The sequence below is a fragment of the Candoia aspera genome, chromosome 6, assembly GCF_035149785.1.
Source record: "Candoia aspera isolate rCanAsp1 chromosome 6, rCanAsp1.hap2, whole genome shotgun sequence".
NCBI lineage: Eukaryota > Metazoa > Chordata > Lepidosauria > Squamata > Boidae > Candoia > Candoia aspera.
The window spans coordinates 34,333,998-34,406,086 of NC_086158.1; positions in this window are offsets into that span (position 1 = coordinate 34,333,998).

The window sequence follows — 72,089 nt, forward strand, 5'->3', positions numbered from 1 at the left end:
TAAAAATGATACTGAATGAAAAACTGCCCTTCTTTATGTATTAGACAGGACTTATTTCTCAAGAAACATCCATAGCATCGAGCTAAAAAATTCTTTTATAACTATCTACTGGTGGCGCTGCGAGTTAAACCGCTGAGCTGCCGATCGGAAGGTCGGCGGTTCGAAACCGCGCGGCAGGGTGAGCTCCCGTTGTTAATCCCAGCTCCTGCTCACCTAGCAGTTCGAAAACATGCAAATGTGAGTAGATCAATAGGTACCGCTTCGGCGGGAAGGTAACAGCGTTCCGTGAGTCATGCTGGTCACATGACCCGGAAGTGTCTATGACAACGCCGGCTCCAAGGCTTAGAAACGGAGATGAGCACCGCCCCCTAGAGTCGGATTCGACTGGACTTTATGTCAAGGGAAACCTTTACCTTTACCTTACCTTACCACCACCACCACCAAAAGGCCCTTTGAAGATAAATCTGCTGTATGAGTTGAAGGTCTAGAAATGGTTCTGAAAATCTAGTAGTTGATATGATGAATCTAGTAGTTCCAGCAGTCTCAGATCCTGATGTTACCCTTTTAATTTCAGGGGACTTCCTCATTCATTTAGGCTTCATATATCTATAGGTTCTACCTGACTGGTGGCCAGCATGTTTTGCAAATTACAAGATGTCTGATTGGGTTGAAATGCCTAAGAATTTTTTTTCCCTTCAGATCTTTTAATTTTAATGTATTGAACTGTGAAAGAGGAGCAGCTTAAACTGTGTTCCTGAATGCTGCACATACAGCCTTTCCATACCTGTAGGCAATCTGACTATCCATGCCTGATTTGTCATTTCAGAAATAAGGATCACAGAAGTAAATTATATCATGATTATTGAGCTAAACTCCAAATGAATAGGAGTGTTATCAGAGAGTTGGGAAATCATTAAATTTTAATTCCACAATTGTTATCTTTAAAAAAGAGGCATTCATAGGTAGATTGTTATCTTAAATGTGTGTGTTTGTGTGTGTATGAGAATCTCTCTTTCTCTCATGCCTTATATAATATATAATTTATATGTATGAATATATGTGCATGTATGTGTGGATATATGTAGCTATCCACAGTCCATGTTCTCCAAAATACGAAAACTGGCATTCTGATCTAGGAATGCAATAAGGTTGCAGCAAGCCACCATTTTGTTTAGTTTAATATATTAAATTTACAATCACACCCAAAAGTGTCAAGCTACTATTCAAGTGACAGGTTGGTATTATTTTTAAAGATAGGTATTTGAATTTGCCAGGATTCTCTCCTCCCTTTGCTACTTCTGCAAGAATCAAAGAATCTTGCAAAATTAGTTAATAATAAAAGAAGCTAGGTACCCAGTTCCTGGGAGATAGAAGAAGCAAGAAAGAATAAAGTTGATGATTTTAAAAAAGTGGAACTTCACTGCTCTGACAAAATCAAATGAATTTATCTTCAGTGAAGCATGTGAGGTTAAATTAATTTTAGTAAAGGATGATATGTGCTGATTTTGCTTAAGCTAAAACTTGAAAAACTAGTAGTGGTTCTAGTTCATTTTTATCTCTGTGTTTATGCATTTTGGTATTATACAACACACAAAGTGAGTGGGGAATTCATAAACCACTGTTTGATAATTTCATTTTGCCATGTCTAGACTGAAATATACAATGGGTTATCCTGATTAGAGTGTGTTTTCTATTTCTTCCTCTGATTAACGTGTGATACAAGAAAGTTTAATGCAGTCACATGGACTTATTTATAAAACTTGCATATGCAACTGCAGCTTGATGAAGGAAGATTATGCTAGGGTATTAGTTTAGTTCAGTTTATTTGCTGAGTTATACATGCTTCAAATATACAATTTCATCTGGCTCATTGATAGATTAAGCACATAGTGCTCAGCAGGATTTTATCAAGCACAACTTACTTAAGACAAGTATCTTGGCCAAAATGTGCTGATCAAAGGACAGTAGCAGTATTGTACAGAAGATCTTTCCTATCAAAATGTCCCAAAGAAAACTACGGAAGAGCACCAATGACATTTGATAGTCCTTCTGGTAGCAATTATTGTGAAAGCAGTTTTTGCTTATCTCTATGTAAATGACAGTCTTTTCTTTAGTAGCAAAAAAAAATTAATTGTGGATCAAAATAAAAATAAAAGAATATAATTATGTTGTTATAAGGCTCCCATTCATAGTTCTAAATGAAGTCCTATATAGAGTTCAAGAGATTACGTCTGAAAATTTCCTTCATGATTTCAATAGGAACAATATTAAAAATGGTATTTTAGAATAAGTAATATCAACATTACCCAAATTAGCAACAGAAGGAACAAAAAGTCAATGGATTCAAAGTCTAATCCTACATCTGTTCTACTATTCTTCACTGTATTTCATAATAATCCATGGTGAAAACCTGAACTGTCTTCTAAATTAGTCCAGTAAAGGTTTTATTGTAAAAAAGACAAAATTACTTGAAACATGTGTTAACTTTACTCTTTTAATTTCTCATTTCTATTGGTATTATTATCATTTTTATAAGACACTGCATGTCAGTATAAAAAATTCTATTTTTAATTCACCATAAAATATTCTCCCATGTTTATTTCTAATATGGCTAATGAAGCTGTCATTTTTTTTATTTTTGAGCCTCATCATGAGCCATTTAATAATAAACTGGCACATAGAAATGTAACAGGTAGACCTTTTGATTCTGGCAGAGAAATAAAGTGTTAAGTGTCTGGAAATATTTCACTTAAGACTTGCTATCTTTGTAGGAGTGTAAAGGTTTTTACAGCACAGGAACCAAGCCAGTAAAGTTGGTGCCTTAAAATCTAACAAAAAATACTGTACACTTATATAAGGCAGTGTTTCTCAACCTTGGCAACTTTAAGATGTGTGGACTTGGAGGATTCTGGGAGTTGAAGTACACACATCTTAAAGTTGCCAAGGTTGAGAAATACTGATCTAAGCTAACAGGCATAGTGTGGGCAGTGCAAGGGGAAGTATTAAGAAGTGATATTGTGCTTAAAATTACCATGCAATGTCTCTAAAGAGACTTTTTTAAACCTTATTTTTAGGGTACTTATTTTTTTAATCCTCTTAATGGTTCTTGAGTTTACTTTACAGGTGCTGCTGCTAGTGGTACTGTTTTCTGTTACAAATTTGCCCATAACTCTGTTTGTATTTCTGAATCTGAAGAAAACTGAATGGAAGAAATTCCTTATGATGTCTTCCCTTGAGGTTTAATTGGAACTAGGAAACTAGAGAGGCTACGGAACCACTGGAAAAATATTTATTTAATGAAAGGCAGCACATTATCTCTTGGTTACCTTGTTAACAAATGAAAGTTAGGACACCACATGCCATTCATGAGAATTTCTTCAAAACTCTTATTCTGTGAAGATTATTTCAAAAGCAAATTCTCTTTCATACAATCGAATGAGAACTGGAGAAAAACAAAAAGAGTTTTTGTCCAGAACAATACAAGAAATGCCTTTGATGAAGAGATCCTATGAAATGATGCCCTGGAATGTTTCCTTGAGGATACCTCAGATAATTTATGTAGATATATTAAGCAAATGAAAACAAGACACAGTACTGCTGTTAGTGAAAGGGTGGTAAAGGCCACATGCCATCATTTCTATGGCCTCCAGAATGTCTCCAGAGAATATGGGGCCAAACATTTGGGTTTGTTTGTTTGTTTGTTTGTTGTGGGATAGGGGGATAGAAGCTGCAAAATAGATGCCTGAAGTCTTGCAGTTGCTTCACATGCCTTAAAAACACTTAAATCCCCTCTGGACAACCAGCATGTGCTACCACTGATGCTCATTCATTCAGATTTTATTTTGAAATATCTTAAGTTAATTTCCTCTTACATTTCACTTACATCTAGACTTAGCCAAATATATATTCTCTTGGCTTACCAGCAATGCTTTCATCTTTGAGGATTCATTTTTAATTTGCACCTTAAACTTCAGTATATTGACATTCTCATTTAACCACTGCCTCCTAATGTTGTCATGTTAGTTTGCAACACAGAATTTCGGGAGAATGTACCAAAGTTTTTTCAAGTTGGCAAAAGCTAGGTGATTTCACTTAAACAGATACGTATTTTCTGCACATGCATATTTTCATAACTGAGCAATTGCAAACATTTTAAGTATTAATATATGTATAGGTTTCATTCTTGTTAATGTTACTCAGTGGAATGATTTATATTATTCTTGATCTTCTCAGGTTTCTGGACAAGACATTAGATGAAGAAACCCACATTTTGATAACTTGTCTCTTTACCCTTTACTTTACACCACACTATTTTGAAAGGAAATGGCAAACAGATGCCCCCTGTGACCCTTTGTTCCCCTGAGGTGGCCAATCAAAGTCCAACATGTGGTTGCCTCATTTGGCAGGAGCCAATGCCTGTTCTCTTTAATTGGTTGTGCAGTCCCTACAGCTGCAGTAGATTAGTGATAAATTCTCTTCAAATAAAGCTGCACTAAAAAAAAAGTTTGTCATGCCTGGTGAAGTTTGTGTGCACACGCACACACAAATATAAAGTTAATAAAAATGTCAAATAAGCAAACAAAATGCCATTCATTACTGAACAGCAGTAAAAGACTGCATTGATGTATACAGAGAATCCAGCAGTACAGGAGCTTGTAGGGAAAGAAAGAAAAGCCAGAGCTCATGAATCATCACAAAAGTTTGCTCTGATCTTTAATGTCAGAGTCTATAAGTCATCCCACCTTCCCATCATTTGAAGCAACAAAGCTAAATTCCAGTTATCTTTTCTAGGTTGTTCTGCAAATCAATGATGACATAGCAGGAAGGGAGAAAATAATTCTCCCATATGAAGTTCAGAAATGGTTCTATATCATGTACTCTGTTCTGCATTTGTGTTGCTCGACAATCTCTATTATATCCAAAGATCAAAATGTACCCTAATATGCAGATTTTACTACTATAGTAGTACAAAAAATGTCAGTATAACATGTACACTGTGGATGCTTAGAAACCTTGGTTCTCACTCTGGTATATTGTCTGGGTTCACACATTATATTAAGCAACAGTTCATTTAGTTGAACCTAATAATTGTGATTTGCAAAACGTACTATGCAGCTTGCCACAGTATGTAACTTGGTTTACAATATATGATTAACCAAACTATAACACAATGTTATGTATGAATGCAGCCATTCAGCCATCTTTTGCTGCTCCAAAACTAATTGATAAATATTTATTTCTCACTTGAGGAGTTCAAATTAATTGTAACCATAAGCATTTGTAGTGCAATGGACATAAAATTATAGTGTCTATGATATGTATGAAGGCTATGTCTGCCAGCCATGATTAATGCAGGGAAGCAACAGAAGACTTGTGCTGTCATGAATTCATTACCATTCCATAGATCAAAAATGATCATTTCTGATTAGCAGTGAGGCTCAAATGGTGACAATATATATGAATTAGCTTTGACAAATCAAACACTGTAAACCAAATCTTTCAATCATATCCCCAGTGAACCACAAGTAGTCAAAGTGCCTACTTGTGTGAAACATTGTGTCATAACAAGCATGAAATCCTTTTACATGGCTACAGAATCCATTATTGTCTGTTTGATATTGCAAACACATGACCTGTAATCAGAATTTTCAATATGTAAAAGGATTGGTTTAGAGAAATTCTGAAAAATTAAGTGAGGTGCATTTATACACTAAAGACTTCAAAGGAGGCACACTATTCAATATCTGCCATTTTATCAAGCAGATATCAAAGCAAACAATGCTTGACAATGCCTTTCAATTTATTTATTTGTTTACTTACTTATTTTTTAAAATATGTACATCTAATACTGAAAGTGTTAACTTCTGTTCATACTTTATCTTCAAAAGCTGCTCACATATTCATTATTACACCTATATTCATTTCATATGGTAATAAAGGCAATAAAGAAGTTAAATTTCTTGGTAAAAAAAAATCTGAACTCATATAGCAGAAACAGAGTGGAAGTACAGAAAAGAGTATGATAAAATCCCAATATATCAATACAGATACTCCTCAACTTACAACCGTTCATTCAGCGACCATTTGAAGATACAACAGCACTGAACAAATGATGCTTATGACCAGTTCTCAGAGTTCCATATGTCCCAGCATCCCCACAGTCATGTGATCGTGATCTGAGCACTTAACAACCGGCTATCACTTACCACGATTTGGAGCACCCTGTGATCATGTGATCACCCTTTGGGACCGGCTCCCCCAGAAAGTCAGTGGGGAAGCTGGCAGGAAAGGTCACAAGTCACTGGGGTAATTCTCCCACACCTGCACACCTTCCCCCAGCCCCTCTGCACTCACACTGGCCACTCGCGCACCCCCGCGCACCCTTCCTGAGCCACACCATGCCTCCTTCACATGAACATGGCTCAAAATGACAAAGCCAGACAGTAAAAGATTAGAGTTGACACATACAAGACTAACCAGCCAAGGCTCATCCATTTTGGTCCCCCACATATTATTTGGAATCCATGAATAGAGTTAGAGTTAATTTATGATTGTATACCACCTCATTTCGTAAAATAATGCTAAGTCATTAAAAATGTTACCTGAATTTTCATTTTTTGACTTTTATTCATTTCATATATTCTTGACATTGGTAACCAAAATCTGAAGTCCCCTAATGGAGCTTAGCTCATTGAATAGCTAGTAAGAAAGTTGGCACTTCTTTGTGCAGACCCTGACTGGAAAATCTATCAAAGAGTAATGAAGTCATCATTAATGCCTTGAACTTATTTTATTGCTAAAGATATAATTAGGCACTCTACAAAATAGTTAAGGCTTGTATTTAAAATCAATTACTTTTTATAAATACTAGCAATTAGTATTTACACTAAAAAGGATTTTCATTATATTAAATAAATTTCTTATATTATACAGCAGGGTTGTGACTGAAAATTTAAACAGATAAAAACTCCCTAAGTCCCTTTGAAAAGATTAGACCAATTTCTTCTGAGTTACAAATGCTGTGCAATTATCAGTGCTTTGCAAGATCAGACCTATGTGGCCCATGCCTAAATTATAATGAAAGAGTCTTACTTGAAATGGATTGTACTCTCAAACTTTCCAACAATGAGAGCTGGAATGTGACCCTCAGTGCACTGATCTATGAGCTAGTTCAAGCAGGATGATTTTAAATGCTGGAGGTGAAAAGAGCTAGTGCAAACCTCAGGGAGGGGATGGGCTTTTATTTACTATTGCCAGTGTTGCTTAGTTCACATGACACGACAAATATTCTGGTGTTTTATAACTTTAAGATATCAGTACATCAAGTTATTGAAAAAGAAACAATGTATTAAGCTATTAGAATACATCTTGCATCACTGGGGCACTAAAAGAAACTAGAAAGCCTTCAAAAATTCCACCTTTCCAAACTTCATTTCTCCATTACACAGTTGGGAATCAATGGACCAAACTTTTGTTGCCCATCATACAAATGTATTCCCTACTACCTTTGGGGGAACTTAGCTCTTGGAACAGAGAAAATATTGGAGAAAGGCTTTTTGAAAGCAATGCCAATAAATATGCCACTGCAGTACAATCATCCAAATTTTCATCTTGGTAACTTCAGTATAAAATAACAGAAGCCTCTCCAGTACCTGATTAATAGTACCAGTGCCTCACTGAGAAGGGTTTTTACATCCCTTCACCTCAGCATATCTTGAAGGTAGATTTTGCAAGCACCTTCTCCTTTGGTGTTGGTCAAGTGGAGGACATTTTTCATTATGTCTTCCACTGCCCCATTTATAACGAGATTAGCACCAAATTATTGATGGTAGGTGAATTCAAGGACTTGAACCTTGAACAACTGAATTATCTTCTTGCAGATGTGTTTCAGCTGTTAGCAGCCAGGTTGCTACTTTTGTTCTGCTGTCATTTAAACTTAGAAGGAAAGAATTACTTAAATCCTTAGTTGTAGCTTTGGTTTTATCTTGTTTACCTTTCTTACATCTAACATACTTTCTATTGCTTCATTTTATAAACTATTCTACTCTTATCTTATTGCATTTTATAGTATGCTATATGTTATGACCCATGGTTACAACAATAAACTTAGTTACCTGATTCTGTACTCAGGCTTAGGGCCCTGAATGTGTGAAGGAGCCCACCTCCTGGCTATATTAATAGTTGTGTTTTTTCTCAGCTGCTGTATATTTTAATTTTTGTATGGGAAAGATGGAAGGAAAGAGATGAAAGAGGATGACCAGCAGCAAGGTGGATGGACTCAGTTACAGTGGTGATGAGTGCACCATTGGAGGAGCTGTAAGACCAGGTTAGGGACAGATTGTCATGAAGAAAATCTATCTGTGTTGTCCCTAGGAGTTGGAAATGACTTGATGGCACATAATGAATCAATCAAATCTTTTTTTTTACTTTTCTTTTGATACTGTTAGTTGCCCAGAATCATTTACTGAGGTGGTCAGCCATATAAGTTGAATATACATATACATACTGTATACATATGCATGAAAGTGTGAAAGGCTCCTGTGCAAGCACCAAGTCATGTCTGACCCTTTTGAGGGATGCTGCTTTTGTGACGTTTTCTTGGCAGACTATAGCGGAGTGGTTTGCCGTTGCCTTCCCCAGTCACCACCTCTCCCAGCAAATTGGGTACTCATTTTACCGACCTTGGAAGGATGGAAGGCTGAGTCGACCTGAGCCGGCTACCCAAGAATCCAGCTTGTGCTGGGATCGAACTCAGGTCGTGGGGAGAGTTTTCGGTTGCAATGCTGCCGCCTACCACTCTGTGCCACACGAGGCTCTCATACATATACATACACACGTAGAAATCCACCCTTTAAACCCCACACTATGATTTACACCAGGCACCTGTTTTCTCTTCAGTAGGCCACTGCCCTACCTGAAATTTGAGAGATATTTGAGTGTGAGTCAGAGACTGCAGTGCTGGAGGAAGGGAAAGTAGAAAATCAGCGGTCTGGATCTTGTGTGCAGAGTTTCCATGCAATTCTCCAATTCCCAAATGCTTCCCTCATTTAACCTTCTTGACCTTTTTCTGAGGACCTCCCAACCTCTAAGATACACTTTGATGTGGGGAGGGTTCAGAGAGTAGAAAAGACAGAGAATCTCCTTTTTTAATCCATTCATGCTTAGGCTACACTGATTTCATTATTTTTACAGCACTGACTATCAATGAACAATTACAGACACATGTCTATTTCCTTTCTTGTCATTTTACAGGTTGTTTAGGAAGACAACTTGTGGTGAAAAATCTCCGTCTGGTAATAACTTATTTTTAAGTTTGCCTCCAGATAAAAAATCAACCTTTGTCATAAGTATCTGAATATCATGGACATTTATCTCTGAACAGGATTTTTAGACTTCTGCTCCTCTTTGGCATTTTGCCAGTAATCCTTCCTCTGCTCACCATAAGACATTTCTGTAACACGCAGCAACTATTGGATTTTTGGTTAGCCTTGCAGCATGTGTGGAAGGGCATTATTACATACCACTGATTGAAGACACATGACCATCTATTTTAGTCCACAAAGATTCTGAAAGTGTTCCTTAATCTTCTGGAATTTATAAGAGATAAATGCAGAGAAGCTGCTGCTCCTACAAAGAGTGGAAACACCTTCAGGTAAGCGAAAGGAAATCTGAGTCCAATGTACTGTATTAGTGTATGAATGGGTAAATTTAAACTACTTACTGTTGGCCTGTCAAACAATGAGATGTTCATTTTAATTTTAATCAGTAGTGTGTGAGAACAAAGGCTTATAGTAAAAGAAAAAATGAGAAAAAGCAGTTGCAGAAATGAGATCTCAATTCCTTAAGGAAGCTTGCTATAAGTTAGAATTCCAGTAAAAATAAACAACAGATTAAATTAACATCTAATTTCTCCTTGAAACTGAAATCTCTTTTCTTTTAAAGTTTGGAAAATAAGAGCCATTCAAATATAAATATTTTAAAAACTTAAGAATTATAAGGACATCAAATTTTCTGTCATGTTTAAGGAATTACCAGTTCTTCTATTTTTATAATTTAACTGTTTATTTTTGAAATAAAACTTTGCCTTTCAGCCCCAACAAAGGCTCCAATATCTTACATTTAAAAATAAAATTATACAAACAATTCAATTCATCATTTCTTCCCTACAGTGGAATCACATACAAATTTATACTTTTTGTTAAAGATTGGAAAGCTTAAATAAAAATATAATGAGAATTTTTCTTCTGTTCAAAAGCAAAGTTGATGATCTGAAAAATATTTTCTCTTCTCTTAATAATCAGTATTTAGTTTTATATGAATGACTTGCTTCTTCGTTAGGAAAGAAACGCCAAAGGTTCACAGAAAATAATGGGAATAACAGTGGAGTGTGGACTTAATGACTCCCTCAAATCAAACTTAACTCTTGATGACTTCATAAACACACATACAGTGCATAGATTCCTTTGTAACAATATGTACAAAGATTGGCATTGCCTTCTACTGAGATTGTTTTTACTTCCTACTTTAATCTTTAGTCCTGGGTTTTCTTCTGTTCTCCAGTCCAAGTCCTAACAGGACTGTCTTAGCTTTTCTTCAACATCAGTCATATTTAGAGAGATGTACCTCCATCTCTTATGCATATCTCCTTCAACCTTGGTAATTCCTAAAGGACACGGTGACTTTAGGAAATACATCCAAACAGGTCACCCTTAATACTTGGACATTTTAACTTAAATATATTTGTATGCACACAAATTTGATATATATTTATTTGTTAGGTTTATATCCTGCCTTTGTTCAGTAATGCAATATGATGTCCGCAGCATTTCTTTCTCCCAAAAGCCCATCTCAACCACTATACCATTCTGGCTCTCTTTATTTTGGTATAGTCAGCTTTAAGGTATTTTCCACAGCTATAAAAGAATAAGAAAATCCTGAATTGGTATTACTAATTGCATCATTTCAAAACTGAGATAAACAATCCAATATTTGAATTCTTATTCACATTAAAACAAAAATTAATCCATTGAGGTACAGAAAATATTAGAATGATGTTCTCCTTTCTCTACCTTTCTCTCTGGCACAGTAACAAAAAGAAAAGAAAGAAAAAAGAAAGAAAGAAAAAGAAAGAAAGAAAGAAAGAAAGAAAGAAAGAAAGAAAGAAAGAAAGAAAGAAAGAAAGAGGGTGGGGAGAGAGAGACAATCATAAACAAATTTTATAAACATAAGTTTCACATGCAATCCGAGTGGAGAATAGTTTACATGCTGTTCTGCTGCATCCTAAATGAAGACCGAATATGTGGCTCAGGTCTTCTTTACAGTAGCTGTATCGTTGAAAATATTCTGAAAATAATTGAAAGACATTAAGTCCTAGGCTATTAACTCATAAGAACCCTCTTTTTTAATCCTCACATTAAGCATGCATAGGATTTCACCTTTTGGTCATTACAATTTCCCTAAACACTAAGACTATTAGTTTCTTGTCAAATACATCAAACATTAATTTGTAAGAAGCCTTATCACAGAAATCAAATGAACATGAAAAGAGAATGGACTTAGTTTTAAACTTATCAGAAATAGGCCAATATATTTCTCCTGTTGCACAGACGTATACCAGTATGGTGAACCACAGTGATGAACTTGTTAGGACTTTTCCTTTAGATTAGAGAAGCTTAGAACAGAAATCTTTCTCATGATGCTCATTGGGTAACCTTGGACACTCAGGTATCAGTCAATTGAACACAGTGCTGCCACAGGGTTAAGTGAAATTCATTGCTATATCAGTTTCCAGGAAGGGGGAGCAGAATCTGAAACCAAAGGTAGTAAACTTATAAATGATGGCAAACACAAAAGATATGTGCAGTCTCAATACAATACTTTGGGTGCTGTAAGAATGAAAGTTGCCAAGCAAATCTTCTTTAGGGTGAAATCAATTAGGTTTGCAGCTGACAGTTTGCTAGCTTCATGGTCTTATCCCAAGAACCAGTCCATCCTCAATCTGATGGAAAGAAACAAAAGTGCTGGGAGGAGACATGGAAAGATTAGGTGACCTAACTATGAATTGGGATGGGAGCTAGTCCAAGTCTATGGCCAAAGCTATATAAATTATAGAAAGCAAAGTCTGTGCTTTCTATAATTTATTTAGAATAAAGGGAGTCAAAACAAATGCTAAACTGAATTAAAATTCAATTCAAATAGTGAAAAAACAACTCATGTGATTTACTGCCTATGTACAGTATTTAGTAGCTCCCACTTCTGTCAAATCAAACATTATAACTGGAAGCAAGTTTTGGAGAGATTTTGGGGGCACCAGCAATGATTTGGGCTTTCAACTCTACATTCCCCAGGTGAATTAGAATAATGATTTTTTGTCAGTGGCTTATCCAGCCAATAAAATTTCATACCTAATAGTGAACATTCACCTAGGGAAATAAGTTACAACTTTTCAGGTTCTTCAAAGCTCTTTCAGTGTTACTCCTATAGGTTTGTTTTGTTTTAAAGGCAAAATAGAAAAGATGACTGATACAAAACGAAAACATAATAACTTTTTTATATCATTATCATTATCATTATCATTATCATCATCATCATCTCAAGGTGGCGAACATACCTAAAACTCCTTCCTCCTCCTGTTTTCCCCACAGCAACAGCCCTGTGAGGTGAGTTGGGCTGAGAGAGAGTGACTGGCCCAAGGTCACCCAGCCGGCTTTCATGCCTAAGGCAGGACTAGAACTCACAGCCTCCTGATTTCTAGCCCATTGCCTTAATCACAATTAAAGACCAAGATTTGCTATAGACAAAAACAGCAAATCTTCACACCTGTTGAAAGGAAGAAAAAATGATTTGGTTTCTGATATTATACTGCATATCAGAAAACTATTACTGATTTATGTATTGTATAAACCAAAGCACAACCAAAGCTTAGGCTATAATTCTAAGTGTGTTCCTCATAATATATACTGTAATGACACAGAAATTAGAAATTTAAGATTTAGACTCAGTTACAATCTTTCCCTAGCAGCTGGGTCAAGCTGTTGTAATCCAAATTTTGCCACTGTTTGGGCTAAATGAACAGTTTGTTCTACTTCTAATCATGATGAACAACAGAGTCTGGGCTGAGACTATTTCCTTTCTGAAAAGCTAGCATCCACGGTTGGGTTTAAATGCCATGTGTGCTGGCAGATTGATTTCTTGACATTCTGTCACTGCCACTTCCCCCTGCCTGACTGCTGATCTGATTAGAAAAAGAAATTTGCCTTAGTGAAAAGCATGTGTTCCATTTCCTGCCCTTGGCTTACAATGAGCTCAGCAGGGTTGCCTCCTTCAGCCAAGGTTTGTAGTACTCTGCCTCCTCCCTGCTTCCTTGCCACAGAGAAGGCAGTCAGGAAAGGGGGGGAAAGGTACACTAATATAATTAATTTGCTTTGAAAAATCAATAGAGGCATGATAGAATTCAACTTTGTTCTTAATCTTTGCCTTGTCTTCAGACTGAGATTGAGTTCCTTACATTTTAAGACTTTTCAAACCAGGAGTAATGGAAGGAACCAATTTCAGCCTCCCTCATGCAAAACCTATACACAGGTCAGGAAGCCACAGACTAAAATGTTCATATCTTGGGCACAATATGCAAACACCTAGCTCTCTTGAGGAATCTATACAGGTAGTCCTTGATTAACGACCACAATTGGGACTGGTATCTTGGTCGTTGAGCAAATCTGTCATTAAGCAAGACACCCACATGACTACTTCATTCAAAACCAGCAATCCCAGCACTCCTGGTTGCAGTTGTTAAGTGATATCCCGGATCATTAAGCATATAATGAAACAGCTGCCTGCCAAAGGGTTTCCCCTCCCCTCTGTGCAGGAGGGGAGGGGAAATCCTTTGGCAGACTGAAGGAACAAAGATCCTGAAGATCTCTGCTTCATTCCTGCAGCCTGCTGAAGGGTTTCCCCTCCCCTCCATGCACAGAGGGGAAATCCCTGGTGGGGCTGGAGGAACAAAGCAGAAATCTTCAGGATTTGAGCTGCATTCTTGTGGCTCCACAAAGGGTTTCCCCTCCCCTCCATCCCCTCCATCTGCAACCTTCCCTGCCTTTGCTGACAATGTTTGGTTATAACCCTTACTTATTCTGCTTCTGTGCTTGCCATTTCTGTATATATTCCATCAACTCCTACAGCTGACTCAGTAATGATAGGAGTGTTGACCTAACTTCATCTTTTAGTACTATAGGTTCTTGTAAATAGGGAATATCTTCTAAGGTACCTTGGATGTGGACATTTCTACTATACAGAATTTCAGCATGCTCCTATCTTTGTTTGATCTTCTTTGAATCAGTTACTATCTCTCAGTTGATGTCTTTTTAACATACCAATTTGAGTTTGGAATCTCCTTTTGAGTTTAGAGATCTTTTGGAAGACCTTCCTTGTTTTTCCATGTCTGTTTTCATCTTTACAGATGAAATTGTAATACTGTTTCTTGTCTCTTTTAAAAGCTATCTGAAATTCTTTGTTAAGTTACACCCTGAAATCTTTGTCTTTTTTTATTTGACTTCTCTTTTTGGCAAATTCCACCATCTGTTCTGACATCCAGTTTATTTTCTTCTGGTTTTCTTTGGTCCTTGGTAGTTTCTTTTCATATTCATCCTTAACAATTATTTTATTTTATTCCACAGTTCCTCTGGTTCCCTATCAATGAGCTTCAGAGCTTTAGAGTGATTCCTGATGTTCTCCTTGAAATAGTGGGTATATGCTTGAGTTCATATTATGGAAACTGGTTAGCTTTATTATTCTGCTTTAGCTTGTCTTGGAATTTGCACAAGAACAATTCATGATCTGTTCTGCAGTCAGCTCCTAGCCACATCTTTGCTGTTATAAATGAGCTTTTCCATTTCCTTGTACTAATAATATAGTCAATATGATTTCTTTATACCCAATCTGGTGATATACATATATATACATATACATATACATACACATACATACATACATACACACACACACACACATAGATACATACATACAGTATATACAGTACTGTATATACTATGTATGTATGTATGCGCATGTGCATGTGTGTGTGTCTGTGCGTGTCTCATTTTGTTGTTGGATGTCTATGTTAGCAATGAAGAAATAATTAGTTTTGCACAAATTGCTAAGCCATTCTCCTACTTCATGTTGATTTCTAGGCCATACTATCCAACTAAGAGCCAGTTTGGTGTAGTGGTTAAGGCACCAGACTAGAAACCAGGAGGCCATGAGTTTTAGTTCTGACTTAGGCATAAAGCCAGCTGGGTGACCTTGGACCAGTCACTCTCTGTCAGCCTTAGGAAGAAGGCAATAGCAAACCAATTCTGAAGATCTTGCCAAAAAACCTGTTGAGACTAGTTCAGGCATTCACCAGGATTCAATACACTGACTTGAATGCACACACACACACACACACACACACACAAAACTGCCTAACTATCTTTTCTTCATTAATATTTCCAAGTTCTACATTCCAGTCTTCAATCATAAGGACCACATTTTGCTTGCATGTTCTATTGGGTTCACACTGAACTTTGCCATAGATATCCACCTCAAATTAAATACAGCTATTTGATAAGGTTTACTTTCTAAAAACTGTGAATAGGCATATATAGCTAGAATCTTATATATGCTTACCTGGGGATAAGTCCCAAGGAAATCAATGAACTGCCTGGTTAGCTATGCATAGGATGGGATTGTACAGTATATAATAATATCTGTATACCTGGTGATTTTCATATTTATTATTTCATCATTTTAAGTATGCAGAATGATAATTTCATAATCATCACAATCCTTCTTCTGGTTAAGTCAGCCACAGTTATTTCAGATTGGAAATTTTGTTTGACATACCCAGGAGAATTAGGTGACTACCACATTTGATCAGAAAACAGAAACATAGCTCTGAGTTCAGTGTTATAGTATTATAGTCACAATGTTTTTTTTTATACTGCTAAAGCTGCCAGTACTGTGGGAAGCCATTAAGAACATGTGAGCTAGCTATATTTATATTTTATACTTTCCTATATTGACACAAATGTGTCTTATCTGCTTAGCAGTTTTTAGATGAGTTGGACAATCATCCCTAGTCCGTATGATGAGAATTGTAGTTCGATACTTCTCAGGGGTGTCAAGTTGGGAAAATCTGTTAAGTTAGATACAAAGGAATCAGATGTCACATAGTTCATGAGTTCAAATTCCTAGAAATTCAGCAATGCTAACATGATTTAAATAGGTCACTGGGACTTTCCAGCTTAATTATAATAAAGTGATAATGATAAGGTTTGTCTGCATCTGTCTCAAAAATTACCTACCAAGCTACTTAAGAGACCACCTCAACACTTAGAACTGCCTAAGTTCTTCCTCGCCTCCCTGATACTTTCTCCAGTATGGATTACAGTTTCCAATATTGATCAGAGAGGCATGTGGGTGCAACTCCTTGTTAAGAGTGTTGCAAAGAGTTTGATAAGGAAAGACCAGGATATAAGGAGAGATCAAACAAGAACAGAGAGGAAACTCTAAAGTAAAACAAAAAAAAAAAGGGGGGGGGGAGAAGGGTACAAGGAAAGAGAGACCCATAGAGAAGAAGATAAAGGGAGGTAAGAAACATGGTAAAAGCAGGGGAGGGGTGATCCAGGGGACATGGAGAGAAAAGCTCATTATATAATGAAACTGAAAGGAGGATGATCCAGGGAAATCCTGAGAGAGATAAGCGATATGCAGAGCGAGAGAGAGTGACAAAGACATTGAAATAAGAAGGTGAGGCAATGCAAATAAGGGCATAGGGAGAGTCACTGAGAGGAGAAGATGATGCAAGATGAACCTCATTTACCTCATTTAGTAGGTGAAACAACAGGCCAGCAAAATGGCTGGCCAGTCAAAGCTAGAAGACCTGTGAGTAAGAAATTATCCACCCTAATTCCTAAAACAATAAATAAGTAGAACAGTCTTAGAGGCTCAACAAGATGGCTCAGTACAAATGTCATTTCAGGTATGAAAAGAGTTTGGTGGATTACTTGCCTTTTTTATATTTCTAAATGAACTAGAAAAATATTATTCCATTCATAGCCACAGAGTGCCTTTCTTTTATTGTATTTAAGTTTCTCCGGGAAGGATTTAAAGGGATTTACCTGTTTTTTCCCCCACATTGTGATCCTGGGTGGAGGCACCCACTGTGCTACTTTTCTTTAAGGTAATCTATAGGAACTGGAAAGGGTCCAGCTCCCAAGCCTAGGAAGCCCCCAGTTTAACAGAGCTATAGGTGTCATCTCTCTCTTTATCATCTCTATAACTCTGAAACTATCCCCATTATACTCCCACATACACAGAGAGAAATGACAGTGAACTCAGAAAAGGACATTTTCCCCTTCCTTTTCCTGCCTTTTTCCATCATCACGTGCAGCACATCAAGACTGCAAAGATGATGACATTGGGGAATGAGACTTTTGATCCTGACATTTAATAGGGCTCATGTTATCTGCATAATTGACACTATTATCTGTGGAATATTCAAGGGAAACATGGCAACAGAATACAAATGGTGAATCAAAATTTAGTCACCATATTTTTTTATTTAAAGGATCATGCCCCAATGTTATGAATATGCTATATTATGAAATGTGGCTGCTTAATGTGTTGCAATTTTCATTTGAGTCAAAATTAAACTCAAAGAGTAATGCAAAAACAGAATCCTAATTAAAACGTTCCTTTTTGGATTAGAGACTGTCAAATTAAATGACAAAACACATTATAAGGAATCCTATTTTGATCAGTTTATAATGTTAGGAATTGACTTTAATCGGTTTTCGTTTTCTTGCAAAAAAAAGTAGAAAAACTGTTTTCTGGAAAATATACAGTACTTGCTGGAGGGTTTTTAAATAAAGATGATTTTACTAAGTGAGTGAACTTAGTTTGTAAGGGCAGCCAGGAGTTTTGTGTGAGAGTTCAATGAAGAAGGAAGGAGAGTAAAAGAGCCAAGGAGGTGCAGACTCATAACTGATTGCTGCTTCTGGCTGTTTCCTGAATGCTGCTGCTTGCTACTGTAGTGCTGGCTGCTGCTAGTTAAGGCATTTTCAGTGGAAGACTGAAGCTGCAGTTCAGCACATATAAAGAGAGAATAAAAGAACACTTACAGTAGCTAATTAAAATTAATTCAGTCTTCAGAATCAGATGACCTACATCCTGGGATACTGAAGAACTTCTACAAAAGACAGCAGAAATGCTAGTCTCTGAGAACTCTTGAAGAACTGGCAGAGTCCCCAAAGACTGGATGAGAGCAAGCATCCCTTAACTTCAAAAAAGAAGAAGAAAATTACAGATCTGTCAGCCTGATGTCTTTACTGGGCAATATTTGTAAGTACCTGGATAACAATTGTTGGATTTTCCCAAACAAGTCATGGCAGACTAATCTTATCTACTTTTTTAGTAGAATTAGTAGCTTAATAGGTTGGGAGAAGCCATAGTGATAGTATACCTTGATTTCAGTAAACCTTCAACAGAATCTCTTCTGATATCCTCATTAATAAAATTGTAAAATATGGGCAGATGATACAACTATTAGATTGATTCATGATTAGCTGAATGATCAGAACTGGAGGGAACTCAAAATGGTTGAAGATCAGCTTAGAGCTGATATATTTAAGATCAGCTTAAATATTACCAGTAACTGCCCCGAAAGCCCTACAACTATGTTAAATAATTCAATATTATGCAGTGTCATGCAGCTCCATCCGGGGCCATGTCCTGTTTTAATGATCTGGAAATGAGGGGGTGATTATAAAATATGCAGATGACAAAAAACAAAGAGGAGTGGCTAGAATAGAAAGAAAAGATTGAAAAAGACTGAGGCACACTAAATTGCAAGATGAAATAAACATAATTAATTTTAACAGGAAGAATGGTATAAAGTTCTGCATATGGGGGAAGAATGAAAGGCACAACTATAGGAGACCTGGACTGGCAGTAGTACATGTGAAAAGGATCTGGGTGTTCTAAGAAATCACAAGTTGAACATGAGCCAATACTATGGCATGGCTGCTAAAAAGGAAAATGCAATATTAGGGTGTATTAATAGGAATCCAGAATCCAGATAGCAAGAAGCAATTGTCCTACTTTACTCTTTCTTGGTTAATTCCACTTGGAATACTATGTCTAGTTCTGGATCTCATAGTTTAATAAGGACATGGAATGAGTTGAGAGGAGGTCTACAAAGATGGCAATGACATTAGAAACCTAGTCCTTTAAGGAACAGTTAAATAAGCTGGATATATTTAGCCTGAGGAAGAGAAGAGTGAGGAAGATATGGTAACAGTTGTGCAATATCTAAAGAGTTGTCATATATGGAGAGGCGGGGACATGTTCTTTTTGGTCTTGAGGGCAGGACCAGATCAATGAGGTTGAAACTACATGGAAGTAGATTACATATATTAAGAGCACTTCCTGTTGGTAAGAGTTGTCAACCAACGCAACAGGTTTCCTCATGAACTCCAGTTTCACTTTAATGGAAATCTTCAGACAGAGACTAGATAGCCATCTCTCCAAAATGCTTTAGCAGATCCTACACTGATCAGAGAAATTTGTATTCCAAATAAAATAAAATTTGTATCCCATGCATAAAAGCCAACTGAAAGTAACAATGTTGAATCTGACATTAACATTGCTGTGAATAGACAGCATTCACAATATTGAAGATATCCTGCAAGTCTAAATGCTAGACAGTGTCTGAGTTTGAATACACACAGTACTTTCTTTCATACATGGGTGTTAGAACATATGCTCAAGGGACCCCTTCAACTGTTTCACTGTAGATAGAGAAAACAAGTTTTGTTCTTTTAAAAGACTGAGACAAAACTCTAGGGAAACAGAGAAAGCAGTTACTATGCCATTTTAATTTATTTTTGTCTTTATGTGCTTTATTGCAATATTTTTCATATATCTTCAGAAGCTCAATGATTGTATCTACTGTACTCTTTTATGCCAATATCACGATAAGTATAGTTTCTTTCAAATCTTTTGAGATCAAAACTTTTTTTCTGAGAAATTCTTTGAGCTCAGTAAATCTTGGAGTCTGGTAGAATGGTTATAGATCAGTGCCTTCTTGTGATCTGTTGAATTTTTTAGTTTAACCAATTTTTCACCTGCTGCATATCATAAATTAAGCACCTCCATACTCTAGATCTTGTAACACTGCATATTAAGAGTTTTAAGAAGTTAAAGTTAGAAAGTGATTTCTATGCTTTTTTCTCTTTTACCTTTTTAATCACTGGAAAGGCAGCAGGTTGTAGGAGCCCTATCTCGCAAACATATTGAAGGTAGGGATAGGACATCAGGTAAGGTGCCTCATTGTGTTGGCAGCAGGAACTACCATGCTTCTATATCAAGCAGGAGATCAAGCCAGAGTGTGAAGACCCGGAGGGTCTCTGGGAGAGAAGATTTGAGATCTTCAGCCTGCCACTTAGAGGCTCAGCCCTGCTTGCTAGATGTGTTAGGTATTTAAGAACACAAGTGCTCACTTTCTGGTTTGACCATCTCTACTAATTCCAAGCCAAATACACTAGACATTCACAAACACTACTAGAGATGGAGACATTTACTTATATGCTATGCTATGCTATGTTATGATATTGCACTGAATTTTACACAATTTCATCCATTCTGTAATGGATCCCATCAACCTTTCCTTACACTGAACGAGAATGGTTAATTAAATCTACAAACACATCCCTGTTGCAGCTCATGTTCATCTATTTATTGGATGACCAATAGTTTCATTAAAAGCAATGGAATATTGAAAATGAAAGAGGATGGGGACTAAACACAGTTCTGCCTCCTATTCTCTCTGACCTCCCAGTATTCAGACAGGAGGTTTAAAGAACAACTGCACTGACATTTATCTGGACATGAATGCAGCTGGAAGATAACACAGGGAAGAAAGCATGTCCTGATTTGAAACCCTCGAATAATAACAGAATTGAAAAGTAAACAACAACAACTCATGTTCATTTAACACAATGAGACTTCTTCCAGGAAAGCAATCTAGTGAAGGTAATGTATGAGAAAAGTTCATTTACTAAACCTTGTGCAATTAATATTATTTATTTTTCCCTTCTTGTTTTCCTTTTTCTTTACCCCCACGCTTCCCCCACACCCCCTGTCTCCTTCATTTTCAGCAAGACAGAATATAAGCTAGAATACTCTCCATTCTAAAGTTATGTCTGGAACAGAATGTGGCTTTGTATCCAAAGCCCTTCCCAATCTCTTCTGGCCTGCTCCCAGAACACTGTTCTTAGTATCAGTGACACGTAGGAACTAAAAGCTCAATTGTCATCAAAGAAGAACCATTGTGATAAAACTCCTCCTCCTGTGCACATTACATTTCATTGAATTTCATTCAAATTGAATGAAAACTATCAGATGCGTTATAGAGGAAACTAATGTAGAATTGTGATGTACACCTGAACATCACAATTGTTCTTTGTTGTTTTTCTGGTTATTGGAAAATATTCTGATGGCAGTATTGATCACATATGCCTCTAGTTTTTATTAAAGAAATGTTCATTGTTATGCATACATTTTTTTAAAATTAATTGTGGCTGTTATTATTAATCTTCACATACTAATCATAGATTCCAAAATTATTTTAAATAATAACAGGACAAGATAACAGCAATACAAAATTACAGAAAACTAGCAAGTCAGCATCTTTTTAAATAATGAAGATACTATACATATTTTATCCCTATGATATCATTGAATAAAATACCAGCAATGATCAGAAAAATTGAAACTGTATATATTTTTAAGAGAAAGAAAATATAATCATCTGTATTCTTGTAAGGACCCTTGTCAAAAGCTTTAGCAATGGCAGATTTCATTCAACAGTTTTCTAGATGACTCAGAGAATACTAACAATATCTTAAGATATTTGTTGATGTTAAAATATAATATATAAAATGTATAAAATATATTAACTATCTTCTGCAACACTATTTGTGCTAATTAAATCATTAATTCTAATTTAATTCCATTACATAATCTTGGTAGTTTATATGCTAAAAAAATGAGTTGAAATTTTATCATTGGGGAATCCAAAAAGCAGCAGTGACCAGAGCAAAATACAAAAATAATTCTCAAATTGATGGGTTAATGAGCAGATCAAAAACCATTGAAAAATTGCAGATTTTCCCCTGCTGCAAATGAGGTTTTCACCTAGAGGCAAAATTTGTATTTAACCTGGTTGTGAACCTTTACAACAATTTCCTGACTGTCAAAGACCAGGTTTAGTTCCTTTTTTAAGAAGGTGAAATCTGGCCTGCTCTACAGTTTGAAAAAAAAAAAAAAAAACAGCATGAATCTGCTACAGCCTTGGAAATGGTATGATGATAATTAAAGGTGAGAGAGCAAACAGGGGAAGGATGAAAAGCAAAGGTGAATAACAAGGTTGCTCTGGCCTCTTAAAAACAGCATTTAAGCTCTAGACAATGTAATGATCCTGCTATTATTAGAGCTGATAACAGATACATTTTCCTCCAAAGCATGCAGGTAGTTTGTTAGCTCACTCTTTAAATGTGCAAAGATGTATTTCTCTTCTCAGTACAAGATAGTTTAAGTGCTACTAATGTATGTTAGTGCTGTAGCCTAATTCCAGTCACAGGAATGCAGAGAACACAGTGGTTTAGATCTTACTACCACTATCAATGCATCAAAGGTGGGATAGGCAGAATATGATGGATCAGCACATGCAGTCTCATTTCTCTCCTCCCCTAAATAGCCCTTTTGACAACATAATACATAATTATTTAATTGTTTTATGTGAACAGCTGAATTTGGGGACCGGGCAAAATTTTGGAGAGATAGCTTTCCAATTCTCAGAGCTGGAAGAGGAAGAACATTTAATATTATTATTTTCATTATTATTATTGTAAATACAAATAATCAGGTAGAAAGCAAGAAGAAAAAATGGCTGATAATATACAAAAAAAGAAAAAGAAAAAGAAATCAATTAAAATATTATGAGGACACTAGTTGGTTATAAATTATACTCTTCCCTCCCATTGTACCCTGCCTGATAATTATAATCAATAGATACATAAGCATTAGAAATTGTTTCTTATGTCTATTTAAGTTCTTTTGTGTATTTTGTTTTTGTTTCCTTAGAAACAATAATCTGAGTTTGCCTTGTTGTATAATATATAACATAAGTGAGCCTTCCAGAAGAATTTGAAAACCTGGTTCTTCTGCCTTGCTTGGGATGGGAAGGGCAACAGCTCTTCCTGGGGGTGGTTAGCACCATAGTGGCCTCCCCATTGGATGAGAGCTTTTCGCCACAAGGATCATATATTTATCTATTTATAGTGATAGTTTGTATAGTAATTTATGTTTAAAGGTTTTAATTTGTGTATTTTGTTGTAAACCTCCCAGAGTCCCCCTTTGGGGGAGATGGGCAGTGACAGAAATTTGAAATATAAATATTATATTATATTATATTATATTATATTATATTATATTATATTATATTATATTATATTATTATGGCTTGCTTGAGTATAGTTAAGTTTCTGTTGTGAATGTATACTGGTAATTTTACCATTGCTGTGTATTCTCCAAATTTGGTTTCCCACAATTAAATTGTTGAGAAAGTTTCTCTTTTCCAATGTTGTACCAGATTTGTCTTTGTGGCCATTAACATGTATCTTAATAAACAGAGGTATTTCTTGTTTATATCTTCTGGAACAACTCCTAGTAAGAATATTTGAGGTGTCAATTCAAAATCTATTTCTAGATTGTGTGTGTGTGTGTGTGTGTGTAGTACTCTGTATTTCTTTCCTGTACTTTTGAGGTTTTGTTTTAAATAGCCACCACATGTGATGAAATGTTCCTTCTTTGTTGTGACATGTCCAACATTTTTTGTTATATGATTTATCTATTTATGTGACTTTAATCTATTTCTGAAATCTGAATAAACCATATCTACATATGTAATTACAGTTTCCTTGCTATAATTATTCCCAAACTAGAAAGAATTTGAAGGACGAATTTAGTGGTGAAGTTGATGGAGATATTGTTATTCTTAAAGAGTTCCATGTTTTTATCAAACTTTGTCTTACAATATGCCCTTTCAAATGTTTGTCTTCTTTTGTTTCCTTATACTATTAATACCTGTGAAGTCCATTGGCTAGACCAGCTACTTCTAATATTGACATTCTGCTATGTGGGGATTTTATCCATTCTGTTATCCATAATATGCAATTTGCATAGTAATATAGTTTAAAATTTCAAAAAGAAAGTCTACCTCTGCCTTTTGAATCTTGTAAAATTTTGAGGTTTACTGTTTATCTCCACCACCTCCACCCCCAAAAAATCTATTAACTGTTCTTTGTCAGTTTTGCAGTGTTTTGTCTGGGATTGCAATTGGCACCATTTGAAATTTAAAAAAAACAACAACAACTTTATCTTGGGTAGTATGTTCATTTTGATAGTTGCAGTTGATCTTCACCAGGAAAGATTTAAATCTTTCCACCTTTCAATATCTTTTTTTAAAAAAATATTTCCATAATTTATTATAATTATTTTGAAATGTATCTTCATTGCTACCTGCCAGATACAATCCCAAATATTACACTGAATCTTTTGTTATCTGGCAACCAGACTCTTTCTGTACAAAGTCTTCTTCTTGAGTTAAATATCTTGTTATTATCTTGGGAGTTGGGGGTGGGGAGTTGTGTGTCTTTGTATCCAGAAAATTCACCAAAACCTTTAATTCTTTTCATCAGCTGTTTTATTGCACTTTGTGGTTGCATGATAGTTCATCATCTCCAAGAACATTTATTTAAAGAAGGATGAATCAAGAGTTCATCTGCTGCTATTCCAGTCAACTCTATGAATAAATCCAAAGTTAGACATCAATGAGGGCATTAGGCGAGGACTTCAGAGCTGACATTAAAGGCTCAGCTCAGCTGGCTTAATGAAGAGGTCAAGGTGACTACATGTTCAAGTAAGTGAAGTAATATTCATTATAATTAGAGTTACTATATTGTCTTGGAAAAAAACATAAAGGACAAACTTGAAAAAAGAGCAAATCTGAAAGAGGTTTATAAGGATTAAAAAATGTTTATGTTTATAACTTTGCTTTACAAAATAAAACTCAAGAGCAAAACCAAGAAAATAAGTAATTAAATTACATAAAACTAAATAACAGCTTCCTGAAATAAAGGATGTATGGTCAATGTAATTATAACCCAAAATGCCCCCCCCCCGCCAGGCCCCTTTCATTCCAACATCATCTCTGCTCCTCCCCTAATCTTTTTCACACTGTTGTGTGGTTGTTCAACAAGTGTCTCATTTTCCCTTCTTCAACAAATGAACACTCTTCCAGCTGGTCACTGGGAAAGTCCAAACTAGTTGGTCTGTTACCCCTTCTATATTTTACCTTTGCTTTTAGTGCTGGTGGGGGAAAAAAATAAGTGGTTGTATGGGGATGCAGCAAGGCAGCCTCTCAACCAGAACAATGGAGAATAGTAGCAAGGCACCTTAGTATCCTTACTTCATAAGTGAAATGAAAATCCCAGAATGTGAGTCAAAGTAGAAGTTCTCACCAATGAAACAACCTGCACTGCATCTACACTGGAAATGTACTAGAAATTCCTACCATGGGGCTTTTTCAATAGTAATGCTATTGCCAACCATTTAGAAGGAGCTCTGTCCCATAGATAAATCATGCAACAGATTTGATGGAGAGGACTGAAAAACCATTTGGCCTAGCTCTGATTAAATTAGAAATGTATCTTTATGATATTTAAAACTGCATGTGTTAGATAAGATGACATTGTGGTGCATTTATTGGAGGAAACCATCCAAAAATTATGCTTGCAATCTGCATGAACTTCTCATTAGCTTTGTAAAATAAAATGATTAAATAAGCAAGAAGAAAACTGAAATTGAGGTCATGTGAACTCTATAAGGCAAATATGTATCTTAATGGCAGAAAATGCAGGAACCTGCTCTATATTGGAGTGTTCTTCTCACACACAGCCTCAAAACGGGATAAATCTTCTTTGAGGTTCTTTGTTCAGGAAATACCCAGCTATATGTCCCCAGCTATACAACCCAGTATTGATGGAAAAATTGTAAGTTCAGTGTAAAGAGAGACTGCACCCTCATTCAGTCCCAATCTACACTCTTTCAGAGGAATAAATATTCTTTATTATTTCTTCAGGGATGGCTCACACATTCAATCTTCTTACTAATTAAATGTATAATGGGTTGGCAGGACATGTGTTATGCATCTTGATTTCAGCAAAGCATTTAACAGAGTACCTCAGAACAGTCTGATTAGCAAGCTAGTTAAATGTGAGCTGGATAGCATTAACAATTAAATGGATATACAGCTGGCTTGATAACTATACAGAAAGAATGCCATCTCTGATTCCTTACCATACTGGAACTTGGTATCAGTCACAGGCTTCAGTCCTGCATCCAATACTCTAATTTTTTGTATACAACATATTATACATTTGTCTTCAAATCATGTGTACAAATAGAAGCAGTGGACTTGTTTATCATCAGCTTTGTAAGATAGACAAGGTCTAGAAACAGGCACAGCAGGGATTCTAGGTATGTTCTTTATTATTGTAGGGTAGAATAAAAGAATCTTGAAAGCCTGCTGTAATTTTTCTCTACCCCATCTTAATACCAAACACAAGTAAGTTGGAGTTATTTTGAATTTCTTTCTCATCCTTTCCTCTTTCTTGGGTATCTCCTTCTCTGAAACTCTTCCATTAACAGTTGACTCATTCCTTTTCCCTTCCCCCAGGTTACATTCATTCAGACCTCCTTCCCCATCAGAATCACTTCCCCCTCCCAAAGATAAAGATGGGCCATGCACTTACCAAGAGCAATAGACAAGTCTCACAGAGAAGATCTAAATGGAGCTGGAAGATGCACCTCCACTTCTCCTACATGCAACTGCACCTGAACGATCCAATGGGCTGGAAGCATTCTTGGTTAATAGTGAGGGTAGTTTACAGGGATAGAGCTTCTGTGGGATTTTCAGATACATTGTGGTGTGTGGATATCCCTTGCTCCCTCCAAAACCTTTCAAATTCAGAGTAGCCCTTTCAATGAATAAAATATTCTAAGCATACACCTTCCCCATCTAGAAACAAGAATACATTCCACTTCTAATTCCTCTTCCCCATTCACCAGAACCAAAGGGTGGGGAGGAAAGGAACAGCTACCTGTCCTAACAGCCAGGAACCACGCTGAGACAAGGAATAGGTCTCTAGTGTTTTATTACTGCTACATAAACAGAAAATCCTAACAAACTGAAGAAGCGTGGGAAAAACCCAGACAGATAAACCCCAAAGGCTAAGGCGGGCCCAATCTGTGTCTTTTTGAATGGCTGCCTAATTCCTCAGTACTATGCATGCGCTTTACAGCCTGGATGGGAGCCCCCTGCTCACCATCCTTACTCATGACATCACCCTCCCTTCCAGATTCACATTCCATTTCAGCCCCCTCCCTTCCAGAGGCTTGATAAGAGTCGAAATCTCCTTCTAAGGTCCCATGGGAACTGGGCAATGATGGAAAGTCTTCAAAGGAAAACTCCTCCAAGGACAAATCAGTGCTGCTCTTCAGGTCTGATAACGCTTCTGGCCCAGGTGGCCACTGCTGTAAAATAGCTAAATAATCAGAAGAGTCATCCCCCCTCCCCCCTGGGAAATGCACGCCTGAGGTGGAGGGCTGTGCCCCCCCCTCCTCTGTAACTGGAGTCAAGGCTTCAGGTGGGGGTGGAAGGTGCAAACTTACGAATTCCTCTGCCTGCTCATCCAAGTGAGGAATCTCTGGTAGAGTGCGAGGCTTGGGTTTGTGAGGGAAAAGCTGATGGAATCGATGAACCAGTGCTGGAGCATGTACATCTCTGGCATTCTCCCACATGCAATCTTCCTCAGGGTACCCTTTCCAGTGTATGAAATATTGGATGCCCCTTCCCCTCCTCCTAGAATCCAGAATTTCATCAACTTCGTATTCTTCCTCCCCCTCCACAATTACTGGAGGTGGGGGGGTAGTTGCAATCGTAAGGCACTTGGGGGAGGGTCTTTGGCTAGCAATGATCTGTGAAACACTGGATGGACTTTCATGGATGCTGGTAGCTGTAAACGATAAGCCACTGGATTTATCTGCTGTACCACAGTGAAAGGGCCCACAAACTTAGAGTCCAATTTCTTGGAGGGTCTGGTAGAGTTCAAAAACTTGGTAGAGAGCCACACTCTGTCTCCTACTGTGATCACTGGGCCCTCTTGTCTGTGAGCATCTGCAGCTCTCTTGTAAGCATTCTTTGCCCTGTTCAGCTGCTCCTTTAACAACTCCTGTGCGGCTTGTTCCTCTTTAAGAAAATCAGCCACGGCTGGAACAGTTCCCTGCTGGGAGGAGGTGGGCAACACCCGAGGGTTAACCCCGTAGAGTGCCTGGAAAGGGGGCATCTTGGTCGAGGATTGCACAGAGTTGTTATAAGTAAATTCTGCCATGGGGAGCAGGGCTGGCCAATTGTCTTGCTGATAAGTGGTGTAACACCTGAGATACTGCTGTAACCATTGGTTAATTTTCTCGGCTTGCCCATTACTAGCAGGATGATGCGATGATGACAGGTGGATCTGGACCCCTAATGACTGGAAAAGGGCCCTCCAGAACCTGGAAGTGAACTGTGGGCCTCTGTCACTCACCAAGTGATTCACCATGCCTCTATACCTAAAAACATGGTCCATGAACAACTGTGCTGTGGCTTGCGCAGATGGGAGGCCCTTGCAAGGAATAAAATGCACCATTTTTGTGAAAAGGTCCACCACCACTAGTATGGAAGTCAGCCCCTCGACCGGGGGTAAATCAGTGATGAAATCCATGGAGATTGTATCCCAAGGCCTACTGGGGGTGGGTAGGGGTTGCAAGAGTCCTGTGGGCTTCCCTGGGAGAGGCTTGGCTTGTCTGCAGGTGTGACAAGAAGCAACGTAACCCTTTATGTCTGCAGTCATCTTAGGCCACCAGTAGTCTCTCAGAGCTCTGTGGAGAGTTTTGAAAACACCTCCGTGGCCTGCAGTTTGATGGTCATGGCAAAGTCTCAGTACTTCTTCCCTCAATGAAGGGGGAATATATAATCACCCGCTATGCCAGAGGATTCCTGCCTCCACATTGAATGGGGAGCAGTGTCTTGCGGGCCCCTCTGGAGGTCATCCATCCTGGCCCTGGCATACGGGTCCTGTTGCTGCTGAGCCCTGACTCTTGTAAATAGGTCCTCTGCTTGTCTGCCTGCTGCTAAAATCTCTGTTTGGTTCCCCCCCATAGACTGATCAAAGTTGTGAGGTTGTAATATAGTAGCCTGTACCTCCTGGTGAGTGGCGGGGGTTGCCTGAAAAGATCGAGACAGGGCGTCTGCCAAGCAGTTTGGTGCCCCGGGGACATAAGAAATAACAAAATTGAAATGGGAGAAAAACTGGCTCCATCTGATTTGGCGTGGGGTGAGGGATCTGGTGTTTTGTAGAAGCTGTAAATTCTTGTGATCAGTGCAAACTTTCACAGGAAAGGTTGCACCTTCTAGCCAGTGCCTCCACTCTTGGAATGCTGCTTTAATTGCCAGCAACTCCTTGTTAAAAACATCATAGTTTCTCTCTGCTGGTGAGAGCATGCATGAAAAAAAGGCACACGGAAGCAATGTATTCTCGGTTTTGTTTGTATATTGCAATAACACCACCCCAATGGCAATATCGGAAGCATCTGAATACATTATGAATTGCTTCGTGGGATCAGGGTGTCTTAACAGCGGCTGGGATGCAAAGCGTTGCTTAAATTCTTGGAAGGCTGCTTGCTCTCTCTCCCCCCAAATGAATTTTGATCCTTTCTTCAAAAGCTGTGTGAGGGGTCTAGCCCTGTCACTAAAGTTTTTTATGAACCACCTGTAGAAATTGCAAAATCCTAGATATCTTTGTACTTCTTTAACATTTCAGGGAGGTGGCCAAGAGAGAATTGCCTGGACCTTAGAAGGATCCATGGATATACCTTCTGTTGATACCTTATAGCCCAGGAAATGTAATTCAGTTAAATCAAAGGCACACTGCTCTAGCTTGGCGAATAGCTTGTTCTCTTTCAGTCTTTGTAAGACATTATGTACATGGGTTACATGAGTTGTAGCATCCTCAGAGAAAATTAATATGTCATCTAGATAAATGACCAGATACTTATCTAGTAAATCAGAGAAAATTTGATTCATAAATCGGGAAAATATGTCTCCTGCATTAGACAAGCCAAAGGGCAAAACAAGGTACTCAAATTTACCAAACCTGGTATCAAAGGCAGTTAGATATCCGTGCCCCTCTTTCATCCGGATCAGATTGTATGCATTCCTGAGATCCAACCTGGTAAAAATGTGTGCTTTCTGTAAGCGATCCAGCAGATCAGATATTAGAGGCAGTGGGTAAGTTTCTTTTTTTGTGAGTTTATTTAAAAAACTAAAATTGTGGACCACTCTCATGGGTGTCTCCTGGTTTGCAGGTGCCAACGGGTCAGGCTTCTTTGGTACAAAGAAGGTAGGAGCAGACGCTGGGGAAGTAGATGGTTGGATGAACCCCTTTTGGAGATTAGAGTCCAAGTAATCCTTTAAGGTGGCTAGTTCCTTGGGAGACATGGGATATTGTTTCCTTGCTGGAATCCTGGCTCCTGGTATCAACTCAATGGTGCAATCACAGTCCCTATGGGGGGGGGAGGTAGTGCTGTGGCCTCTTGTTCGCTGAAAACGTCTGCGAAATCTGCATACTTGGCTGGCAACTGGCCCCCCCCTGCTTCCATAACTGTGTTGGTTGCTGGAGAGCGGAGAGCGGCTTGAATCTTGTGGTGCTGACATTCCTTAGCTGGGAAGGAGATTGCTCCCATAGTCCAGTTCAGCAATGGGTTGTGGATCCTCAGCCAAGGCATGCCTAGGATTACAGGCACATTGAGCGATGCAGTAACATAAAGCTGGATCCACTCAGTGTGGTCTCCCATTGTCAGTTGCACCGGTTCTGTGAACCTTCTAATCGGCCCTGCCTTGAGGGGCTGGCCATCAATGGTCTCCACTTCTATGGGACATGGCAATTCTATGGTCGGGATGTTGAAGTCTTGTACAGTCTGCACATCAATAAAATTGGTTGAAGCTCCGGAATCCACGAGGGCCTCTAGCTTGACCTGGTGCTCTGAGTTGACATGCATTATTACTGGTAAGTAGTAAAAGGATTGCCTGGAATCCTCGGAATGAGCCCTCCTTAATTGATTGATGGTCTCCCTGCTGAGCTCTGTGGAGGGAGACCGACGGAGTTTCCCTGGTTGGAAACAGAGGCGGAGATGGCTCTTGTTTCAGCTGCTTGCCCTGGGGGTCTTACTGAAGTTGCTTGGCTTCTCGCTGGGCAAGTTCTCACCATGTGCCCCTGGGCTCCACAGTAAAAACAGAGGGTGCTCTCTCTCCTTCTCTGCCTCTCAGCCTCGGAAATAAGCCTCCTGCTTGCCCCGATCTGCATTGGCTCCTCTTGTCCTGGAGTAGATGCTATGGAGAGAGCTGGAAATCCTGAAAGCGCTCTGAGGGCCCTGTTTCTCCCTGGCTGCATCTGTCTGAGCTCTTCTAGCCTGGCATCTATGACCACAGACAACTGATATAAGGCTTCTAGGTTAGCTGGTGTTCCCTGGCGCACTAATTCATTCTTAATTTCTTCATCCAGCCCCTGTTTGAATTGGTCTTTTAATGCACTCTCATTCCAGTCCAGATCTCCTGCTAACAACTTGAAATCAGCAATGTAGATTCCCACCCTCTTGTTACCTTGCTTGAGCTTCCGAATTTCCTGGCTGGCAGTGACCTCTCTGATCAGGTCGTCAAAGTGTGCTCGGAACCCTGCCAAAAAGTTCTGGTAGTCGTTGAGAATCAGGCTGTTGTTCTCCACCATGGGAATAGCCCATTTGGCTGCTGGTCCCTTTAGCAGACTTAGGATGAAGGTGACTCTGGTTCTGTCTGTGGGGAACTCTGCCGGACCGCTGTCGAAAAACATTGTGCACTGTGTGAGAAAGGTTCTCAACTGTCCTGCTTCTCCTCCAAATTTCTCTGGTAGACTGCCCTGGGATCTCAAGACTACTGGCAGAGCTGCTGCTGCTGCTGCTGGCACCAGTTGTGGGTTAATCGGAGCTGGTTGTTGTAACTACTGTAGCATGGCAGCTTGTAATGTGTTGACCTGTAGATCTACCTGTTGTTGGCGTTGTTGCAGGGCTGCTGCCAATTGTTGGATGGCAAGCCGAATTTCTTGGTTTTCTGAAGACATTTCCAAATGTCTCCCCTTTAATTTCTTTGTTCCTCCCTCTTTCGATGGGAGTAGGAGTTTGTTAGGATTGATGTCCTAACAGCCAGGAACCACGCTGAGACAAGGAATAGGTCTCTAGTGTTTTATTACTGCTACATAAACAGAAAATCCTAACAAACTGAAGAAGCATGGGAAAAACCCAGACAGATAAACCCCAAAGGCTAAGGTGGGCCCGATCTGTGTCTCTTTGAATGGCTGCCTAATTCCTCAGTACTATGAATGCACTTTACAGCCTGGATGGGAGCCCCCTGCTCACCATCCTTACTCATGACACTACCAAATACAAGGGTCAGGGTAGTAACCCATGAATAAGGGCAACCAGTGAAACACTGGATGAAGCTTCATTGAAGCAGACAATTGCAAATAGAAGATCACTTGGCTAATCTAATATGTAACAGGGAAACAGCCAATAAACTTTGAGCCCAGGTACTTCAATGGGCAGAAGACAGGTAAAAATGTATTAGAAAACCTCATCACATCCCCCACAACAGGCTTGATACCATCTTGCATATGTGCATCTGCTAGCCATTTATACACAGTCTTGGTCAAATCTAAATTTTCCTTTAAGAGAAGCTATGCAGTCTGCCTTTCCTGAAGCAAGTTAGCAGCTCAGAAACAGTGGAGGTAGGAGCTCTGGAGGGCAAGATGTGGGAGTGGTAGCTGCAGACTGCTTAAAAGAGAGACATGCTGATGGAGGAATATGGCAAGCTGTTATAGGCAAATTCTGCAAGAGGCTAAATCTACCCAATTGTTCTGCTGATAGGAAACATAGCAGTGCAAATGACTTCTTGACTGTCCATTGGATTCCAGATGATGAAAGGTGGCAAATATGCAAATGTCCAGTAAGTGAAAAGGGGGCTTCCAAAACATGGATATAAATTGAAAACCATGATTTAAGATCATATGATTGATTCAGCCTATATACTGAAAAATGATCCAGAAAGAGTTGGTTGAGCACGGCCAATAGTAGCCCCTTGCAAGGAATAAAATGACCCAACTTGGTAAACAAATCTATTATCACCAAAATAGTGTCACTTGTATAGCTGGAAGATTGGTAATGAAATCTAGGGAAACTGTGTTCCATAGTCTGGGAGGGGAGCGGAACACTGGAGCTTAGTAGTGACAGTCTTAGCCTGGCAATAGACAAGACAGGACAACATATAGTCTTTGACACCCACTTTGACATTTGGCCCCCAAAACTCTCTGAGCACAAGATGCAATGTTTTGAACACTTCCCCATTTCTAACAGTTTTATTGTTATAGCAAAGTTGTAGCACCTCTTCCCTGAGAGGAAGAGGAACACATAAGTAACTGTTTTGAAACAATTTTGCTTCAATCATAAGAAAGGAGACAAATTCATCTATAGATCTTACTGGAGGCCATCCATCCTAGCCCTAGTATATGGGTCCTTTTGTTGTTTCAAGCAAATCTGATCCAACAGATCTACTGTACTGCCTGTCTCTGAACACCTAGCTTCTCTGCGTGTTAAGAGAAGGAGTAAAGTTGTTTGGGTACAAAATCATGTGGGGGTGGGGGGAGAGAAATGGCCAGGGAATATTATATTCAGACTTGTATGAGAGTGAATATGGCAGCTTGTTCTGTAAACTAGGAATATAAGCAATATAAAAATGGGAGAAAAACTGATCTGATGTGGAGTGGGGTTCTGTACCTTTTGCACGTACTCCAAATTCTTGTGATCTGGATGTACCCATATGTGAGTTTGTCCCTCCATATTGAAATACTGCTTTTATGGCCAGTAATTTTCTATTAAGTATACTATAGTTCTTTCAGCTCAGAGGCATGAGGCAAGAAATCCTCCTCTCCTTCTGCTTAAGCCTGCAGGAGGACACCTTCCAAAGCAAAGGAATCAGTTTGCACAAGTGATTGTGCAAGGAGCAAGTGAGATCTAGATAAATGGGATCCTGAGAAGTGAGGCTGGGATAAAAAGAGATTCTTCAAGTCCTGAAAAGCAGATTTCTCTTGGGTAGATCATTTAAATTTATGCCTTCTTGTTTTCAAAAGTTGAGCAAGTCTTTTTGTGCACTGTGCAAAACCATAAATTATATATTAAAATTGGCAAAGCCCAGAAAACATTGGACATCTTTCACTTTTCTAAGGATTTTCATGTGAGAATGGATTGTACATTTGTAGGATCCATTTGTATTCCTTTTGTAAAGATCCAAAAAACCAAATAGTCCAATTGGGGAGGATCAAACACACATTTCTCCAACTTAGAGAACAGCTTGTACTTGCAAAGGTGTTTTACACATAATTTCACATGACATTCATGCAAAGATGGGTGTTCTGAAAAAAACAGAAACAAAATCAAGCTGTCATCTAGATACACCAATACATATTTATCTAAAATATCAGAAAATGTTCATTCGTAAATCTGGAGAAGACTGTGGGGCAATTAAGCAATCCATAATGCATTAATTAATTAATTAATTAATTAATTCATTCATTCATTCATTCATTCATTCATTCAATTTATATGGTCACATATCACAATACTTAAAGCAAGATAAAAATTGTATAATAAAATTATAAGTAACATATAAAGCAGCTGAGAAAAAACAACCAATGACAACTACATAGCCATGACAGAGGCTCAGCTACACATCCAGGGCTCAATGACAAAATCAGGTCTTTAAGGCCTTTCAAAAGTCCAGCAGGGTCAGGGAAAGTCTCACCTCTGGAAGGATGATGTTTCAGAAGGTGCCACAAAAGAAAAGGTTTTCTTCCTTGGTCCTGCCAGATGACACTCTCTAGTGGACAGGACCTGGAACAGGACTCCCTTGCCAGATCTAACAGAATGGGTAGATACAACCAGGGAGAACCTTGCTATGTATTCAAATTTGTCATAATCATGAACAGGCCTCAAAGAAGAATTATCTTCATTTGTTATAAAAATAAGGGTGCAGATGTGGGTAGGACTAAAGGTGCATGAATCCTTTCCTCAGATTATTGTCCAGAAACTGTTTTAAATTGGCTAACTCTTGAGTAGATATTGAACATTGTTTTTGGGTAGGATCTAGCATCCAGGTTTCAAGTTTATGGTACAGTCCCACAACTGAGGAGAAGGCAAGGTAGCTGCTTTGTCTTCTCCCAAAACATCAGCAAAAGTTGTGTATTTTTGTAGAAAGAAAGAAGATTCAGGTAGTGGTATAGGAGAGAGAGGAGGAAAAGAATCTGACTCCTGGAAACAGTGCTGGTGACACCTTTGAGAGGGAAAATAAATTGTCCCTTGGTCCCAGTGGATTTATAGATTATGAGCTGCAGCCAGTATAGCCTAGGCATGGAAACAACCAAAAAGCTACAAGTCCATCATGCTAACCCAAACAACATAGAAATTTCATAGAAAAACAAAACAAAACACCTTCATGGTTAAGCAGGGATGAAAATGTCTTATATGACACTGGATGTTTTCCAATAATTTATCACATTACTCTTATTCTTAATGTACATGTTAAAAAAACATGATATGAGAAATGTATCAGTAGCTCTGAGAATAAAACAGAAAGTAAAACTGTCCAGAATGGAAATGACTGGAATACCATATTGAACAACTAACTGAATAAGGTGTTTCCATAGTTATGGAAAGATGGACCTCAAAGAATTAAATCATAGAGACCATTATCATATCCTGACCCAAAAGGAACTTTTAGCAGAACGGCAACCATAAAGATACTTTCCAAGCTGGATGCATCAGCCATGATTTGGCACATATTACTGGATGGAAAAAGCATAAACCTCTGTATGTTTAATGCATCGAATGATTGATAAATGTCCTTTGGATTCAGTTCTGCTCCTGAAGTGCTTTAACTCACCATGAAACTGATGAAAAGCATTCCAGGAACTATGGTGTAAATGGATGATATATTTGCATGAGGTGCCAGAGAAGAAAACCCAATTCAGACTGGTACTAGAAAAAGGCAGATCTTCAAATATTAAATTGAATGAAAGCAAATATCATTGTAAAGTTCAATAAAATGGTATCTGGGAGAAATGTTGAATATTGTGTATGTAGATTATTTTATTTAGAAACAGGGGAACATGAGGAAGTGGTATTTGCCAATAACTGAACCTACATATGTTATGGGGTGTGATGGTATGTTCTTTGCAATATGTTAAGTTTCTTTTTGTTCTAGGTCAGTGTGGAATCCAGGCTGATCTTAATAAACACGGTGGGTTCACATCTTGGGACATTGCCTCCTCATAAATGAAAAAAAAACACACAACAGTGTGTTGTTTGTATGTTAACAAGCATAACACACATACTCATGCATGCTTATTTATTTATTTCAAGGCAAGAAGCATCCAATAAACACAGTAACACCCACAGTAGTTGTTTCTTGCATTACTGAATTGTAAACAGGGAGAGGTGGGATTTTTCTCCTAAGGGTGTTATTTTTCATTTAAATGCAGTAAATTTGGGGGAGGGAAGATGCCACATTAAATAACATTAGCTTTACAGTTGGTACAGATTAAGACCTACATCTCTTTAGATACATGATATCTGATGAACAGATCTTAAAACCTGTGGTACAATTATAGCATTCTGATATCCGATCTTCACTGACTGTGTGTATAATGCAGTTTCACAACTTGTAATAAGACATCTGTGAATTTCCAAGAATAATACAGAATAATTCAGAAACAGCAATTGATTTCTTTCATGATTTCTGTAAACTTAGGAATCCCTTATACATATTGGAATGCTGGTGTTTATCTGCCAGAAACTGGATACTGGTAGATGTGGACAAGTAGAATATTTATAAATGATCTTGAACAATTTCGGTTCACCTGATCTGTGAAGAGGATTTTTTTTTTTTTAATTGTCTGGCATAGAAGTTCAGTGTTCATGCTGCTTTTTATTGCTGGGAAATCCTTGTGAGGTCCAGCAGCCAGATGTGTAGACTATTTAGTCATGACAAGTCACGTTGCCCCAGGTGCACCATGAGGAGGTTAGTCTACATCACACCAAGTTGGGCTGAGAGAAAGTGACTGGCCCTAGGTCACCCAGCTGGCTTTGTGCCTAAGGCAAGATTAGAACTCACAGACTCCTGGTTTCTAGCCCAGAACCTTAACCACTAAACCAAACTGGCTCTCTGAAGAGGAATGTTCAGTTGGAACTAGCATTAGAGGCAATACAGTAGTGTTTCTTTGAAACTCAGAGCAAAATCATTGGCTTTCTGATTTTTCACCTTTCTATTCTTTAAAAAAATGTACCATCTGTATGCACTGCTATGCACATAAAGAGCTTTTGCTTCCATCTTCTGTTCCTAATCCCAAAAATAATTAACTAACCATGTACTATTGCAGAAGCATTTGTCTGCTGTGTGGTCAGGTGACTATTTAACAACTGGATGTTGTTAAAATAGCTAGGAAAGGGGAAGTTCTTTATGCACTTGTAGCACATTCGTGAGTGGTTGTGGTTTTTTGTTTTTTTTTAAAGGCAGAAGGGAGGAAAAAATGGTATGTGATGTCTTCCGCCTTCCAAATTCATTCTGAGAAGATACATAAAATAATGTCTGATGTCACTGCTTCTTTAAAGTTAAAAGCTGGTAGCGATATGTCCACAGTCTGAATGTTCATCATTTTTATTTGTTGCTGCACAAAGGTTGGTGTAGCATAGCTTAGGGATGGAAAAGTATAGCATGAAGTATTAGTGATGTTTTGATATTGCTCCTAGAGCTCCCTCCTATTGGTTGCTGAATTTTGGTGATGTAGCTTGAAGTCAAATTAGATAATGATGCAGATTGTTGGACATTTTTAATGAACTGTCCTATACATCATTTTGCTGTCCTTTGGCCTTTTACCGCCCTATCTGTTTCATAATATTTCATGCTCACAAGTATTGCTCGGCTCTTCTTCTGGCATTTTTCTTAGCCTTCTGAGACTGAAGAATCAAACCATGCAGCAGTAGGCACTCTACATCCTATAGGCAGAGCTTACGATACCAAAGCCTGTCAACACAGACAGCTGGTGGTGGTGGTGGTGGTGGTGATAGTAGAAGCCAGAAACATGTCAAAGTCAGGTCAATAGGAGTTCTTAGTTCTGTTAGACTTAGCACTGTTGATAATATTTGTAAAGAACTTATGAACCAAATAAATTGTCTAAAATGATTAAAATATGATCAAAATGTGAAATGGGTAATACTGGATTATTAAGAATCACTTTGCCAGGACTATATTTGTGTAATTAATTAATTCAGGGTAATATACTGAGGAAATTAAGTTTAGAGTAAATATATCATGACTATATTTTTGCAATTAAGTAAAGGCTTCTAATGTATCAGGGAAATTCATTGGCATATAGAATTTATTAATGGGATGTAAGTTAAGAGATAGGAAATTAAAGTTAGTAATGTGGATATGAAAGAAGACCTGCCAAAGACATCTTTGGACTTTTGTTTTTGGCTCTACTTACTTTGCTGGAGTTCCCAAAGGAATTCTATTCCATTCCCTTTAATGGTCTGATTGGTATGATCCTTGACATACCACCAAAGAAATGGGGCCTTCAATCAATAACCATAATCTCTTCTTTTAATATGAGATCACCAAACTGCTGAATGAATTGCCACCTTTAGCTCATGCATTGAAGTAAGTTCAAGGTATATTCAGGCCCATGATGGCATGGACAAATCATGTTAGCTTCTCCTACAATTAATTAATTAATTAATTAATTAAACAAATTTATATGGCTGCCCATCTCACACACGGTGACTCTACATGGCTTACAAAATTAAAATCCATAAAACAAAACACACACTCCATGGTGGCAACAAACACACTCAAACTCAGAGTGTGATCAGCTCCGTATTAGGCAATGTACTGTAGATGTTATAGGCCTTTTAGACAAATTGGCAATATACAGCTATTAAGGAGTTTTAGGAGTCACTTTTTTTTTGGTCTGAAATAATCACAGCCCAATGCCTATAATACCCCAAGACAGAGTAGAAGACTATGCTCAGCTATGTTCCACAGATGAATATAAAGAAGATGAATGGGAAAGTTGGTATAATTGAAGCTATAAAGGAGTCGGTTTCTTATTTCCCAAGGATGGAGTACAGAATGCTATAACTGCTGTGAAGAATATCAGAAGCCACTTCTTTATATCTTTTTTTCTTTCTTTTCTTCAACTTTTTTTCCCCTTTTCTTGCTCTTTTTGCTTTTTCTTTGATTTCTTTATTTTTCTTTCTTTTCCCTACTTTATATTAGTTTGTGTTTGTTTTTATCTTCTTGCTTAAAAGTTTCAATAGAAATTATGTGTATAAAAAAGAATGGAGTAGAGAATGAATAGAGAATTCTCCATCTTATTTCTGCTAAAACTGAACAAAAAATTATCTTGCATTTTTTCTGTAAGTTCTCATTTGATTTAAAAATTCTTTCATATTGGAAGAAAATTTCATATAAATTCCTTATTATCTCATTCTCTTACTTAGTTAAGGAGTGTGTATGAATATGCTGTCTTTCAATGTACAGTTGTAAGCCACCCAGAGTCTATGGGAGTGGGAGCTATCATAAATTTAAGATAATAATAATACCATTATCCCCCGGTGGCCTGCAACCTGGAACCTACTTGTCCATATTTTGTCACTTTGTGCAAGATGGGTAGTGACAAAATTTGAAATATAAAGATTTCCATTAAATTCCCAGGAAGATATCATAAGGAAGTTTCTCCCACTGGGTTACCATAGTCACCAGTAAAGAGGGTGGACACATCCCCTTGAATGATTTTTTATTTTCCCTGAAGAAATTCAGATACATCATCTATCTAAGAACAGGAATGAATTTCAAAAGGCCTAGCTTGAGTTTTATCTTGCACTGAAACTAAATGTCCTCTGGAACTGTCAATCTACCACACACAAGATCCAGAATGTTCCACTCTGCTCTTATGCTACTGTTATTGCTGATCTTTCCATCTACATATTAACAGTTTTAGTTTCATTTCAAGAAAAGGATAATTTAGCCACACAAAAACTTATTCTAATACAGAACTTACATCTCTGTTCCCCAGCTTCAACTGCTATAGCATTCATTTGTCTAGCTGCCAGCTTAGTGGCTGTCAGAAGTGAGCAATTGTTTCTGTTCTAGTTAGCCATTTAAAGTCTTCAATTACTTGCTCTTTCTTAAAAGGCATTAAAATACATCCTCCCTCAACAGCAGGTGAGTGCTAGAGGCATCTTTGAAAGTGTGACTCTATGTGTTCAAGATGCTTAATAACTTTTAGAGCTACTCACAATAACACTTCCTCCGTGTTAGAAAGATGTTGTAAAATGCTCTAATTACTCTTTATAATACTGATGACATCTCTGCAACACATAAAAGAGGACATTTAATTTGTAAAAGACAGCTCTGGCAGCCTTGATTTTTACCTTTAATTAGATCTTAACAGCCTCTTTCCTGAGATTGGAGAGTAGCCATCCATTAATTTCTCAGTAAACCCACAAATGTGGCCTTGGTAGCAGGTAAAAGATACATTGGTAAGCTATTTAAGAACAACAGTATAATTTTGAGAATGGCTTTTTAATACATGCTGTTTCATGGATTATTTCATCTTCTAATGAGGTAGAAAGAAATATGAAATCCAATACTTTAAGTGACAGATAAATGAGTAAGTAACAAGACAAAGAAAGGACTTTTATGTTTATTTTCTTTGAAATTATATCAAGACATACATGGCTTATGATGTGACTGTATGATCTTTGAATATTATATTAGTGCAATAAGCATGCACAGCAGGACATCATACCTATCTATGAAATTAACTTCTGAAATAAATTGAGGAACACAATGAAAAAACAGGGTTGGAATTCCCAAAGGAAAAATAAATAACCTTGAATGTGAAAAATCTTTGGGATAACATTGGACTTCATAATTCACACTGGAAATACCATAGCTACATACCAAGGGATGCAGTAAACATTCACTAGGTTTAAATTTTGAGTCAAACTTCATTGTTTAATGCTTCTCCCCTACCCCCACCCTGACCACACTGTAACCCAAGGAGGAAATCCAAATTAAAGGAAACTCTGATGCTTTGTATGATAGTGAATGTACAATATGAATATCTATATTTCATGGGTAGCAGAATTGTGATGTAATGGTTAGAGTGTTAGACTAAGGCCGTATTTAGTTATAATGTTCCATGGATGATCTTTATTCAGTCACTATTCTCAGCCTAAAAACACATCCCTCACCAGATTCCTGTCAGAACAAATGAGAAGAATTATGGAACTTTAAGGTTCCAGAATAAAAAATGGAACAGAGGAATGACAAACTCTTCCAAGAATTTCAGGAGGCATACCTGTGAACACACCTATGAACAATAATTGTGAAGCCTCAAATCATAAGGAATTGTCAGAGATTGGTCAATGCAGGTAAAGAATGCCGTCAATACTGGGGGCCACTATCAATGAGGGAAATTATTCTTCCTGGATATTTTCTTGCCTGTAGCTGGAATTTTAGCTTTTTAATTGCAGTTATGATAAAGACAGGCCAAGCCAGTAAATCCACAGAACTTATACATGGTGCTAGGTTAGAAGTAAGTTTTGCAAGAAACAAATTCTTGAATCAAGAACAAGAATCAAGTGTAATTCAGACATACTGTATAAAAAGTAGTAAACAAACAAACAAACACACAAAACCTTGTGAAATGTGTCAGTGGCACTAGAAGAAGTTTTTGATTTCAATATAGTGGAACAGAAGCAAAACCCTTTTTCAGCAACCAGATTTACAGTTGACCAGTGCACTAAAATCTAGCTGAGAAGTATTGCACCAAGCCTTGAGGAACCATTTAAGCTGATGTTTGGACTCAGTTCAGAGGGAAAGATCATGGAGGATGTTGGAAACATCCATAATAGAGCATTGGGTTCTTGTACTCATTCTAGTCGATATGAAAATATCCACCTGAGGATTTACTGTAACCACTTTAGGTCATCTTTCTTCATTTTTTTTTCAAATAAAGAGATAAAGTAGGGCTGCATATTAGCCCCCTTCACCTTAACTTCTATATTAATTTGTTGGTCCAAGACTTTGTTATACACTGACAATGATGGCTATTTATATACAACTATAGGTCTGAGAAGAGCCCTTTAGGTTTTTGCCTTTTACTGCTCTTATTCTAAGACCAAAGTTATTGTTTTCCTTGAAGTTTTAACAAAAGATAGCTGGAAGATTGACAGACAAAATATAGAGTGAGTTAAGATGTATAGATATCTGGGTATTGGCTTCTTGAAGTGCTTAGATTGTAATTACTACATAATATGTTGAGAACATTTTCTTTATTTTATGTTGGAACTTGCCAATGAAAGCTGTTGGACTGTTGTAATGTTATATAAATGTTTTCAGTTTACTAACCAACTGATATAAATTGACTATGTGTTAGACTGATGTGTATGGGGTTCTTTTCCAGTAACTTTTGTTTTCTGATCAAGGATCATAATTCTCTCCTTCTCTGCCTCATGGTGGTGGGAAATGATAGGAAACTATTTCTTTCTAATGTTTCCAGCCTGGATTTCAGATCATAATGCAGGTTTCTCACTGAAGAGTTAAGTGGACCTAAACTAGTATCAGGAGAGCCAGTTTGGTGTAGTGGTTAAGACGTCAGTCTAGAAACCAGGAGACCGTGAGTTCTAGTCCTGCCCAAGGCACAAAGCCAGCTGGGTGACCTTGGGCCAGTCTCTCTCTCTCAGGCCTAGGAAGGAGACAATGGCAAACCACTTCTGAAAAACCTTGCCAAGAAAACTGCAGAGACTTGTCCAGGCAGTCACCAGGAGTCAACACTGACTCAAAGGCACACACATACATACACACAAACTAGTATCAGAGAAAATGATTTGATAGCCTAAAAAGTAGGTTATATTATGTACATCATACTTCCTTCAATGTTTTCAGAACACATAGGATCATTTGGAATATCTAAATGAATAATTAAATGAAATACACATACATATCCAAATCTCAAGTAGTTTGACAGTTTCCAAGGAGCAAAATCCTGTGTGAGCAAATAGGAACTTGGCAGCACAGCTCTAGGAAATTTTTATCTCTAAATAGATAGTGTGTACCCTAGAAACTTGAGAAGGAAACAAGAAGAAATGAGATTATTGTTACTAATGTCTTAAGAAATAAAGATGAACAGATATAATTCTGCAGTTGTGACTATCAATATTTATACCAGTGTTCTTGCCTTAAAATAATCTGGCATATATTTGTAACAAATACAAGCATGTAGAAATGCTTGAACAAAAAGGAGGAGGATTGGACAGGAAGGGCAGTTATAATATATCTTTATATATTTTTCAACCCTGGGATGACCAAGTGAGGTTGTTGAGGTTCTGTCCCAGTGCCTGGAGGCCATGTAGGTTTGGATGGGGAGGAACCATCTCCAACGTAATCCTATCACGACTGAGTGGCTGTGGTTTGAGCCACCTGGATCTGGGGATATTTCATCTTTGACCTTGAATGGGATAGCAGTTCCCCATTCAAGGGTGGAGAACAACTTTGGGGTCTTCCTGGACTCACAGCTCCTGCTCAGTGAGCAGGTGGTAGCTGTGTCGAGGAAGGCCTTTGCATACCTCCATCTGATACACCAGAAGTGCTCATTCCTAGGTCAGGGATGACTTCAGGCAGTTATTGGTCTGGTCACCTCATGGCTTGATTATTTTAATGAATAATCTACATGAGGCTGCCCTCAAAGATCACACAGAAGCTTCAACTGGTCCAGATGAAGCAATGATAGTGATGGGCATGCCTCAGTATGCCTATGTAACACCCTCTGCTTTGCAATCTGCACTGGTTGCCAGTTTGCTTCAGGTGTGATTAAAAGTGCTGATTGTCACCTATAAAGCTGTACATGGTCTAGGGCTTGGTTACTTGAGGAATCACCTATCTCCCATAGTATCTGCCTGGCCAATTCAATCTGACAAGGTTGATGCACTCTGGGTTCCTTCAATTAAGCAATGCTATCAGGACTCCAAAAGTGTGCCTTCTCTGTCACAGCATCTGCCCTATGAAATAAGGTTTCCCCAGAGATCTGAACAGCTCCCACCTTGCTGGTGTTTCAAAGGGGTCTGAAGACCTGGCTCTAAGGCCTTTGGTGAAGATGACTGAACCCCCCTTTTAACTTAGGTTGTTTTCTTTTGTTTCCACCCAGTTTGTTATTCTGCCATCTACACCCTTTTTGTTTCTTGTCAATTTTATTGTCATTTTTCATGTTTTAAACAATTTGTAAACCACTCAAAGTTGCTGGGAGTTGGGGGGCAAATAATAATAATAATAATAATAATAATAATAATAATAATAATATAGCCACAGTTCATGCAACAGGATGATTATTTATTAGAACAAACACAGAAGGTATTGCAACAAGGGCTGACAGAAAAAGAAACTCTCCATAAAAAATAGAATCAATTAAAATAAGATATTTCCAGGATGGCCTATATCTCACATGAGAATATTTGAAAAGTATACTGTTTGTAGCTTGGTACAGTGCTTGATTCTTTGTTCATTAACTGTTGATTCCATTTATAATTATTTGTGAACTGAGCACAACAAAACATATCTTGAATCATATGTTCTATGTTAGTTTGGGCAGTAAATGAAATCTACAAATGTGCCTTTCCCTTTTTTTTTTCTTTTTACCAAGAGATTATTCATGAGTTCTTTTTTTTTTTCTTTTACACATAGACATTATTTCTATTTATATTCCTATTCAACTACCCATATGACTTATTTTCTTGTGTTCTGTTTTTCTTTTCACATTCTAGTGCCAAAAACCAAAGAAAAGAATATTTGACATTTAATAATTGAAGAAAATTCTACATATAGTCTATCAGATTAAATTAAAATTTTAGAAGTTTCATAACAACGTCTTCTTTGCCTGAAGTAAGAAAAGATGAAGAAAGGTAGGAAAGAGGAGAGGAATTAACACTGATCCAAATTTAAACAGTAAGGTATACCCATATGAACGAGCAAAGCATTTAGTGTTTACGAATCATATAAATCTGAGACTGCAGTGGCATCCTTAGTAGATAGCAAGCCATCAGTTTAAATACCACCTTATATCTTGTAGTAGCAGAGAGAATGAGAGATGCCATTTCACTTACAAACCACACACTTTCTAAAAATGCATAAAACAATGATTTCTGTCCTTTGTAGCATAGCGGACTTAAGTGGAGGAGCTGATTGTAATTTCATTGTCATGGTTGGATTACTCTGGCTATTTTTAGGCTGGTGGCTGCTGTAAACTTCTGCAGGTGTGGAATACCATTTAAAATGGTTTGACTCAGGTATCTGAAGGATTCAGACAATTTCTTCAATGCATTTGGGAAATTTTCTGCATCTGTAGGTGAGAATCTTGAAGCTATGCAATATCTGGAATCCTGTCATATCTAAATACCCTGTTCCTTCCAGCAGACTTCAAGTGATACCAGGGAAATGAGGGTGATGAAGCAGACTGGTAGATGGCTGGAATGCAAGTGGAACGATTCTCAGTGTGAATCAGTTGGACATGGAGTGCCCTCTTTCTTAAGGCCCATTTGCAATCCTACTCTATTTCATTGGATATGGCACAGAGGGTTTACTTCTCTGTTTCCAATGTGCCTGCACAGAACAGGCTAACAACACTTTTCATCTCCTCCAACAAGTTGTTGGGGAAGGAGAGCTAGAACAGTTGGAAGTTTGTTGCGAGCAATTCTCATTATTCTTTTAGATAAAATTGATCAGATTCACCTCAGTTTGGGCTCCAGTATGCAGTAGCCAAATGTATTGTTGCAGCAGTTAAAGTGAGGCAAAAACTAATAATAACATAATCTGATAATGTTTTCTCTTTTCTTTTAAATGTTTGATTTTATCTGGCTGTCTCTATTGCTGATTTCTGGTGGTAAATAAAAAAATGAATTTGATTTTCTGATCCCATTTCAATTAGTGCTTCATCTAGGATGCAGTATGGACACTATTCTACCATTTTACTGGATGATCTGTGCTAAAAACTAGATGTAATTGTAATTCTGCTAGTTCTCCTAGATCTCTCATAAGTTTTTTTTATATAATTGGCCATGATATCCTTCTGCATAAAATGATGGGGTTGCACTTTAAGATAACTGTTTTGTAGCAGTTCTGTTCTTTCTTGTTGGGATACACCCAAAGGATGGTGAAGGGGACTACTATTCAATACCCAAACTGCTGACCTGTTTCCCATAGGACACTACCTTGTCCCTTAGACTGTTTAACATGTACATGAAACTGCTAAGTAGAATAATTTGTGTTAACTGCTAGGTAGAGTAATTTGAAATGGGGTTCTGTCAGCATGCTGATGACATCTAGCTTTAGGATGCTTTTTTACCATCTTATTCCAAGGAAGCAATTATCACCTTGAACGTTGCTTAAATTCAATAATAGACTGGATGAGAGAGAACAGGTTGAAATTAAATCCAGACAAGATTGAGGCATTGTTGATAAGGAGAAAGTCGGACTAAGGAACTGAAGTATGGAGTTGCAGTTCCACAGAAAAAGCGAGGTCAAAGTTTCAGAGCACACCTTATATCACAGTTGTCACTGAGTTGGCAGGTTCTGGCAAGGATCACATTTATATAAACATGGCTAGCGTACTGACTGTGACCCTTCCCAAGTGAGCTGGACTTAATGATGGTTGTCTTTGGTACACCCCTTCTTAATTACTTCAGTGGGCTTTACATGCAACTGCCCTTGAAAAGTATCCAGAAATTGCAGTTGGTTGGTGCAAAAAATGTGGCTATGCTGCCTAATAGTGCAAGCTATAGGGTCATATGATGCCTGTACTAAAATATCTGCATTAACTGTTAATTGCCTACTTTTTGTGTGTGTGTGCCTTCAGGTTAGTGTTGACTCCTGGTAATCTCTAATATTGGTTCTTACCTGTGTTTGATTTACTCCTAGTCTTCCTCCAATAGCACCTCAGGCCTCTCTTCTTCCAATGGTGCTCCAGGTATCTGTATTACAAATACCACCATGGGCTCATGAAGAATAGCTTCTTATTTGGGTTATTAACATGCTAAATCCATCAGGCTCCTCTCATAGCTGTAATTCAGTCCAAAGTCAGAATAACAAAGGAACAGATTTAAAGGGAGAATTTTAGAGATAAACCAAAGTCCAATGCCAGAGATTTCCTTATAGCAAGGAATTGGATGGGCTCTCATAAATCAATGTTGCTTGTGTGGTTTTACCCAAAATACTAAGTATCTCTAAAACCACTTGAGCATTCCTGGCCCTGATTAGGCCTGATTTTACTTAGCACTTTACTCCTGAGGACCCATGCCTGATTCAGCTGCTTTTCAGCACAGTCAAGCATTCTTGTGCTTCAGTAATGCTTCTTGTATTATTGATTTAAGAGAGCCAGTTTGGTGTAGTGGTTAAGACACTGAGCTAGAAACCAGGAGACTGTGAGTTCTAGGCCCACCTTAGGCATAAAGCCAGCTGGGTGACCTTGGGCCAGACACACTCTCTCTCAGCCCTAGGAAGGAGGCAGTGGTAAACCACTTCTGAAATCTTGCCAAGAAAACTTCAGGGACTTGTCCAGGCAGTCTCCAAGAATCAGACAGGATTGAACAAATTAAAAAAAAATGATTATGTGCCATCAAGTTGGTGTCAATTCTTAGTGACCACATAGATAAACCTGTTCCTTCAGGTTTTGCAATGGTGAACCCGTTGCTACTGAAATTGAGTCCATCCATCTTTCTGGTGGTTGTCCTTCTCTTTCCTTTCCTTCCATCTTTCCCAATGCTATAGACTTCTGTATTATGCTAGAGAAAATATATAATTAGATTAACGAATGCTAGGAGAAATCTGCACAAAAAAGTGTACATTTAGTGTATTTTTAAAATCTCAAACTGAAGAGAAACCAGAATGAACATAACTGACTGTAAAACTAGAAAGTTGAGAGAAAGTTAATTTAAGCAATTAATCCAAATGAAAACCCAGACAGTAAAAATTACTGCATATACAACTAAAATAATCAGTAAACTTATTGAAAATCACTTGGAGAAGCATCTCACATTTGTTCCACTAATCTTTATGAACATTTAATGGTGGTACTGTCCCATGTGATTTAATAAAGCAAACAAAAATTATTAACACTTCCTATGTAGAAAGGAAGTCAGAATAGCGATACACCCCCACCTCCATCACCACCACAATAAGGAGAGAATGTAACTCAGTGCATAGGATACTAATCCAATAATACCAAGTGATAAATTCAAATTCACCCCACTGAATGGCTTTTGGGAGAATATTACCTGTCTATCTCAAATGCCTTTGCCTAAGATTAGCACAATACTATTCTCAATGAAGTGTTCTGGAGAGAAAAGAAAGCCATTTATTGAGCCATATACATGTAAAAATATTATTAATAATTGGATATTTCAGGGCAATTCAAAGACACCTTAGACTAGGGAAAAGGAGGATAATTTTGTTCATTTCTTATTTCCACTTCCAACAATTTGTCTTTGTGCAGTTCCCTACAGTACAGTCTGTCAGCACTTTAAGTATTGGTTTGCTTATTGGGAGCTCTCTGATTTCAGAAATGAAGGCAGAAACCAACTGCAAACCTGAACTCAAAAGTATGGAGGGAGTTTGGAAAGCTCTGTGGGTATGCATGTGTTTATAAGTTATTTTCATTTTACCTTCCACCTTGTTAACTGTTGGGATTCTGTATGTGTACATTGAGAGGGGATGGCATGGATATTTCCTTCAGAGCTTAAATGAAAATATGTATTATGTATAAGCAATGGATCAAAACTTACCAAAAGACAAAAAATGCCCTTTAAGGGCAAATCAGTGCCAAAGCTCAGGTATCATTTTTTTTTAAAATGAGCAGGGATGGACTTTCTCACTTGAGGATTCAGAGAAAAAGAGTGACAATGGCAATACCTAAACAATCTGGCTCAGAATATATTTTGGAATTCTTTTTAGCACCTGATACTACTTAAAACTGAAGCAGGTTCCAGTAGTGTATAAACAGAACACTGAAAGAAGTGATCATGTTAGCAGATGGATCATTTGTACTCCTTATTTCAAAACTTCAACAAAGGAAGACCTATATGAATACATTGATATGTTTTAATTAAAAGCAGAAAAAGAGAGTATATTCTGGGCATACTTAAGGATCAAGTGGCTGGCTAACAGAAATAAATTTCTATGTGGCTAAAATGTTTACAATGAAATGAGAGAAAATAAGTTCAAATAACAAATTTGATCCATTAAAATTATAAAGAGAATAGAGAGGAACTCTGGAAATTGTGCTTACAGTGACATTTAATGCTTTATTTATAAAATACAAAGGCTGCTTTTTTTTTTTCTTGTACATTTCTTTTGTGCTGTGGCAGTACCTCAGGCATCCAAGGCTGTTCTGTTTTACAGAAATTATTATGCTGTTTGAACTGAAAAGCTATTTTCTAAATCTCCACAGACTGCTTTACTAAAATACAAGATTTTTAATTGGGTGGGATTTAATATATGGAGTGGCATACTAAATAATACAGCACAAAAAAAAGGCTTGCACACTGTAAAGGAATGAAATCACTGTGTTTTCTTTTCAACACATTACTAGTTGTTTTAATTCTGTTTTCTTCAGAAGCATCAGAAGGTCTGACCAGAAAAGAAAATGTAAGCTGACAAAAGTTTTATACTAAGACATTTAGCTCTCTTTTTGGAAGAGTTGTGGACAGGGTAGAGATGCTTGTCTCTAGCAAGCTGACTTCTCTAGTGTATTGGGATATTGGTAAATTTAACAAGTCTGTGATCTTGTTTTGTTGCCTCTATATCTCGTAATTTTTGGACATCTGTATGCTACAATAAAGCAAGCAGCAGAAAAGCTACTCCTGGCACACATGTCTTGATCTGATTAGTAGAAAACACACACGAGTAGAAATGAGGTGGTATCATAAAAGGAAACTTTTGAGCCTCAGTTGATCTCTGAATGTGCAGAAAAGGCAGTAAAACAAACAAGTAAATGTGTCTGGTAGTGTGACAGATGACTGAATATTATTTACAAAGAGACGTGAACATTTTTTTCTTTTGGAGTCTATTGCTAAAAATTAATGCCTTTTTTCATTGAATGTTATGCTTAGGAAAGCATGCAACTTATTGAGAAACATAGTTCCCCCCCAAAATGTTTCACAATTCAGCTTTGCAGAGCTAGTAAACATACTACAGGGATACTTTGCATCAAACTTTTCTGATTGTACTTAAGAACAATTCGAAAACATTCTCCAAACAAAAAGAGGGAGAATCCACTGCAGAATATGCATTTGAACTTAAACAGATATCTGAACATTTGGCATAGTGTTAATTGAGCCTCCGAGAAACCAGCTGGTCAGTGAAACTCTGAAATAAAGTAATTAAGAATGTTAATAGAGGCAGATTAACATTTAAGAGAGCATTTGAAATAGCTGTCTCCATGGAAACTGCTGCTAGAAATACTATAAGGATGCTATCAGGAGTAAAAGCAAATGTGGATAAGCTTAGAGGAGCATACAAGCAAAGAATAACAGATCAAAATGAGCTGTGCTATCACTGTGGCAGAGGTTCAGACACAGCAGCCCAATATAGATTTAAAGAAAAAACCAGCAGAAAATACTATAAGGTAGGACATATTCATACAGCCATATTTGCTAAATATAAACAAGGAGAAGAGTAATGCATGCCACAGATAGAGAATTTGGCTGTGAACAGGAAACAGGAGAAAGTAACCTAGAAATCTGTAGCATAAAAGGTGAAATGAGATCAGCTATATAGCTCACACCAAGTGTGAATGGCAAAATTATATCAATGCAAATGCACACCAATTCTGCTGTTATCCGTTACATCACAGTACAAACCTGAACATCATTAAGCCCATGAGAAATATATTTAAAAGCTTAATTCTCATTATAATGATACCTATAAGTATAACATATAACAACCAGCAAGGTTTGTTGGACATATATTTTAGAAATATATTGATCTGCACTCTGGAGTCATGATTGTCTGAGAAAGCAGCCACTGAACTGAAGTTCCATTAACCATGGGTAAGCTATACTTCCTATTACAGAGACTATGAGAATAAGCTGAAAAAAGGTAATGGATGCTACTGCATTATGTTTAAAGATGGCACTGATATATTCACACATATCAAAGGTAAAATAGTGTTTTAAAATGTGATTAATGCATATTGAAATTCGCCAGAGATGATTCCAATGACTTCAACAACAGCTAGGCAGACCATAGAAGCACTGAGAAAATTCTTTGCAAGAACAAGTATTCCAGAACAAATAATCAGTGACAATGATCTGCTATTTGTAGCTATTCCAGACATTCCTGAAAGAGAATGAAAGCAGATATAACATCAGCACCTTATCATCTAGCTACAAGATGAGCTTAAAAAGTCTTCAGTGTATCAAGTTATTTTCTGAGCAATTTTCTCATTACAATTTACTAGTGTTTTAAAGCCTTAATTATTCTAATCTTGTTTCTATTGATTGATTATGTGCCATCAAGTCATTTTGAACTCCTAGCAACCACATAGATATATTTTCTTCATGACAGTCTATCCCTAACCTGTCCTTTCAGTTCTCCCAACAGTGCACTCATCACCACTATAACTGAGTCCATCCACCTTGCTACTGGTAATCCCCTTCTTCTCTTTCCTTCCACCTTTCCCAGAATTACAGCCTTTTCCAGAGAGCTGAGTCTTTGCATAATGTGTCCTAAGTAGGATACTTTGATTAGGTTATTGATGGTTCCTCCTTCAGTTTTGAAACCACACTCCTCTTCTTCCAATCCAGCTTCCCTTGATATACAGTATATTCAGCATATAGGTTGAATAAATAAGGGGAGAGTATACAGCCTTGTCAAACTCCTTTGCCAACCTGGGGCCAGTCTGTTTCACCATGTTATGTCTGTACTGTGGCTTCCTGATCTGTATATATGTTTCTCATGAGAATGATGAGATGTTTTGGGATTCTCATTTTTCTCAGCACTCTCCACAGTTTGATATGATCAACACAATTGAAGGCCTTTCTATAATCCATGAAGCACGTGCTGACTTCTTTTTGGTATTCTTTGGTCTTCTCAATTATCCAGCATGCATTAGTAATAATTTATCATGTTCCTTGGCCTTTTCTAAAGCCAGTTTGAACATCTGGCATCTATTTTTTCCATGTAGGGCTTTAATCTGTGTTGGATGATCCTAAGCATTATTTTGCTAGAATTTGAAATTAAGGATATTGTATGATAGTTTGCAGAATGCTAAGGTGGGCAGTCAAATGGCACCTGGAATTACAGGTAAGCATGGCCTGGGAGAACAAAATGAAGCAGGACATAGGCTGATAGAATTTTGCCAAGACAACTCACTCTGCATAACAAACACTCTCCAACAACCTAAGAGACGGCTTTATACATGGACTTCACCAGATGGACAACACCGAAATCAGATTGACTACATCCTTTGTAGCCAAAGGTGGTGGACATCTATACAGTGGGTAAAAACAAGACCTGGAGCTGACTGTAGTTCAGATCATGAACTTCTTGCACAATTTAGGATCAGACTAAAGAGGTTAGGGAAGACCCACAGATCAGCTAGATATGAGCTCACTAATGTTCCTAAGGAATATGCAGTGGAGGTGAAGAATAGATTTAAGGGACTGGACTTAGTAGATAGGGTCCCGGAAGAACTATGGACAGAAGTTCGCAGCATTGTTCAGGAGGCGGCAACAAAATACATCCCAAAGAAAGAGAAAACCAAGAAGGCAAAATGGCTGTCTGCTGAGACACGAGAAGTAGCCCAAGAAAGAAGGAAAGCAAAAGGTAACAGTGATAGGGGGAGATATGCCCAATTAAATGCAAAATTCCAGAGGTTAGCCAGAAGAGATAAGGAATAATTTTTAAACAAGCAATGCATGGAAGTGGAAGAATAGGAAGGACAAGAGACCTCTTCCAGAAAATTGGAAACATTGGAGGTACATTCCAGGCAAAAATGGGTATGATCAAAAACAAAGATGGCAAGGACCTAACAGAAGAAGAAGAGATCAAGAAAGCGTGGCAAGAATATATGGAAGACCTGTATAGGAAGGATAACAATATCAGGGATAGCTTTGACGGTGTGGTCAGTGAGCTAGAGCCAGACATCCTGAAGAGTGAGGTTGAATGGGCCTTAAGAAGCATTGCTAATAACAAGGCAGCAGGAGACGATGGCATCCCAGCTGAACCGTTCAAAATCTTGCAAGATGATGCTGTCAAGGTAATGCATGCTATATGCCAGCAAATTTGGAAAACACAAGAATGGCCATCAGACTGGAAAAAAATCAACTTATATCCCCATACCAACAAAGGGAAACACTAAAGAATGTTCAAACTATCGAACCATGGCACTCATTTCACATGCCAGTAAGGTAATGCTCAAGATCCTGCAAGGTAGACTTCAGCAATTCATGGAGCGAGCATTGCCAGATGTACAAGCTGGGTTTAGAAAAGGCAGAGGAACTAGAGACCAAATTGCCAATATCCGCTGGATAATGGAAAAAGCCAGGGAGTTTCAGAAAAACATCTATTTCTGTTTTATTGACTCTTCTAAAGCCTTTGACTGTGTGGACCATAACAAATTGTGGCAAGTTCTTAGTGGTATGGGGATACCAAGTCATCTTATCTGCCTGCTGAGGAATCTGTATAACGACCAAGTAGCAACAGTAAGAACAGACCACGGAACAATGGACTGGTTTAAGATTGGGAAAGGAGTATGGCAGGGCTCTCACCCTACCTATTCAACTTGTATGCAGAACACATCATGTGACGTGCTGGGCTTGAGGAATCCAAGGCTGGAGTCAAAATCGCTGGAAGAAACATTAACAATCTCAGATATGCAGATGATACCACTTTGATGGCTGAAAGCAAAGAGGAACTGAGGAGCCTTATGATGAAGGTGAAAGAAGAAAGTGCAATAGCTGGCTTGCAGCTAAACCTCAAAAAAACCAAGGTTATGGCAACCAGCTTGATTGATAACTGGCAAATGGAGGGAGAAAATGTAGAAGCAGTGAAAAACTTTGTATTTCTAGGTGCGAAGATTACTGCAGATGCTGACTGCAGTCAGGAAATCAAAGACGCTTAATCCTTGGGAGAAGAGCAATGACAAATCTCAATAAAACAGTTAAGAGCAGGGACATCACACTGACAACAAAGGTGTGCATAGTTAAAGCAATGGTATTCCCAGTAGTTACATCTGGCTGTGAGAGCTGGACCATAAGAAAGGCTGAGAGAAGGAAGATCGATGCTTTTGAACTGTGGTGTTGGAGGAAAATTCTGAGAGTGCCTTGGACTGCAAGAAGATCAAACCAGTCCATCCTCCAGGAAATCAAGCCAGAGTGCTCACTTGAGGGAATGATATTAAAGGCAAAACTGAAATACTTTGGCCACATAATGAGAAGACAGGACACCCTGGAGAAGATGCTGATGCTAGGGAGAGTGGAAGGCAAAAGGAAGAGGGACCGACCAAGGGCAAGATGGATAGATGATATTCTAGAGGTGACGAGCTTGTCCCTGGGGGAGCTGGGGGTGTTGAGGACCGACAGGAAGCTCTGGCGTGGGCTGGTCCATGAAGTCATGAAGAGTCGGAAGTGACTGAAGAAATAAACAACAACATGATAGTTTGTGCACTCTGTTAAGTTTTTTTTTTTTAAACTGGAATGTAGATTGACCTCTTCCAATTGGTTGTCCAGTGTATCATTCTCTAGTTTTCATGGCATAGTTTAGTTAGAACCTTGACTGATTCTTTTTCTGTTGCTTGCCATATTTCAGTGGGTATTCCATCAGTTCCTGTAGCCTTCTGACTTGAAAGAAGAAGATTCTCATGACTTTGTTGAATTGTTACATATGTGCTCATCCAATCCAGTGTGTACATATATATACATATACTGTACATATACATGCATATACCCCCTTCCCAACAGACCAATCTTCACAACTTTCCCATAAGTTTCAAGGGATAAATATATTTATTAGGAATTTATACCTGGTAATGCATGCTCAGACCATGCACTTTACTATGAAATGAATTACTTTGAGAGTTGCACAACTAGAACCAAGAACAGATAAAACTTAATAAGCCAATTTTAAGGAAAGTGATTTGAAGCTTAAACTGAGGTGGAAAAATGTGCCTTATTAGGATACATTATATGTTAATATTCATGATGAATCAAAAGTACTTCATGAACCCTGAATCATTTAAGGGTGTTAATTCCACAGCTGTTCACTGCCACAATATTTCTTCATCTTTTTCGGTCTACCATATAAAGCATCACACTTACAATTACCTACATATTTCAAAATTGTTCCACCTTATCCTGGTAAATTTTTGTCTAGGTCACATGTGTGAAGTAAATTTACTTATGAGTAAATGTATTGCTTAGATGTTGCAGAATAAACACAATGGCTAATCAAACACCGGAGGAAAACAGCAAGTGTTTGCTGCCTCATAGCCCTCAGAGGAGAAAATATTGTTTCTTCTTCATCCTCCTGTCTCCCCAATAGTTCAATGCTGGGAAAGATATATCCTTACAGGCACATAAAGATAAACCACATTTACCCACCATTCAAAAGCTCAGAAGGAACCAAAAAGACCAGAACACATCCTCTCCAGCAGCCAACACCCAGATAAGCAGGGATTAACACCAGACAAATAATCAAGCAGAAAACAATACAAGGAACTACCAAGGAGAAAACTACAACCCCACCAACACTAGTAGGCAAGCTACTGTATATATGCGGGGAGCAAACCCCACACTCAGTATCAGTGATGATGTTACCTAGTTGAGTAATGAAATGTCTGCAAGTAAACAACCAACTCTAATCTTTCCTTATTTTCTAAACCACTGATAAGAAAGGATAATGTGGCATTTCTTGAGAAACTTTTTCAGCTTGAGGAATAATTTGTGAAAAGACTTGTTTATCTGGAACAGTAATTTTCACCTAGATTTGGGGTGAACAGCCTTAGTATTCCCAAAGAATATAAACTGTGACCATCCAAAAATCACAAAACTGCATTAGTAATTCTATGCCAAAATGTAAACTCATTAAACTGTTGAATAAATACAATATTAAAATGTGCATTCATTTCTTTTTCAAAAGTGTATTTATATTACAGAAAAGCCAATTTCTCATAACTAAAACATTATTTGGGTCAACTAGGAGTATGTTTTTTGGCAAGTGGATACAAATGATAGCTTTTTTTAGTAGATCACAATCTTGCTTTTTTACTTCCTAAATACTTCTTATCATAGTTCATGCTTATATGCTACCCATCATTCTTGTGGGTACCCATAATTCTCAGACACAATTCGTTCAATCACTTCCAATTCTTGTAGATTGCCCAGACAAGTCCCTGCAGTTTTCTTGGCAAGGTTTGTCAGAAGTGATTTGCCATTGCCTCCCTCCTAGGGCTGAAAGAGAGTGACTGGCCCAAAGTCACCCAGCTGGCTTTGTGCCTAAGGTGAGACTAGAATTCTTGGTCTCCTGGTTTCTAGCCTGATGCTTTAACCACTACACCAAACTGGCTCTCTCTTCTAATATATACATAGTATAAATATATATATATATATGTCTCTATATTAGCCATTTAATAAAAATGACAAAGATTAATATAATGCTTGTGTAAGGTTGAATGTAAAAAAAAAGAAAAGTTAACTGTGCAGACCCAAAAGTCTTGTTCTTTATTCCAACAGAGTGGTGAACTTGCCTTGCATCTACACAAACTGAAAACCGTAGAGTCTTAAAAGAATGAAAATATCTGTCATGTTCCTTATTTTACAGCTGTAAAGCTCTTTAAAAAAAGTAATTATAACTAAATATAGCTAATTAATTCATGAAATAATCAGGGTATTAAGGAAGCCACTTAAACATGGCTATGAACTACTAAATTAATAGTTCATTAAAATACTTGAAAACTCAAGGAATTTAGTTGTCTAAAGTACATGGAAGCATTTAATTTTTTAAAACAAGTCCACATTGTTATTTTGGGACCCCATTTAAGCATCTTGTCTTACCCAAACTGTAAAAGAGGAGTTATAGCTTATGCTTTTATCTTAACATATATTCATCTACAAACTTGAGTTTGAAATTTTGAAAATTCACCGAATGCTATTATTATATCACCAGGAGTGTTTTAATATGATTGGATGCTAAAGAAAATACATTAATTGTTTAAAAAATTATAATCCAGAGCAAAATCCTATGTGTGATATCAAGTTAGAATGGGAATAGGAGGAGAAAACTTATCCAAAAGGAACTGAAGATTTGCATCAGTTCTGTATTATGGTTTGCAGTGATATGAGATGTATGTAGAGAATATCTGGTCCAGACCACTTCTGAACCAGCTAAAGACCACATTATATTACTGTAAGATTCAGTATACAAGATTCAAGACTTCTTTCCCAAGACAGATTCTGTCTAGCTGAAAAAATTCCAATATCTCTTACTGCCACTTCCTTCCTGGTTCTTTTAGGCCATGCATGGGTCACTACTCCATCCTCCACTCCGCAGAGTTGTAGATAACCTTGCAATAGTTTGAGTGATCATTTACCTTTTCTGATGAGTCAATCACTCTTGATCATCACAGGGGTCATAGACTCAACTCATTTCAAACTTGCATAATACTGTGATCATATTAACTACCTGGAACATCAAGAGTGTAATTGTTGCCTATTCTGACAAACTCAGTCTCACAAGCAGGTGCTTAAGGATAACTGATTTATTGAAAGAATAGTATGCAGATACAAAGAAAGCTGAGAATGAGCAAAAGCGTGCCAAATACAAACTAAAAACCCTCGCTTCAAATCCAGTCCTGCCCTCGCTCCCTCTTAGCAACTGCCCCCTCCCCAGGTGTTAGCAACCGTTACCCACATTGGCCTGGGAAAGTAACCTTGGACAGAGGCAATAACCTAAACATACATTCCACAGTGCAGTAAACAGATTTCAGCCTGGCATGGCTGGAAATTTCCCTCCAGGAAACCCGGGTCAGGAGAATGACATGCGAAATGTTACGATGTATTCAGAACATTGAAACGGTGAACATGACATATCACCCCCCCAACGAAAAATGAAGAGTTAAGGAGCAGGTTTAGTAGGGTAGGCGGCATGAAAATGAGTAACTAAAACAGGAGAGCGAACATGTTGAGCAGCCACCCATTCAGGATGCGGGAAATGCTTCCAGCGAACCAAGTATTGCAGTGTAGAACGAAGGCGCTGAGAATCGAGAATTTCTTGGACTTCAAAGTGTTGCTGGCCACCAATCATGATAGGCGCAGGTGGTGTGGGGTGTGGATGCCAGCGGTCAGATTGATGGAAAGGTTTGAGTAAGCTGCAATGAAAAACAGGATGCAAATGTTTAAGATTATGAGGCAAGTCTAACTTAAAAGTAACCGGATTAATTTTGGCAACAATAGGAAATGGGCCCACGAACTTGGGTGCCAACTTTTTTGAGGGTTGGGGTGATTTAATAAATTTCGTGGAGAGGTATACTTTATCCCCAACTTGAAAAAGTGGTTGAGGTGCTCGTTTGGTGTCAGCATAGTGTTTGTAGGTGGCCTGGGCATCAGCAAGAGCTTGTTTTATTTTTGGCCAGGAGTCTCCAAGATGTGCTGCCCAGTCTGCCGGGGACGTAGGAGGAGCGGTTGGTTGAGGAAGCTCAGGAATGGGTACGAAATCACGTCCAAAGACAGTGCGGAATGGCACCTGACCAGTGCTTTGATGTACTGCATTGTTGTAGGCGACTTCAGCAAAGGGTAGGAGATTGACCCAATTATCTTGTTGATAGTTAACAAAAGCACGCAAATATTGCTCCAGTGTGGAATTAAGTGCCTCTGTAGATCCGTCAGTCTCAGGATGCGACGCAGCGGAGAGTGCTTGTTTGGTGCCCACCAATTTCATAAAAGCCCGCCAGAATTGTGACGTAAATTGTGTGCCTCTGTCAGTCACCAAATGGGAGGGGCTCCCGTGGATCCTGTACACGTGTACAAAAAAGAGGCGGGCTAGTTGTTGTGCGGAGGGAATGGAAGCACATGGAATGAAATGGGCTTGTTTTGAGAAGAAGTCTTTTACAACCCAGATCACAGTTTTCCTCTGGCTTGGAGGTAAATCCATGATAAAATCCATAGAGATCTCCTCCCAGGGGTGAGAGGGGCTGGCCACTGGTTGCAACAACCCTTGGGGCTTACCAACCTTCTGTTTTGAGCCAGCACAGACAGGGCAGGAAGCAATATATTCTTTAACATCTCGCCTTATTGTTGGCCACCAGAATTGGCGCCTAACCAAATGGAGTGTTTTAACAAACCCAAAATGCCCAGCTAGTTTGTAATCATGGCAACATAGCAAAATGTCTTTGCACAAAGTATCAGGCACATAGAGGCGATTATTTTTCCAAGCAAAATTGCCGTCAAAAGTAACCTTGTATAAGTTTGCTTGCAACCAAGTGTCAGATTTCAATTTGGAATGAAATTGTTGTTGCAAGTCTGGGAAACTGGCAAACGTCCCAGATCAGGTGAAAGTGAAGCATCTAGTTGCTGTGCACGAGTCTGGCTGCGGGTCACAGCTGCCAGACTCAGTTGGGGCTCCGTCCACAGCGTCCCTACGATATCAGGCACAGAACTGGGGTCTGCGGGATAGTGCATCAGCTAGAAAGTTTTTCTTTCCCGGGATAAATTTTAACTTGAAATCAAAACGGCTGAAGAATTGAGCCCATCTAATTTGCTTTGGGTTGAGCTTACGAGGTGCACTGAGTGCTTCAAGGTTCTTATGGTCAGTCCAAACCTCGAAAGGGTGGGTAGCCCCCTCCAACAAATGGCGCTAAGTGTCTAAAGCAGCTTTAACAGCAAAAGCCTCTTTCTCCCAAACGTGCCACCTCCTCTCAATCTCAGAGAATTTGCGGGAGAGATAAGCACAAGGCTTTAAACATCCTGATTTATCTGCCTGTAGCAGGAGTGCTCCAATTGAGAAATCAGAGGCATCCACTTGTACCACAAATGGTTTGTTAGGATCTGGATGCTGCAAAATGTGTTCTGCTGTGAATAGTTTCTTAAGCTTGTCAAAAGCCACCTGGCATGCAGGCATCCATTTCAGTAAAGCCCCCGGATTTTTTGATCTCCATGTGTCGCCTTGCCCCTTAGTTTTAAGCAACTCAGTGAGGGGCAAAGCTATTTCTGCAAACCCCTTGGTAAATGACCGATAATAGTTCGCAAAACCGAGGAAACTTTGGAGCTGCCTCCATGTACGTGGTGCCTCCCATGCCAGAATGGCTTCAATTTTAGCTGGGTCCATTTCAATACCCTTGTCTGAAATTCTATACCCTAAATAGTCAATTTGAGTTTTATGAAAAGCACATTTAGACAGTTTAGCATATAGTTCAGCTTTTCTCAGCTTGCTGAGCACTTGTCTGACCAGCTTTACATGCTCCTCCACTGTTTCCGTATAAATGAATACATCATCCAAATACACCAAGACCCCTTTGAACAAATGGTCATGCAAGACCTCATTAATTAATTGCATAAAAACCCCAGGTGCTCCCACCAACCCAAAAGGTAACACTTTATATTGGAAAGAGCCCAGAGGACAGTTGAATGCAGTTTTCCATTCATCCCCCTCCCTTATACGGATACAGAAATATGCCTCCCTCAGATCCAACTTGGAGAATATTTTCCCCTTTGCCAGATGTGATAACATGTCTTTGATTAACGGGACAGGATATTTATTTAATATTGAGACTGCATTCAAACCACAGAAATCTGTGCATAATCTCAGAGTTCCATCCTTCTTTGGTCTGAATAGAACGGGTGCCCCCACTGGGGAATTGGCCGGTTCGATAAAGCCCCTAGCCAGATTTTTGTCCACAAACTCCCTTAGCGTTGCCAATTCTTTCTGGGTCATAGCATAGATTTTTGGCTTAGGCAACTTTGCATTAGGAATAAAGTCTATGGCACAGTCAGTTTTTCGGTGCGGCGGTAGTTGATCCACTTCCTTTTCACCAAATACATCCGCAAAGTCCTGGTATTGCTCTGGCAACCCCTCTAACAGATCAGCAAGGAAGTGTGGGGTTGTTGCTGCCGCCATCCCCGCTGCACCGCTGTCCAATTCATCCCCCTCCGGCGCTTTGTAAAATCCATCTGCAAAAGTCACAGTCCTGTGAACCCAGTTTATATGTGTGTTCTGCTGAACAAACCAAGGCATTCCCAAAATGACCAATGGACCCCCCACAGGCGCTACCACAAAAGGCAGCTTTTCCCAGTGGCTTCCCATTTGCAATGCCACCATCCCTGTGGACTGCGTTGCCGGTTTCCCCCCCGCCGTGGATCCATCCAATTGGGTGAAGATCATGGGTCGTTTCAAAGGGAATGTGGGCAACTGCAGGGCAGCTACTACATCAGGGTGCATTAAACATCTTGAGCACCCTGAATCAATCATTGCCCACACTTCCACGGTTCTTGTTCGTGACCCTAATTTCACCTTCACTGTCAGGGTAGGGAAATTTCCACTCACCGAAGTGTGATCACGCCCTTCCTCTTCCACCTGCCCAGCAGTGCCCTTTAAAGCAGGTGGCTGGCATTTCCCGCCAGTTGATCAAAAGGAGCCTCCTCCTCCTCTCCGAAGAAAGGGACTTCCTCCGGTTTGACCTCCGCCAACGCCGCCTTCATCTTTCTTGGTAGAGATGGAGATTTCCCAGATGGTTTTTCCCCCCAGTCTTTGGTCTTCCTCTTCGGGCACGCCGCTGCTCGGTGCCCCTCTTTTCCGCACCGCAGGCATTGCCCCTTTGCATAGCGTTGCTCCTTCTCTTCCTCCCAGGCTCGCTGACTGGCTCTCCCTGGGGGACCCGAGGTGCAGGACCCTTTACTTGTATTTGGTGTGCTTTTGCTCATTCTCAGCTTTATGTAATGGTTGCCTATTCTGACAAACTCAGTCTCACAAGCAGGTGCTTAAGGATAACTGATTTATTGAAAGAATAGTATGCAGATACAAAGAAAGCTGAGAATGAGCAAAAGTGCGCCAAATACAAACTAAAAACCCTCGCTTCAAATCCAGTCCCACCCTCACTCCCTCTTAGCAACCACCCCCTCCCCAGGTGTTAGCAACCGTTACCCACATTGGCCTGGGAAAGTAACCTTGGACAGAGGCAATAACCTAAACATACATTCCACAGTGCAGTAAACAGATTTCAGCCTGGCATGGCTGGAAATTTCCCTCCAGCAAACCCGGGTCAGGAGAATGACATGCGAAATGTTACGATGTATTCAGAACATTGAAACGGTGAACATGACAAAGAGATGATGATATTACCATCTTGATGGTTATTCTGATAAAGAATAAACATAGTCAGTTGGAGTTCTTTCAGTTCAGGGGACTGATGCAATGGGAAACACACTATTTTGCTGTTACCTCAACCAGCTGGAGCTAAGTCCCAGGGTATTTCATAGAACATATGAGTATGCGGCATCAAGTTATTTGGTGGGGTTGTTCAGATAATTGTGTGAATTGCCTTCTGCTTCAGCAAAGGCATCAGCTGATTATAAATCAGGCTAAAATAACTGCTGTCATCTAGAGCTATTACAGTGAAATTGTGGCTTTCAGATGTGTGATCAAAACAAAACTCAAAGATACACTGTATAATTAGACAGCATGAAACAATAGTGTATGTAACTTGATTTTAAAAACTTCAATATGAAGTTTTGGTTGCAAGAAAAAAAGTATTTGTTGATTTACTGGATTATTCACTTATTTATTAAAACTGATTTATCACATTCCAATGATTTTAACATGCATATTTAAGTGAGATATGTACATACTCTTTACTTTTGTTTGAAGAGCTGATGTATGATTCCTTTGAAATTCTAGCAAGTCCTTGGGCTCTACAGGAAGCAACAGCTGATTTTCCTAGCTCTGAAAGCTGCTAGACATATTTTGGGCATCAATAAGAGAAATGGTTAAATTTTGCTCAGATTCACATGAGAAACTGACATTGCAGACTGATCCTAATTTGAAGATGGGGGGTGGTTAGGTGTTTTATTGGAAGTCCTGGGCTCAGCAAGAGACTAACATCTTGGATCGATGGATTAGTGATGGCTATTTTAAAAATCTTAAAAGTTACATATTGAATATACAGTAATTATTCTGAATAATATGTTTGACAATATACTGTATGCAATACACTATATGCATTTAAAGCATGGATTATTAAAGCATCTTTTAAAATATGACCCAGATGCTTTAGCAGCATTAGAGGTACCTGAAATGTATGAATATTTAAAGAGATGCTGTATCTGAAGTAACAGTAACAATTCAGTTCTATAATGAAGGAATAAGAAATTAGAATATCAATGGGTCACGTTTTAGAAGTTACATTTATTATGATATATGGATGAAGTTAATTAATCAGAAAATATTGTTCTTTGCTTACTGGGCTCCCCAAAGAATGTTTTAGAAAGGATGGATATCAGATTTATTGTGTTGGTGCTGACTTATATTCAGGTTGCATTCCATTATAATTCTCTTTTAATTTCATGTTAATATAACTTTGGGGAACAACAAAGATGTAATTATCATGCTGAATTACACTCGAAGCATATGGAATTGGTCACTTTGTGAAGAATTCTGGCTGTGTCAAGAAGCAAGCTAAGGCTTTACATATTATCACATACTCTTCTTCATATGGCAGAGGCATTGGATTGATTAATGGTGTATCATTAAGTCACTGTTAACTCCTACCAACCACATAAATAGATCTCCAGGATGATCTGTCCCCAGTCTGGTCCTTCATGACTTCCAACAGTACATTCATTGCTGTTGTAATTAAATGCATCTACCTAGCTGTTGGTTATTTTCCTTATATTTAATCTCATTTTTTCACTATGCTTCTTGACTTTCATTACTAGAGTTTGCAGATCATTTGAATTTCAGCTATCAGACTAGTATCATCAGCATAGCACAGGTTATTGATATTTCTTCCTTCAGTTTTAAAACCATGCTTATCTTCTTCAAATTCAGTGTCCCTCAATATTTATTCAGCGTATAGATTGAATAAATAATGACAGAATATGCAACCTTGACTCACCCCGTTGCTGATCTGGAGCTGGACTGTTTTATCATGTTCTGTCTAATCTGTGGCTTCCTCTTCTGTGTAAAAGTTTTGCACAATGATTTTGGGATTCCTGTTTTCCTAAGACATTCCACAGTTTGACATGGTTGACACAACTGAAGGCCTTTCTATAATCTTTTATATTTTCTTTGGCTTTCTCAGTTATGCAGTCTGCATCAGTAATAATGTTGCTGGTTCCTCTGTAGTCTCCCTTTCCAGGTAGAGCTGTAGTCTGCCCTGGATGAAACTAAGTATTACTTTGCTAGCATATGAAATTAAGGATATTGTACAATAATTTGCCCACTCTTTTACATTTTTTTCTCTGGTATTGGCCTGTAGATTACCTTTTCCACTCTATTGACACCTATGTTTTGCTGTCATAGTATGGCTTCAAGCTTTTTTGATTCTACTTCTGTTGCTTGGCACATTTCTATAGATATTTCATCAATTCCTACAGCCTTCTAACTTAGTAATGAGTAGAGTCTAATCTGGAGAGCTAACTTCATCTTCTAGTACTAGAGGTTCTTGTGGTATATACAATAGTCCAAGAAATATCTTAAGATTGCTGTCTTACAATTTGGATATAATAAGAAACTTGCTTTCTTTTTCACACATGAGAACAAAAACTTTTTTTTTTTCACTTTTAAATTGATTACAGCAATTCATGATGTCTACACAAATATTTAGTTCAAATAAGTTCAGATACCAGCTGAGCATATTAATTAAGTGTTGCTATCAGAATCAATCAGCTTCTATGTCCGATGTTATCACTGATGATTACCCCTAGTATGAACAACATAACTTTTTCAAATGGTTGGATTCATCACTTGGTTTTTATGTCTCATATGCCAAAAATAAAATCTCAGGTAATGCCTACTTATCTCCTGAGACAGACACCCAGAATAATTTGGGTCAGTGAGCATCACTTAACTGTGTTGTGGTGCTTTGGCATACATATAGATGTTGCTTTGCTGGGGATTAATTGGACAATTTTTATGGAAATGTGAAGTATAAATGTAAGAGATTAAATATTAAAAGTCCCCTTTCAGTTGGGTCTGAATCCTGGTGACTTCAACAATATACCTATGTAGATTTTTTGACAAGAGAAAGAAAATTGTTTGCAGATGCTTTCTTCTACAGTGTTGTTTTTCAGCTTCCCAAGCTAGCCAATAATCCTCACATTCTGTGGTGGTTTCCCAGCAAAGTACTAAACAGGCCTGATCTTGTTTAACTTGCAAGCTGCTGCTGCCTGTTTATGCTGACCGAATATCAAACAAGAATAATTCCTAGAAATTAGGCATAACAGGATATCAGTTTAAAATCAGAAAGAAATGGTTTTGATCTTTTCTGGTGTAGCCTCATATAGGAAAGCATTCAAGTTGGACTCTACAACATTTTTTCCACATTACCTTCACTGTTCTACAAAAGGGTTATTGGTTTATTGTATTTATAAACTACCCCAGTCAAGTCACTGTATTTTATCAGAACAACTCAGAGTTGTAATATACAGCATGTCTATCTTTAAAATCTAGCCAAGCATCAGATAATCTTATTGAAGACTAAAATACTACTGAAAAATATAATATATGCTGTATCTTTCTCCATCTATTTTTGCGAATAGATTTATAGTTTATTGTACTTCATAGTGTCACTAGAATGAGACATCTACAATTTATTGCAAATACATTCAGAGAAAGGCAGTCATGTGCTCATCTCCTTTATTTCTCAATTTTGTGGCTCATGTGATTGCATTCTTATGGGCCATGGTAGCTATTTAAGAGAAATTCAAGAATTGGTGATCTTACAGCTACATAAACTACCCATGTTTAGATAGATATCTTTCACAGGAAATATCTTTAGGGATACTTTATCTTGTTGTTAGAGATTATAAAGACAAGCAGCAAGATCTGGTGCAAAATTAACTAATTTCCACCAGAGTTGTAGATTGCTTCCTTCATTATCTAGTTTCAAGGATTTTCTCTCATCCTGTTGATCTTTATCAACATTACAGCAGGTCCTAAAGGACATGGCCTCCCCAGATTTACATGTCTTTTTCTAAATGTATAGACTGTCCCTTAGGTATTTCATTTCTCCTTGTTAATTTATTGTCCTTTACAGCACTTCTGCTCCCAGGTTGATTGACAAATAATACATATTAAGAAACAATGATAAAATCTGTAAAAAATTGCAGCAGTATAAATTGTAACATCTGAGGACCAGGGATTGGGGAGGGAGGAATTCCTGGACTCTAACATATCTTTGTATGTGTCTTTTTTCTCATTATCTCCTGAATGGATCCCTAGAGTACTAGGACTATAGTAAGGCAAACAATACAAATGGACATATCTCTGATAAGGTGGTAAAACTGCCAAGCACTGTTTTTTTTGTGGTCAAAGAATCATACTGAACTCACTACATTCTCTTCTCAGTGCTTCATCAATGTCAGAGAATAGCAGAGGTATCTTTAGACTTTCTATGTCACTTTTGTGACTTCTGTTCATTAAGAAAGACCAGTACTTCCTCCTGCTAGCCAATATGAACAAGAAAATATTTTCTTCATGCTGCAGTAGGAATTGATTGATCCATTGTTTCCTGCTGGAATGGTGGGAGTGGGGACTTTGAAGACAAAAATCAGATACTATTATTATTTTTTTTCATAATTTTATTATTTATTAAGGCAATAGCATTAAAAATAACAATGGAAATTACCATTAGAATCAGCACCACAATTACTGATGAAAATCAGTAAATAGGAATAATGGATCTTTGGAGATTTCTGAAAACCTGCACATATTAGCAAGTCCACCTATTAGGAAGGGAGTTCATTCACATGAAGGCTGCCACTCACTTGAGTATGGTAGGGTTGTAAAATAAATGAAGAAATTAAAGTTTGATGCAAAAGTTTGCCAGTAAAAATAAGAGAGTTGTAAAGTCTATAACTAGCTTTACAGAATCAGAGGAAACAGAATACCAGAAATACTAAGGAGAAGAACTGTTGCTGCCAATGATAAAACTTAGACTACTTGGAAGAGTTCCTCCTAAGAAAGAAACAGGGAGGTTGTAATGGTTGCCTAATCCCAAATACTCAGTCTCACAAGCTCGGGCTTAAAGATAACTGATTTATTGAAGGAATAGTATGCAAATACAGAGAAAGCTGAGAATGAGCAAAAGCGCGCCAAATACAAACTTAAAAGCCTTGCCTGCAAGCCAGTCCCGCCCCAAGCACCCGTCAGTACGCAACCCCTCCCAGGTGCTAGAAACTGTTACACACGCCTGGGAAAGTAACCTTGAACAGGATCGCAAACCCAAACATACATTCCAAAGTTCCAAAACAAAGGAGGGCGCAGGAATGGAAAAACCCTGAACGAGCGAAGCAAATGGACACGGAAAATGACTTGACATGTGAAACGTTACAATGTTAACAGAACATTGAAATGGGAAACATGACATATCGCCCCCCCAAAAAACAATGCTAAGGAGCGGGTTTGTCAGGGTAGGCAGAGTGAAAGCGTGTAACCAGATGAGGCGAGTGTACATCGGGGGCAGCAACCCATTCAGGATAAGGAAAATGTTTCCAGCGAACGAGGTACTGCAGAGTGGAACGCTGGCGACGAGAGTCTAGGATGTCCGAAACCTCGAAGTGTTGCTGGTTATCAATCATGAGAGGAGGTGGTGGAACCAGTTGGGGATGCCAGCGGTCCGACGGCAGGTAGGGCTTGAGCAAACTGCAGTGGAAAACAGGATGTAAACGTTTGAGGTTGTGGGGCAAATCGAGTTTAAAAGTAACAGGGTTAATTTGTGCCACAATAGAAAAAGGACCCACAAACTTAGGGCCAAGCTTCTTTGAAGGTTGTGGTGACTTGATGAATTTGGTTGACAAATAGACTTTATCCCCTACAGCGAAAGCAGGTTCAGGGGAGTGTTTAGCATCAGCATGTCGTTTGTAAGTGGTTTGGGCATGGAGCAGAGCTTGCTGAATGTTTAGCCACGAGTCTTTGAGAGAGTCAGCCCAGTCAGTGAGTGAGGCTGGTAGGGGCTGCGGGTGCGGGAGTTCCAGGATTGGAACGAAGTCCCAGCTGAAGACAGCCTTAAAGGGAACTTGGCCAGTGCTCTGATGTACAGCATTGTTATAGGCGACTTCAGCAAAAGGGAGTAGATCGACCCAGTTGTCTTGTTGGTAATTGACAAAAGCATGCAGATATTGTTCAAGAGTAGAATTAACTGCCTCCGTAGAGCCGTCCGTCTCCGGATGCCAGGCGGTGGAGAGGGCCTGCTTGGTGCCCAGCAGTTTCAAAAATGCCCGCCAAAATTGTGACGTAAATTGTGTGCCCCTGTCACTCACCAAACGGGCAGGGATACCGTGAAGGCGGTACACGTGGACGAGGAAGAGGCGTGCCAGCTGTTGCGCGGTGGGGATAGAAGCGCATGGGATGAAATGGGCTTGTTTTGAAAAAAAATCTTTGACCACCCAAATGATGGTTTTTCATTGACTGGGGGGTAGGTCAACGATAAAGTCCATGGAAATGTCCTGCCAGGGGATGGATGGGGTGGCAACGGGTTGGAGGAGACCTTGCGGCTTGCCTGTTTTGCGCTTTGTAGCTGCACAAACAGGGCATGCCGTGACATAGGCTTTAAGGTCTTTAAGCAATGTTGGCCACCAGAATTGCCGCCGAACCAGGTGGAGTGTTTTTAAATATCCGAAATGCCCAGCCAGCTTGTCATCGTGGCAGCGCTGGAGGATTGTCTTTCGCAAAGCGTCAGGCACATAGAGACAATCGTTGCGCCAGGCAAAACCATCAGTGAAAGTTACAATGTTTTGATTTGTTTGCAACCAAGTATCATTTTTAAGGTGGAGCAGCAACTGTTGTTGCAAATCCGATGGAATTGGCAAGCGCGGTGAGCGGCTGGGAGGCGGGGCGGCTGGAGGCTGCGTTTGATGCGCTCGCGCCTGACTGCGCGTTACCGCTGCCAAAGTCAATTGCTTTTCGGTCCAGACTGTACCTTGGACTGTTGGCCCTGGGCCAGCATCTTGGGGTCGGCGGGAGAGCGTATCAGCTAAAAAGTTTTTCTTGCCTGGTATGAATTTAAGGGTGAAGTCAAAACGGCTGAAAAATTCAGCCCAGCGAAGTTGTTTGGGGCTGAGTTTACGACTGGTGCTTAGTGCCTCCAGGTTCTTATGGTCAGTCCAGACTTCAAAAGGGTTTGAAGCCCCCTCCAATAAGTGGCGCCAAGTCTCTAAAGCAGTTTTTACAGCAAAAGCCTCTTTTTCCCAAACATGCCACCGTCTCTCTGTTTCGGTGAATTTGCGAGAGAGGTATGCACAGGGTTTTAAGGTGCCAGACTGGTCTGACTGAAGTAGTAGTGCTCCAACGGAGAAATCAGAAGCATCCACTTGTACAACGAAAGGTTTGGTAGGGTCTGGATGCTGTAAAATTGGTTCGGTAGTGAAGATTTGTTTGAGCGCTTCGAACGCCTGCTGACAGGTCGGAGTCCATTTAAGGAGCGCTCCTGGGTTTTTTGAATGCCGCATATCCCCCTGCGCTTTAGTTTTCAACAGTTCAGTAAGGGGGAGGGCGATTTCAGCAAAATTTTGGGCAAATGCCCAATAGAAATTGGTGAATCCAAGGAAACTTTGTAATTGTCTCCTGGTACATGGAGGCTCCCATGCTATAATAGCTTCCACTTTGGCAGGGTCCATTTCAATGCCCTTAGTGGAAATTCTATATCCCAGATAATCAATTTGTGATTGATGGAAGGCACAGTTTAGCATACAACTCTGCTTTTCTCAATTTAGCAAGCACCTGACGCACCAAGTGAATATGTTCTGACATGGTTTCAGTATAAATCAATACATCATCCAAATACACCAGTACTCCCTTAAACAGGTGGTCATGCAAGACCTCATTGATAAGTAGCATAAAAACCCCAGGTGCCCCCGACAAACCAAAGGGTAAGACTTTGTATTGAAAAGCCCCGAGAGGACAGTTAAACGCTGTTTTCCACTCGTCCCCTTCCCTTATGCGAATGCGAAAATAGGCTTCTCTTAAATCCAGTTTTGAGAAGATATTGCCTCTGGCCAGATGTGATAACATATCTTTGATCAGGGGCAAAGGATATTTATTTAATTTTGAGACTGCATTGAGCCCGCGAAAATCGGTACAAAGCCTCAATGAGCCATCCTTTTTTGGTCGAAAGAGGACAGGAGCCCCTACTGGGGAGTTAGCAGGCTCAATGAAACCCCTAGCCAGGTTTTTGTCAATGAACTCCCTTAGCGTAGCCAGCTCTTTGGGAGACATGGGGTAAATCTTTGGGTGAGGTAACTTTACATTAGGTAGGAACTCAATGGCAGTCTGTTTTTCAGTGAGGTGGCAAGCGATCTGCTTCCTTTTCCCCAAACACATCAGCTAGATCCTGATATTGGCTGGGCAAGCCTTCTAGTGGTAAAAGAGTTTGTACTATAGTGCTAGCCACCCGACCTCCCTCCATGTCCTCTAACAAGTCCTTTTCAGGTACTTTATAAAATCCATCAGCAAACGTTACCGTTCTATGTAACCAGTTGATAAAAGGGTTTTGTTGCACAAACCAAGGCATTCCCAGAATCACCAAAGGGCCCCCTACTGGAGCTACGACAAATGGCAATTTTTCCCAATGGGTGCCCATCTGTAAAGCCACCAGTCCAGTAGAGTGTGTGACTGCCTTCCCCCCTGCCATGGTCCCATCCAATTGCGTGAAGATCATGGGCCGTGGCAGAGGGAACGTGGGCAGTTCTAGGGCAGCTACGACGTCAGGATGCATTAGCGAACGAGAACAACCCGAGTCCAGCATGGCCCAGACTTCGACAGTTTTAGTTCTAGAGCCCAATTTCACTTTGACAGTCATTGTAGGGAAGTTCCCACTCACCGAATCGTGGTCGCGCCCGGTTTCCTCCACCTGTCCAAGGGCGCCCTTCAGGACAGGTGGAAGGCGTTTCCCGCCGGTTTGTCAAATTGTAATTCCTCGTCCTCATCCCCGAATGGGAGGTCCGGTGGGTCGAGCTCAGCACAGGCAGCCTTCATCTTGTGCGGCAGGGAGGGCGATTTTCCCGGTGGTTTCCCAGGCCGCTCTTCTGGTCGGCGCCTCGGGCACGAAGTAGCGCAATGCCCCTCTTTTCTGCATCTTAAACACTGCCCTCTCACCAATCGCCGTTCCCTTTCTTCTTCCCAATTTTTTGGCTTAGGGCGACTCGAAAATCCAGCGGCATGAGCCCCCTTCGCGGCTCGGGTCTGTCTCATCTCCTTACTCTGGGCATACATTTGTAGGGCGCTTTCCGCACTGCCTGCCAACTGTATCCAGCCATATAATGTTTTGGGATCATCCCTGCCCAAAGCCCAATGGAAGATTTCCATCTCCAGTCCTTGTTTGAACATCTCCACCAAAGTCGACTGGGACCAGTCTTCCACCTTCCCCGCCAGGGCTTTAAATTCTAAAGCGTGTCTGCGACAGAGAGGGTCCCTTGGTAGAGTTTCCTCAGGGTGTTCTTCGCTCTCTCCTGGGCTAAGGGGTCTTCAAAGTGCTGTTTCAGCACCCACAAAAACT